The 72,089-nt window shown below is 44.1% G+C and overlaps 1 protein-coding gene across 1 annotated transcript; it reads right to left on the bottom strand.

Annotated features, from left to right (window-relative positions):
- Positions 1 to 18,427: 18,427 nt before the first annotated feature.
- NR4A3 (nuclear receptor subfamily 4 group A member 3) lies at positions 18,428 to 45,015 on the bottom strand. Its single transcript, XM_072327675.1, has 8 exons — positions 44,621 to 45,015; positions 43,124 to 43,270; positions 40,316 to 41,202; positions 38,359 to 38,488; positions 37,229 to 37,401; positions 31,912 to 32,111; positions 30,531 to 30,709; positions 18,428 to 21,496 (listed from the first exon to the last, which is right to left on the bottom strand). The coding sequence occupies exons 3-8, from the start codon at positions 41,198 to 41,200 to the stop codon at positions 21,234 to 21,236; spliced, it is 1,830 nt and encodes a 609-aa protein (XP_072183776.1). The 5' UTR covers positions 41,201 to 41,202; positions 43,124 to 43,270; positions 44,621 to 45,015; the 3' UTR covers positions 18,428 to 21,233.
- Positions 45,016 to 72,089: the final 27,074 nt, after the last annotated feature.

The following is a 72,089-nucleotide window of genomic DNA, read 5'->3' as shown; positions in this document are numbered from 1 at the left end:
TCACTCACAAGAAAGAAGTTCACACTAGGAAGAGACAGGGTGAGTCAGAAGTGAAGAGAAGGAATGTCAAGTTAATACAACATCTCCTACTAAAGTGTAACCATCATTTCTAATACGTGGCAAGTCGCGTCCAATTTTAAATGTAACTGAAACATTATCTTAATAAGTCAGAAAATGTGATTAATCAAATCAGAGCCCTCTTTGGTCCTGCAGTGCTTTATTTCTGACTTGCACATCTCGTACTATCCATCAGTTTCTTTCTATCTAGGGAACCCCATATGACCTGGATCTTTACAGTGATGCTTGCTGGTATTATCTTGAAAAGTGTAAGTTGCTCATGGCAGAAGTCAGACCCTTTTCTCTGAAAGACGCAGAACGAGAAGTTAGTCACTTACAATTAATTCCATCAATGTCTCCTCCTTCTTGGTAGGTCTAAACCACAAGTTGAAATGCTGACATAATATAAATGGCTTAGGTTCAAACATCAAACGTGTTTCTTTCTGCCTTGCTAGGTTGTTCTGCTGCAGAGGTGCTCATCAGCTTTTCTTGAAATGAAGAATGTTTTAGTGTCAAAGGTGCAAAGGTGAAGGATATCAAATCCATTGCAAAGTTATCTTTTCAGTAGCTACCTCACAGGGAGTGTCTTTTATACACTGATACTGTGAAGTTTTCAAGTACTGCAACCATAGAGTGAAGATGCTGCATAAACAAATATACATGATCCAGAGAGACTTAGATCCCCACTAATGGTGTTTTGTCAGTTGTTTTTTAATTTTTCTTTAATGTTTGAATATTACTCTATTTACTTTTAATAAAGCAGCAACATTGTGAAGCTCTGAAGTTCACGGAGTCTGAACTCAGAGAAAGAAAGAAAGCCTCTAAAGCCTATTTTAGTTTGAAATGTAATTGAAAGTTTGTATTTCTTGATGAGTACTTTGGGAGACATGTTCAGCTAGCTATGTGGAGAATTAGCCATGCAAGTCCCATTACTGTTAATGCTACTACTAATTTCCTGCACATTGCACTGAATATTTACATCTTTGTGTAGTAATTAGGTGCTGATTTCTTACTGTTACACTCATCCGTCAAACAACAACAAAAAAACAAACATAAACTTGTGGAGAAAATAATTTTTAGTTAAAGATATTTATTTTTAAAATATTGTTATTATAATTTGAATTAAACCCTGAAGTATGACTAAAATTGCTTCATTTCTCACCTCAGAAATAGTAATTGGATTAATGTTCTGTGTGGTACTGTGAACAGAGATATTTGCTTTGTGTACAAAAGCTTAAGAGGGGCATTAGCTTAATGCTTGGCTGGTGTAGTATGAGTTATTTTAGCAATTTTAAATCCAGGTGGCAAATCTGTCCACAGGATGGATTTCAATCATTTATAAGTGTTCATCTTCTACAACAATCACAGATGGGTGAATCACTGGGCAAAAACCCTTCAATTGGTGTGTGGCTGTGTTGGGCAACTTTGCACAGCAATAGCATCATTTAACTAATCCTATCAGATCTCATCTTCAGTGTGTCTAACTGCTTTATCTTGAGGGTCACCTTTTGAGTTGGACAGCAATTCCAAAGTGAATAGGATGGAGGCGATGAATACAAAACAGCTCTTAGAAGCCTCAGGCCTCAAAAAATAAACTGAGGCAACATTTCTGTGGTTCTAAGTGCAAAGTCTGCAATCCAACTTACTTTTACAAGTAGTTTCTTAGATCTCTTACGTATTCTTCGAAGTAGGAATTTTTAATGCAGCTGTTTTTCTTAAACTTTTGTTATTAACTTTACTTCTTCATGACTATACTTATTCCTTACTTGTCCAGTCTCTTGCTGTGACTGCTCTTCAATAACAATACTTGTCGTAATTCTCCCAAGTGATACAGTGAAGTACTGGAGGAGGGGGAATATAGCATCTCAGGGGATCACCTTCTTGTCCTTTCCTCGGCTCTGTTCCAGTACATATGACTCATCCTCAAAGCTCTTTACCTTTTCCACTGTCCAAATGCCCTATGTCTGTGTTGCTCTCTGGCAGACCTAGAAGCCTAGTGCTAAAAACACTCATAATAGCATGTCTCAATGATATCAGTACTCTCAGGAGAGGAAGAGATGTTAAAGATGGACATTCACAGCCACCAATAGCTGAAGCAAAGGACACTCAAACGATGCTGGTGACCACTGTGCCAATGTTGTATGTAAGTCACCAAAATGCTGAGGTATCATAGAATCATTAAGGTTGGAAGAGACCACTATGATTATCTAATCCAACCATACTGGTGTGTGTTGCATGAAATGCAGAAATGTGTTATACATCTAAGGCTATTGTTCTGACGGAGCTTAATTCCAGTCTCTGCCATAGATCTGTCCATGAATTGCATGGGTATGGTGCTTTCCACTCCCTCTGTTTGTATTCTCAGTACCAGGTAGGAAGTAATGTTCTAACTCTCTTCACAGCACTGCCCTAGGCTTTCTGGACCCATTCAACAAACATGCCTATCCATGATTCCTCTGACTGTACTCTCAGCATCATGCCTGTTAACTCATCAGACTTTTTTTAGGAGATAAGACTGGCAGTAAGTTTTGAAACTTGCTGTTTGGTCTATTTTTGCTTCACAGGTTGCAGTTATCAAGCAATCTTTATCTACCCAGTTGCTCTTGAAGTAACTTGCAAAGTGCACATAGTAGCTCCATGTGGCAAAACTAGCAGCACTTCTCAAGAAGACTGTGTGAAAAGTAAAAATTTTAATGCAAAATGGTAGATTTTTCTTAGATGCACAAGCAGATTTGCTGAGATGTATTACAGGTAGCGCTGAACGAACGCGTTTTAAAGATGTAGTTTTTCAATCCCTGCATTTAGTGATTTTCATAGAATCATAGAATGGATTAGGTTGGAGGGGACCTTAAAGATGATCTAGATGATCACCTCAGATGATCACCTCCCTGCTGTGGGCTGACCCCCACCAGCTCAGCTGCCCAGGGCCCCATCCAATGTGGCCTTGAGCACCTCCAGAGATGGGACACCACAGCACCACCCTCTGAAAAATTTCTTCCTAACATCTAATCTAAATTTCCTCCCTTGGAGTTTAAAGCCATTACCTGTTGTCCTATCACTATCAGACTGCAAAAAGTCAGTCCTCCTGCTTTTAAGCTCCCTTTAAGTACTGGAAGGCTGCAATGAGGTCTCTCCAGAGCCTTCTCTTCTCAAGCTAAACAGGCCCATTTTTAGTGATGAAGAGCGGCAGTAAAAGCTCATTCAGAAAAACTGATGTGAAAATGTACGTATATGTGACACATATGGCAATTATGAATATACCAGAGGTTACTAACCATGTGCTTTTACACCTCTGTCATATGAGAGAAAATGGAAGCAGTGTTTGAATAAAAAGAACACTGGGATTTAAGCCATTTCCTCCCACTGCACAAACATCTGTATTGGCAGTATTTAGCAAAATTACAATACATTGTCCAAGATCCATGTTTAGCAGCAATGGCTGGAGAACCCTGCAATAGTGTGCTGATTGATATGTATTATATTTTAAATTTAATCTTATTTTTTGACACAGGCATCATAGCTGTGATCTGTGACCCAGCTGTATTATCTTAGAGATGGGGACGATTTTGGAAACACTGACTGAAGGGCGACTTGTGTGCATAGGAAGAAGGGGAATTTTGTATCACCTAATACTGAAATTGCCCTGACGTGCCTTGAATGGAGAATTTTTACCACAGGCTTCCGGGCTGCAAATGTAAATGGCACAGCCCAAACGTTTAGCTTAGAAGGGGAGTTTTAATGACGAATGGAGTGTGCAGGGCAGGGGAGAGCTGAAGAGCCCAGAAAGTCAGGCAGACCAAAGCAAGATGATGAGGGCAATGAAAGCAGCAAGAAGAAGAAAAAAGAAGCTAATTCCTCATATGTTCCTAAGTTGTTCTGAAAGTAATGCTTCCTATTTATTTCCATGTGAACTACCTCAGATACAAAGAGCACAGTAACGCCATTTAATAGTGCAGATTCACAGTCACCACCATTAGTTATTCATTTTCGCCTGTGATAAACAAGAGCCTGTATGCTGTGTTAGTAAACATCTGCACAACAGAGATAACCCACTGCTTCACTTTCTTTGGCCAACCACTGCCTCATTGTGCTGACATCCACTGTTTGGTCTCCATAAATGTTCAGCCAAGTGTCAATTAATGTCAATAGAGGAATTCAGTTCCACACTTCGGCTTCATCTGCACTTCCACATCAGATGCCATTGTGTCTGACTGTCCCTCCGCTGCCATCTGTCTCACAGCAATAACATGTAACGGGATATCGGTGGGAAGGTTCAACTTCTACTGCCACACCACCAACATCCGCCTCTGATGTCATGGGTCCATGTAAGAAAACAGGATGCACTGTTTTCAAACCAGCCCTAGTACAAGTTGATGCCAAGAGTAAGAAGTATAATACCCATTATTGCCCTCCTGGGTACTGCACTCAGAGCATTTCAGGTGTCTAAACAAGAAGTGCTCAGAAGGGAGAAGCCATATGAGTGAGGGCTGTGGTGGGCAGCTGTGCATGCTGCAAGTTGAGGGAAGGCTGGCTTCTAAAGTATGGCTGCCTCAGGGCTGGGCTACCTGGAGGCCTGGTGCCAGGGTTCGTGCTTCAGCCTTTACTTCAGTAGGGGATTTCTAATTTCCCCAGCTATTATGGGACATCAGTGAGATTTCCTTCCTTAAACCTCAGCTTTCCCATCAGATTTGGTTGAAATCAGCCCTTGGGTTCAGAAGTGCTCAGTAGTGGACTGAGTGACAGAAAGATAGCACAACATTGGAAGCTTTGCTGAGAAAACTGGGCCAAAGGTGATATTAAATCACAGAATCATAGAATGGCTTGAATTGGAAGGGACCTCCAAGACCTAGTTCCAACTCCTATTAATGCTATGGGGACTCATAGCACTGGTGGCTCAAGTAGAAAATTTGAAGAGGAAAAGGTGTTCTTTGCATTAAACAAGGCAAATTCCTGAGGTGAAGCAGCATGTATTCATATAACTAACGATGTATCATAACGCTACCACATAAAGGGGGAAAATAAGTCTCCTCAGGCACAGGACATTCTTGGCTCTTTTATTTCCTAACTTTCCTAAATGTGTGACTACAGGTAAATAACTTTTCTAACATTTTATGTGTGTGTGTATGTGAAATGCATGTATCAAGTACAGCAACTGCTGAAGTGTGAATTTATTTTTAAATAGAACTGACACCTTGTATTAGTACAGGCACCTTGAGAGTAGAAGCATTTCTGAATTATCATCATCTATCTCTTGAGAAAGAGACAGATATTTTTACCTTGACAATTGTGGCAGCAAGGTGGAGGCAGTTCTACAGTAATCTGAATATATTTCAGGTGTGCAGTTCATTTTTGTATCTAATGAATAACTGCATGCCCGAGTGGGTGGCTGGAAAATAAGAACCTCTCGGATTAGATGGAGAAGGTGAAATGTGTTACATTTCTGCACATAATGTATCTGCTAATATTCCAATACATACGATAAAGTCACTGTTTAATGCCATTTTCAATGCACGTGATGGCAATCTGTTTTCTTTGAACACTGATTCTGGGGGGGAAAAAAAAAATCCCTATATTTTAAAAACCAATACAGCTGTTTCAATGAATTAAGCCAGATATCAAATTATCTTCCAGTCACATTTCTCCTGTGGTCTCTGTGGGTCTGTAGGCAGAGATGTATAATCAGTCCGGGGTGAATAGAAATTGGTGCAGGATGAAGGGACTCGCAGTGCAGCCACTTACTGACAGGGGGGCATAGGATTTCTTCTGCTCCAAGTGGCTTCTGACACCTTTGGTCTGCAGCTGCCACACATGGTACTAAAGGCAAGCTACCAAATGCTTTGCTCACACGTAAAACTAGCAACAGATAATAATAAAACAACAACTAGGAGCACTGAGGCAAATAAAGGAGCGTGATACCAAGAGAGTGCAGCAGAAATGGCTTAGCAGCTGACAAGAGTCTGGGACATGAGCCATAAGGAGTAACTTCAGTCTCTCATTCAGTGCAACGATTTGCAGAGACTTCCTTCTTTAACCCTTTGTCCCTGTGGATAAGAAAATTGAATCCTTTTTAAGCAACATTTTGCATTGCTAAAAGCTGTACAGGAGGAAAAGAAACATCTCTTGGAAATCATGTGTACAATTCACAAATCTATTTGGCATTGACTTAGTTGTTTTTATATTTCTCTCTTTTTTCCCCCTAGATAATTTTGATGTAAAATACAGAACAGGATACCTGTAAATCACTTCTGAGGAGGACTATGGCCCCAGAGCTCATAGCATTTCCTGACTATGTACAGGTTCAGAACAGTTTCATTCAGTGTATGTCTTCATTTCCACTCCTTGTCCCTCAAATGGTAAGATCATCTCATTCAGCAATAATTAATTGTTTCATATTAATATTTTAAAAAATAATAATAAATCCAGGGAATTGCAACATTCTTGTCATTTGTAAGAAAAAAGGCAACATTTTTAGTGAGGAAAAAGAGAGTATGACAGTTAATTCAAGAGGCTGTTCATTTAAATAGCCTCTAAATGAAACATTTGAATTGTGTGAATAAATCTACATTCTGACGTTTGATATCTGAAGCATATCTTGACACATCTTGGGCATGCTTGGGAAATAGATCCAGTTATAAGTTTAAATTTCTGCAGTGAGTGAATCCTGGGAAAGAGACAGAGCAGAGGGAAACCAGAGATAGTGTTCCTTGGCTTTCAGGTCCCATGTGAGAAATTAATGGCATAGTAGCCTTAATAAATAATGCTGCTATCAGTGTGTGGTCCATCTTACCAAGATAAACTCTCTCCAAAACAAATATATGCATACTTCTGAAAATCAGAATAAGTTTAAACATATTGCAATATGAATCTTAAATGTGTTTCTGTAGGATAGTAGAACCCATGGTGAGGTAAAGGGGAGAGAAGAATTACAGTATAAAGCAAGGTTAGTGCCTGGGAAAAAATGTGTATGACAGAGACCAGCAGCCCTGCTGAAGGCCTTCATGTTTTCATGTTGGCTTAGAGCATGCACTTTCTTATGTCATAGTTGCCTTGGTCACTGCAGAAATGTGCAGAATAGCTAAATTCTAATCCCAGGGGGGAATGGTGATTTTTAAGCAGAGCTAGATTTAACATTTTTCAAGACTACGGCTCATTCTTCTTTTATCTCAGACGTAGCCATGATCATACCATCGTGCAGGAAGTGTTACCTAAGAGAGGGACTGATAAACTGATATTTGTAGATGAATCTGACTTATTTTGAATTTTTAGAGATGTGTGTGGGAAGGAGAAGGAAGATCTCTACATCATCCTTGCTTCCTATGATTGATACCCAGCTGCTACCATCTTTGAATCCTGATTTATGTTTTCAAGGTTGCCCATGAAAAAAAAAAAAAGGGAGACAGAAACTCGATTTTAAAATGACATGCCTGTCACCGTGAGGTTGCTCTTGAAATAAATTGCAAGTTCAGTGTATATTAGCATAAACCTCAGAATTTTCCCAGATATTCTGGAAAGGCAGGAACAAGAAATGGGTGCCTGGGGCCCATCTTAGGCATCTGTTTGCCATATGTTTTTAGTAAGAAAATGATATATAATGTTAGAAAATCTGCAGAAGGTGGCACCAAACTAAAAATAGCGCTGCTTGCATGGAGACTGGGTAGCTGGGGCTCCCTGGGCTCACAATGGAGTGTATCTAATGCAGCTTTTACTAAGTGCCTCTGAGACACTGGTACTGTCCTCACAAAAGCCATATCTCATCCATGGATCTCCACTAGTCCAAGATTATGGAGAAGGACTACAGGCAGGCACAGGATAAAACAGAGACATCAACAAGTTAACAGTTAGAGATGTATGAGTGGAAGGTGTGAGGCAGGAAGAGAAACACATGCTGAACGACACTTGGTGCAGAGTAGCTTGAGGGACCCTTTGGAAACAAAAATGTCAGTGCTGACTTATACAGATGCTGCCAGCGAGATAAAGATAAAATCTGCATGTTCTTCTGGTTGGGGAACCACCATCTGAAAGAGCACAAGGAAAAGGTGAGAGGCTTCTGTGGAAATGAAATATAGACCAACAGACAGAAACACTGCAGGAATTAGAATGTAAATGTATGCACATCTGCATATAAAACCTATACACAAACCTACTAAACCTATTCAAATCTAATAGACCTGTGTTCTTCAGAACACTAACAATACTTATTAATATTACTGTGACTAGAGACATTTTTGTTCAGCTCTTCCTTTTGAGCTGGTAAAGCTGGAGTAACTGTCAAAACTAATGGAGACAACAGCTGACACCAGCCAGAAGATCAGATCTTCCCTGTTTGCACACAACCTTTATCAAGATGGTGCATAAAAAGATAACTGTTGGTGCATGAAAGTACAGTAACTAACTGGGGCTATGATGCAGTATCAGAATGTGTGTTGCATAAAATATCATTTTAGCTTTTTGTTTGTTTGTTTGCTTTTTCTCATTGTTTGTTAGCCTGTCTTTATTTCCCATGGCAGAATGGTTTTCAGTCCTCATCTGATGATTGAAAAGGAACACGATACCTGTGCTTATGAGTTGTTTGACTGCTTGCTGCTTGTGACATAGTTTTTCTGCTCCACATTTTTCTACTGGAGTTTGGATACAGAATTAGAACATTATTACTAATGATTAACGAACAGAACTTAGTCTCAATTATGCATCAATAGACATGTTTGTATCTGAGAACTCAGATGAAAATAGACATTTTCAACACATTTATGCCAATAAAAATCAGATTTTTAAATGAGACAGAGCTGGGGCTCTTCAGCCTGGAAGAGAGCAGGCTCTGAAGTGACCTGATAATGGCCTTTCAGTATCTAAAGGAGAGCTACAGGAAAGAAGGGGGTGAGCTCTTTAGGAGAATTTGTGGTGATAGAACAAGGGGAAGTGGTTTCAAGCTCAAAGAGTAGATTTAGGTTGGATATAAGGAAAAAATCTTCTACAGTGAGGATGATGAGGCACTGGAACAGGTTGCCCAGTGGTGTGGTTGATGCCCCATCCCTGGAGACTTTAAAGACAGGGCTCGATAAGGCCTCAGGCAACCTTATGTAGCTGTACATGTTCATTGCAGGAGAGCTGGTCTAGATGACCTTCAGAGGTCCTTTCCAACTCTTAAGGATTTTATGATTTTATCATTTTACAAATATGGCAATTCTCAACATGTGTCGAGAATTTGAATACAATTTCATAAACTTATTTTTGCACTTTGTGTCATATTTTGAATTTTGGCTTTTTCCTTCCCAAATCTGGCTTATACTTGTAGGTTGATCTAGAAATCCTTAGGAAAATACAGTTCTCTCTTATTCAGAGCCAGAAAAAAAAAATTCTCAGGCAATTTAGGCTGATCTTGTGCATAAAGATCATGAAAATTCATCCCTGAGCTAAGCCCCACAACTTCAGACTCACTGGAGCTGGCCCGGAGTCCTGGTGTGCCAGGACCAGGTTAGGTTCTTCTATCCCACCTTTGCACCCCCTGCAGTGGTTGGGACAAAACTGGCTACACTAGAATTTGTGATGACCTATTGAGTTATTGCTCTGAAGGCAGTTTTTAGTATTGTAGGACAGATGTAAATAAAAGGAAAAGAAGAAGATTTAAAAAAGGTTTTATTTTCAAAACCTGTGCTTCCTGAAATTTTATTGATCATTTTTAATTGCATCTGAAGCATACAATGCTATGCTCATTGACTCCCAAGTGAAAATTCTTATTATGCATCCAGATTTAGCATGAGAATAAGAGGTCTATATTTTCCAGGTTCATCTTTTTATTCTTTCCTGATGCTTGGAGTAAGTTGGCAATTCAAAGGTCCTTTCCATGATATTTATTTCCCACTAGGCTGCTTGATCTGTACATGTGTAATTGCGACTGACTCTTCATCACGCTCTTTATTCTTGATGCCAGACTTTCTGTTCCATCTACAACATTTTGTTGGGCAAGCTTATCCTCCTTCTTGATTCTGAAATCAGAAGAGAAGTAGTGATGAACCCATCTGTCTTTTCTGAGCCTTTCTTCAAAACTGTGACGATACCTGTTTGTACTAATGGAGACATTTGGTGTAGTATTTTTTTTTTCACTGTAGTTTGTTTCTCGTTCCTTCTAGCTGTGATGCCCACTGAGCATTTCATATTGCTGTGTTCAGCAAAATGTTTTTTACATTTGCAGCTTACTGCCATTATCCTTTTTTGCATTCTTTGTATTTTGATTGATGGCGTTTGACTAACATTTCTGTATCTTCTGTGTTTCACACGTTCTTTCTTCCCCAGCATGAATTCTTTCCTACTTGTAGATTTGTGGCACTTTATTTTTTTTATTTATTTTATTTTTTTATATACCCAGTAGAATGTTCTTGAACAATTTCCAGTTCCTATTAATATTTCCCACATTAAATTGATGTTCCTGGCTTGTTACGGCAACAGGGTTTTTTTTTATGCTTGGACAAATTGTCCCTTTCTGTTTCTAACTGGTATCACATTCAGTGTGCATGAGGTAAATGCAAGTGTGTCGTGATTGCTGGTAGCCAAATAAGGCAGGTCTGCACTGCTTGAGTGAGGTCCGGTGACTAACGTGTCTGCAATAAAAAGTATTATTTATTGTTTCTAGAAATGCTATAAAAATGGGGTGACATCCTCTCTAACAGTGGTCTCCAAAGCAGGGTGCGCTCACTCCAGGGAACGCACAAGATGATCCATGGGGGTGCAGGAAGAAAATGTCAGAATTTCAGTAGCTTGGGTATGTTTTATAAGTAAGAGAGAATGCATATATTGGGGGTGCATGTTCAAAGGCTTTTTACTGATGTGTTGCACGATCCAAAAGGTTTGGAGATGCCTGGTAAGTGTATTTTTAGGCTCTACATGCTTCATTCCCACTTTCTCTTGGCCACTGGCAGGCAGGACACTGGGGCAAATTGACCCTCACTAGGAACTAGCACAGGAGTCCTAATGTGGTTGTGATGCACAAAATATAACCTGCTTTGGTGACTGATAACTGTCTGCAGCTTTCCAACCATGCACAGACATTCATTAAAGAATGTGTTCCTCCTCCCCATTCTATCCTTATGGCATTGCAGTCTTCTAAACGCTCAGGTCATATGAATCATTCTTCAAATAATGAGTATAGAAATATAGATAACAAAACTCTTCTGTGATCTGTTTGTTTTTTTTTTTTTAACCACCTGTGCGGACTGCAAGCACAATACAGTTACTGTAGCATCCTTTGCTTTCTACATTGTGCCATGCTGGACAGAAAGCCACAGACTTGGATAGGTTGGATTGACAGCTCTTCATAGCAGATGGGGCTGCAATCTGAGATCCGAAGCAGTGGCCCACCTCCCAGAGTTCTTATGGTTTAGAGGTTTCTAAGTCTAAAATCACTGTCTAGGTTAATATAATACTGTTTTCAAGGCTGTTAATTTAGGGCAGACTGCTAGAAATGCTGCCCTTTGCAGCCTTGTATGTCTGTCTTCAAGCACAGAATGGGCAGTAGCTTTTGGAAGAATTACTTTCTAGATCATCTTAGGTCTACAAAATGATGGGTTTTGCAGCCCTGGTTGAGTCTGATCAGAGCTGACATCCTTGTGCCTCTGTGAGAGCTGTGGGAAGGATGTGCTAAATATGTCAGGTTAGAGTCTCCCCAAGCAATCTGACAAGTTAGGCTGAGTGCACCATTTTGGACAAGTGTGCTGACTCATGACATAAGAGAGGAAGGGTATTTATTTTTAAGGAGTAGGCTAGTATGGTGGGATCCAGACTCACTTCTTAACTCTTCCCAAGTTCCCATGTGACAGAAAATCACTGAATACCTCTGTGCGTAGACATTCTCTTCATACAGCAGTTATAACACTGTCTTCCTTTGTGTTGCTTCATCAATTTTAAATGCCTTTGGGAGAGGGAGTGTCTCTAGTTATATGTGTAAAGAGGACCTGCTGCAACAGGCCCCTTATTTCCACAGGGAAATCATCAGGCTACTGCCATACAAACGTTGCATGGCACTAACCGTCATAGGGATACCTGGTGATCTTTTCCTCCCATTTGACATTTATGGGTATGCTGCAGTTCTAAAAATTATCCTGACAACAAATGGGAAAATTAGTGTGCATGAAAAGCGCTGTTGACCAGTAAAGAGAGGGCTGGAAGAACAGGTTAGTTTTAAACCAAACCAGGTTCTTGCTTTGTTTCACCTCCCATCCCCTAAGTCACCACTGCTGGCTTGAGGCAGGAACACACTGCAGTGGGAAGCAGCAGATACCCAGAGTGACTCCTGGCAGAAGATTTGCCCTATTCCAGCTAGGAATGCTTGTGAAGCTGCAGTCTGAATGGCATCGAATCATAGAATCAAGCCATGGAGTCATAGAATCACAGAAGGACCCTCAAAGCCCACCCAGCCCCACCCCGTGCCATGGGCAGGGCTGCCCCCCACCAGCTCAGCTGCCCAGGGCCCCATCCAACCTGGCCTGGAGCGCCTTCAAGGATGGGGCACCACAGCTTCTCTGGACAGCTGTGCCAGTGCCTCACCACCCTCTGAATAATTAATTTCTTCTATTAATTTCCCCTATTTTAGTTTAAAGCCATCCCCCCCTTGTCCTATCACTATCTGTCCATGTAAAAAGTTAGTCTCCTCATTTATAAATCCCTTCAGATACTTGAAGACCACAATGTGGTCTCCCTGGAGCCTTCTCTTCTACAGGGGATGTGATTCTGTGAGCAGTGGATCCTGGCTCTCATTCCAAAAGGCTATACTGCGTCAGCTTGCCTTGCTGCTGGAAATGCTTTCCCTTGTGCTTCTCTCAACAGATCAGTTTAAAACACAGCATCCATAGCTATGAAAAGCTTGAACCCTGATTTATTCCCCAGCTCCTTAATTTCAAAGGGACAGCTATCCACAGGACCTTCCTTTAAAAATGAGATGAAAAGCAGATGTATGTGCTGAGCATTTCAGAGCTCTGTATGACAGGAGGGAAACTTCATGCAGGCTCAGGGGAGAAATTCTTGACTGCTGCCCAGTTCACTAAAGTTATGAAAAAACCTGTTATGAGTTTGATGACACTTTTTGAAATCAAAGGGGATGGGGAACAAAATGAAGCCATGAAAACAATCGCAAAAGCTGGAGGGCTCTGGGTTCAAATTTCTCCCAAGTGTGTGTTATGTTTTTAAAACAGAGCCTTTCAGTCAATGGCAGCAGCATGTGTTTTCATGAATTGTGCAAGCTGGCACAGTTTGGTCTTTCCTCAAAGAGAAAGAGGCATAATGTAGCCTTGAGAGCCAAAAGCTTTTCTCAGTAAAGGCCTTCTTTACATGTTCCTGTAAGCTCATCCATTTGTTGGAATATGAGATTTCTTACAGCAGTTTCCTTTTTTCTTGAATGTAAAATAGCCCTCCCTTCCCCTCTACCCCCCCCTTTTTAACTTTTTTAGTCAAATTATACTCTTTATTACAATAAGTTATCCTTATCAAATATAGTAATTTTGCCCTGCTTTTAATTAAAATCTCATAAAAACATTCATCAATTCACTGCCAAGGCAGATTTTTGTAGTTAAGAAGCTTTTTACTTCACATCATATAGGGTAAGAAAGTGGTGGTCACCCTGCAAATTTACCATTTTAATACTACTTTTCTACTAGTAATATAATAAATTATTTCTAAGTAAGAAACAAATATGACTTCACCTGTAACATAATGACAAGGCTCCAGGTGGTTCCATCATTTTACTCCTCATTTCTAATTTATAGTGGATTGAGTGTAAGATATACTCTAACTGGTCTTTATTGTCTTCATTTCTGAATTAGAGCAATAGTGGCATACTTTCTCTACCTGGTTTTATTTTGATTTCTTTTTGCTGAGAGAGTTGTCTGGGACTTATTCTCAAGTCAGCCTCAGAATGGGAATCTAGAGTTTGCTCAGTGATGTTCCATTGACTGAGCAGCCATATAGGTTACCCAGAAAGACCAGTGGATGGTCACAGCCAGAGGGTTGTTGTCAGCATCACTATGTAAAAGAGGAAAATGATGGTAAGTGGTGTTCCCTGGGGGTTAGTCTTGAAACTCACGTTCTTCAACGTCTTTATCAATAACACAGTGGGATTGACTGTACCTTCAGCAGCTTTGCAGGTGACACCAAGCTGAGTGGTGTAGTTGACATAATAAAAGGAAGGGATGCCATCTAGAGGGACCTGGACACGTTTGAAAAGTGGGCCCAAATGAATCAAATGAGGTTCATCAATGCCAGGTGTTGCACTTGGGTTGAGACAATCCCACATATGTGTAAATGCTGGGAGAGGGACTCATTGAGAGCAGCCCTGTGGAGAAGGACTTGGGATTCCTGGTAGACAATAAGCTGAGCACGATCCAGCTGTGTGCTCTTACAGTCCAGAAGGCCAGATGTATCCTGGGCTGCATAAAAAGAATGGGTGGCCAGCATGTAGTACTGTACTCTTGTAAGTCCCCATCTGGAGTACTGCATTCAGGCCTGGAGCCCTCAGCACAAGAAGGATAAGGAGCTGCTGGAGCAAGTCCAGAGGAAGGCCGCTAAGATGATGAAGGAGCTGGAGCACCTCTCCTATGAAGAAAGGCTTAGAGAGCTGGAACTGTTAGGCCTGAGGAAGCCTTCATTGTGGCCTTCCAATACTTGAAGGGAGCTTATAAACAGGAGGGGGACTGACTTTTTACATGGGCAGATAGTGATAGGACAAGGTGAAATGGTTTTAAACTAAAACAGGGGAGATTAAGGTTAGACGGCAGGAAGAAATTAATTACCCAGAGCGTGGTGAGGCGCTGGCACAGGGGGTGGGACTAGGTGGGCTTTAAAGTCTCTTCCAGCCCACGCTGTTCCATGATTCTAAGATTCGTTGCTAACACAAAGTTTGCTCTAGGCTTGTGAGTAAGTCAAGGCCTTAACTCAAGTGAATGACCAGGGTATACAACCAGTATTCTCCACATAGTAAATTGAATGTTTGTGAACGTTTATGATCTGCTTGAATTAAAATGAATGATCTTGAGTGATCACAGTGTAGGTGGGCAGAGGGCTTGTTCTCCACTTGAAGCAAGGTTTAGCATCTGCCTTTAGAAGTATCTGGCAGCACGCTTATGTGTGAATGTGCAGCTGTGCATTGGTACCTCTGTTTGCTGCTTCTGCACACATTGGTACAGAAACCAAGTGGTTGTACTGAAACCTGGATTCATTTGAAGTGTAAGAGCTGGAGCTTAGCACAAATGCACTGCAGTTGTTTCTTATCTGGACAGGTGCAAATGAGCAGATGTAAACAGCAGAGACTGGTAAGTCAGGTAAGGCGTTAAGTCAGTCTTGAGGACATGCGGAAGCACTGTAAATGTACTGAGGAAGTCAATCAAAAGGTAAGGTATAATGAAAAATGGATAAAAGAGGGAAAATTATATGGGACTGTACTGAAAACAGTTGAAGTTGCCAACCCCAATTAGTGTTTGTGAAATCCCTGGCTGTTGCCATGGGAATAAATGTGCTACTACAAATGCAGCATTCTGGCTTCTTCACAGGATCAAGCGAAGTTGGAAAGGAGCAAATCCCTGTGTAAACGTCAATATCGTCAATTAATTAGGAAACACAGCAAGATAAATAACGAGGCCCCAAGAAAGGTAAATTAATTTCTGTTTTCTTTCTGATAGGTTCAAAAGTTTCCCCAGTTTCAAACTATTTCTGCAATGCAATTCGCTTTGATTCTACTGCAGCATCTTATCACAGGGAGGAACCTCAAGCCATAATGCAGGTCATTGTGGAGGGAGATTATGTAAAAATGCATTATTTTAATATGTGTTTCAACTGCTTAAACACATTTCTTGCTTGAAATTTCACTTAGCTTATTTATTTATTTGTTGAGATAAAATTCCACATAAACAATCCCAGAGTTCCGTGTTCTCTTAAGGAAAATCGATAAACAATCGAAAATATTAAACAATGCAAAAACTAAAAAAGGAAAAGGGCATTTCCAACAGTGTTGTCTCTTCATGACTTCGGAATCTTGTACTTGACATTAGAGTAGATCCATTATACACGTGTAGGTCTGTTGAGATACACATAGTATTGAATTACAGCTGGATTCCCACACCTCTTCATAAGGAAACTCTTGCTTTTCTGAGTTCAAGTCAAGAATCTCGTCCAGTTTTCACAGCCACGTCACAACTTCCCATATTCGGATTTCTTCTGTAACCCAATGCAGCCAAAACATCCCATGTTGTGAATATAAAAGTAAGGGTGTCTTTAAAAAGAAAACCAAAGAAATGATGCTAAAAGTGTTTCCATAGAGTAACTGAGTTTCCTTAGCTCACATCTGACAAACTGCTGCATTTGCAGTTCTCACAAATGTAGGTCAGGGGTACAGTTCTAAAATACGTCATCAACTGTTACGAGTCTGATTAATTGACTCTGCATTTACTGAATTACTGCATCAATAGTTTGGCATTTTCAGAAGTTAATCTTTTTTTATTCATTAGTAATTATTGTTTAATCCATATCTTGTAATATTCCTGATGATCAGCTTCATTCATTTAATAAAGAACAGCTGAGTAGCTCATTTCCAAATACTACCTAGCTTGCATCACAGCTTCCGAACTTGGGATCGAGCAGGATTTTGAAGTCTCGTGGATGACAGGGCACCCACTCATGCACACAGGGCAGACAAGATCAGTTGGAATACATGGACCATTCTGAATTTTGTAATGCTTGCTTTTGTCGTGTTTGTATAAAATGACCCCAGGAAAAAAGCAAACAACAGCAATCAGAATCAGAGCGCTCACTGGCCACTAGCTCAGCCAGCTGAGGTTTTTACTCCCAGCCCTGAGTGAAATGCTGCCTGCCCTTGGGCGTGACAGTCCATATACCACTCCTTTTCTCTTGAGTTCTTTCCGCTTTTTCTGTTTGGATGGAACTTCCCTGCGTGGGTGCTGTAGGTGCAAATTGGGGTAGCTACCAAGCAGGGTCCTGATCTCTGCTGTGGCCTCTAGGTGTTGCTATAATACAAATAATTAATCAAACAACGTTTCACGGCATCCATAGAGGGAGTTGCCAATTTTTGTCAGACATGCTTAATTATGTACAAGAGAATATCTTTCTTTCCCATCCCTGCATCATAATTGAAATTTGAGCTCTGTATATTGGACAAACGAACCTGAATGTGAGAAGCAACGGTAGGAAAGCTGTAGAAAGAGATCTGGCTCGCTTCTAATTACAGTCACTCATTTTGGGATGCCTTGGGGCCTCCTGTCTAAGGATGGTCTCTACTAGATGAGGCTCCTGACTCAGCCCAGGCTCCTTGGGCATTGTGTTGCTTTGTGGGGATGTAGGTACTGACATAGTGATTTAAGAACACAAGCACATGAAGCACACGTAGGAATATGAGTGCAGGTGATTGAGATTGGGGTTGATATCTAGGGACACAACTTATGGTCCCTGCAGTAACTACAAATTGAAATACAAGCAAGCTATATCTTTGTCTTGTAGGATTAGAATTCATACCCTGGGTAGGGTTTCTCACTAGATCTGTGTGTTTTACCTAGCAGGACTATTATGCAAAACTCCTTAACATACCAACCAGGTATTTTAAGAACTGTAGTTTAATCCTTAAAATAAGCCATTAAAAAAAAAGAAAAATAGAAAAAGAAAAACGATTTGGAAGAGTTTGCACAACCCTCTGCTTTGCTACATTTCCAAAGAAGGAGCTGCCAATCTTGCAGCCTACCACAGCTCATCACTTGGTGCCACCTCCAGCTGAGCAAGTTCTGCAAGAGCCTGGCCGAGGGGCAGGTGCCTCTCAGAATAGCTTAGAAAATGGATTTGTAGTTAAACAGTTTTGTTTGCTAGCGGATAAGTCATCCCTCCTGCAAAGCAAGGGCAGGGGAAAGGAAGAGAGCTGTCTGCACGCAGGCAGTGCTGCACGTGCCCACTGGGGCCTGGTGCTACTAGGGCAGGGGGCGAGATCAGAGCTCAGTTCACTTTCTAGCCAGACGTGCAGTGGGATGGCTACAGCCGAGCCCTCCGTCCCTCGGGGCTGTCATCATCTGCAAGTTAATTACAACTTTTTGCTGACATGGAGAAGTGCAGTGAGGAGAGGAAGGTCTCTACAACAGGGCCTCTGTGACAGCCACGGTCAGGAGCTAATCGAGGCTGGGTAACCAGGCACTGCAGGTCTCACCGTATTTATATGAAAGCTCTTTTAACCTAAGGACTAGCTATTAAACTGCCAGCGTTCTTAAGCATGCTTCACCAATTTTTCCACTCTTAAGACTCAAGTACACAATTTTTTAATGTTTTATAAATGATAAAAAATTCACATCAGATTTTAACAGAATTAAGCATACTTATTCAACACACATGGGGCCTCTGAAAAAAAACGTTATTCAATTTAATAATTTTAATTTACATTGTATATGTACAAGAGCGTTTCTTTCAACCCACAGGTTAACACCACAAAAAGAAAAAGGAAAACAAGGAAAAAGAAGAATGTACTGCAGTTAGCGGAGTGAAGAAACTCTTGAAACACTGTTGTCTGAAACAAAAGCAAGGCACTCTCCCTTAACACCTGATATATTCCTGAATTCTGCCTAGACAAAGGCATGTTCACACTGAGAGAGCTGTGAGGAAGGTAGGAGATTTATTCTGCATTAATTCTTCTTTCACCATCGTGACCTGTCACTGGCTGCACTCTACGATGGGTCTGTGCACTGGAGTTGAAATGAAGGACGGTTCGGTAGGTGACGGGAATGGGAGAGTATCACAGTTAAGACTATCCATGGAAGACTGAAGCACACCGGCTACATGAAATCTCACGTGGGGCTCTGGACCTGCTCCCTCCGTTCACATCCCACTGAATAAATAAACCTCGCTCAACAAAACGCAATTTCACTGTACTGTGCTGAAACTCAGTGGAAGGGCCCGCTCACAAGGAGCACCCATGGCACCTTCGCTGATGCTCAGCGCCCGGCAGGCTCTGTCCCTAGGCAGAAGTGATTTCCCAAGGGACCTTGTGTCTGACACAAGGAGACAAAGGTAAACATACTTTCTGATTCGGCTTCTGTATGTTTTTGTATGCGCACATGTGTGTGAGTGTGTGTATATATATATATGTATATATATATATATATTTAGTATATACAAAAGCAAGTTCAGTCAAAATATATTTGTCTTGCTGGTCAGGCTTGTTACAGCAACCTACAAGAAACATTAGCTTCTCTGATATTTAATTATGCTATTATGTTTGCACATAAGCTTAAAAGTCAATACAAAAAGCAATACTTTTCCAAATATTATCTGCAGGTAAACCGGAAATATTAACTATAGTGATTAGAAGTCTGTTTCCCTATTGACACTACTATAAATCTTGATATAAGAATAATTTTTTCATAAAAGCACATCCAAACATAGTAAGTGATAAAATACCAGATTACTATTTGAAAACCATACAGTGACTCGATATCTGGGTTATCCTTTGCAGCAATTAGGCAATTCATTTGGCATCTGTTTGATTGTATAATTTAATTTCCATATAAACAGCATAGTCTAAAAAAAGACAAAAGCTAGAATGTTTAAAGCTAACAAAAGATACAGTGACATCAGGTTGACATTCAAAAATTTCCTTAGCAAAATGACCAACAAAATTTTGACTTAATACAGTGCATATAAAGTTTTTCTTTTTTTTTTTCTTTTTTTTTTTTAGAACTAAAATCTTTAAATATTATTTGAATTTAGCAAAACATGAGCAAGATTTTAATATCAAAGTGCTAAACAGTACTGCCTTAGAAGTCACTGCAAATGAACTGTAAAATAGCTCTGCTTGTGATCTGACAGATATTTTATATACAAATGGTTAATAAAAAGACACGCGCACGCTCACGCACACACACACACAAATATAGGTATATACATATATATATATACACATTATATATATGTATATAGTTTTCCAACTGGTGTATCTGAGTCAGTGTGAACACCCCATTTCCTTATCGTGTGTAACAGGGCTCCTACGAGCTGGCAGTCATTGCAATAAATACAGGCAAAGCCAATACAATATACCATGCATACAAACGTTTATACAAATAAAGACACTATGCAACAAATTATTTCATATTAATATGGCATCAACAGTATAAACATACAAAAAGGAGTACGAACACGGAATGTTTAAACGCAGCTCACTATATCCTTCCTAGCACTTACATTCATACTATTTTACAAGACTCGCTTGTTCTTGAAACCCATCGTGCGTCTGTTTACTAACCAGGTACTTCTGTTAAAGTCTAAAGGCAAACTATCCCTGATGCTGACCCTGTGCGCTCCAGCTACTACTTCCTCGCATTTCCTTGTCTAGGGAACAACTGAGCCGCGGTCGTTCCCGTGTCTCCCACAGACATTTGTCAGTAAGTCACGCTACACGGAGTCAAGTTTGGAAAACTCTGTCACGTAAGTTAGTGCACGTCAATTTCTCACTTGGTTTCTTCCTCTTATTTTCATATTAAAATAAATTAGTTAATAAACAAGACTTAGTAAGACAGCACTTTAAAAAATTGCACTTGAACATGGGAGCTAACAGCCATCGTCATTTTGCTATATTGGATTTCTATGAAATGTTCAATTGAATGTACTTTGTTAAAAAAAGTGAGATTTTTTGTTTCAATTGTGCTGATGTATGTGCCCTTGATGCAGGAAGTATGCTAAAGGTATCCTCACAAAACACATACTGCCCTGGCAAACAACTATTTGCTGTTCTTGTTTTCAAACACACAGCTTCTACCACTGTATTCCTCATGTCCCATGAGGTGTTAAACAACAGGTTTGAAACAGTCGTGTTAACCTTTTACTGCTGCTGGGATAGCATTGTCCAAAAGTGCCATATTAGCCGTTTAAAAAACCCAGGTCACGCACACACACGCACACAAAGGAAAATCCCAACAAAAAAAAAAAAAAAACAAAAAACAAACAAACAAAAAAAAAAAAAAACAAAGAACACAACCCCAAAACAGTAAGCCAGTAAGTTTTAGGCCTCATGTTGTAAGGACAAAGCGCCAGAAAAGACCTCATTTTAGAGCTGGAGCTGCTTTTCTGTTAAGTGAGGGCAGAAATGTTAGCGGTAAGTCACGATCCGTTTGCCTGCTCTGGTGGGCATTTGCCTTTCAGGAGGGTGGCTGGACTCAGAAGGGCAAGGTGTCCAGAAACAGCCTGTCGATAATGGAAGGGGCTGGCACCAAATCTTCCAGTTTCAGGTAAAAGATGCGCTGCAGTCCCAGTGTGCAGAGAGAGCGCAAGTCAGCAAGAACACCCAGTACCTTAGGCTCTGCGGACTCGAGCGGCTGTCCTTTGTTTTGGCAACTGAAAGTTAAGTGATCTTTCAAACTGCTTGTGATCTTGTTGCATAGCTCTTCCACTTTCTTTGGTTCTTTTAAGCCATGTCGTTCTGCAAAGTGAGGGCACGAGAGAAAGAACACACACATGTCAGCATCCCTACTTGAAGTGGAGAGGATTCATTTGCTTCAGCTTAACTGTGCTCTGGTAATCGAAGCAAGAGATGCTTCAAAAAGTGTATGATTTCTTTGAACAGTTTGGGTTATATGATGTCAGTTAACCTTTTCATCACACAAAATAAGAGACGATAAGCCCCTGTTTCTTTTTAGCTGCTAAAATGGGTAACAGAGATGCTCAATCATGACTGAAATTCTAGTACAATGCGTCCGAGTATCCTGTGTATCTCATATAATTTCTGCGATAGGAGACAGAATTAATTGGGTGATTTTCCAGCAAAACTATCACAGGAGGTGTTTTGGAGATTTCTGTGCTTCCCCACCAGTTGTGAATGCTCAATAACTATGGCAACCATTATTTATTCAGTGAATTCAAGTGGCGATCGATATCCTTAGCCAGCTTCATCAGCGCCAGGCCCAGAATTCCACCAGGAATTTGCAAACACTCTTATAAGAAACTAAAAGCAACTCGCCATCCTTTGTTATTTTGATCAGCTACTGCTTTTTAACTTATTCTTCTTTAAAGGGCTCAAAATAAAAACAGCCTGGAAGTTAACTATTTTGCTTTGAGTAAGCAGTGCCTAAAGTGAAAAGGCTGCTGTGTTATCCATCACAAAAAATCTCAACATTCCTACAAGCAAGGGGAGCCACGGCTTGTCCCCATTTGAATAGCCTTTTAAAATTCTACAGTGCTTCTAAACATATCCCCAGTTCTTTAAGCTTAGGTGCAATGAATCAGATTTGTGATTCATTCAAAGCTGGCTCTTTATTAGTATACGAGAGAGATAATTTCATGTTGTTTGCTATCAAGCTTTAGTGGATGAATTAATTTAACATTTCAGAAGAATAATCTCAAATAATTTTGTGGCCTTTTGATTTTTCCTTTGACTTGGAAATTCACAGATAAGTAAAAAGTGGCTTCACAACAAAGTGCTCTCAATTTACACACAAAACAGCATCAGACTGGACAGAGTAGTCTAAGATAACACTGGTTAAATTAATTTTAGCCAACTACAGATGGAAAAAGCAGTGATGGTGTAGGATGAGCGGTGAGGGATCGTGGCATTTCTTCTGTTTGATACATCTGAATCTGTCTGCCTGCCCCATTCCTCTCCCTCACTCCTGGCAGCCATGGGCTGTGTTGTGCCTATTGCCCCAAGTCCTGCTCTGTCCTCTTTACTCCAGGAGGAGGTGGCAGTAGATATTTTCTCTGCCCACCCTCCTGATGAACACTGGAAAGAGCATAGTTTTCTTTACTTCCAGAAGCAAGCACAGCAGTGCCTTGCCCTGACGTGTGTGTATAAACTAGTCATGCCTCCCCTCACTGACGTTTTTGGCTAGATGCTCTTGACAAACCAATAAAACAGATGGAATTCAATGAAGGCAGTCAGAAATGGAAAGGTCTGATTTTCCAGTGATTTTCATCCCTTTTACACTGTTTCAACTTTACTGACTTACGCAGAGCTATCTCCTCAAAAATACTAGTTTGGGATCACAACCAGGAGGCACGCACATACATCTCTGGCCAGAAGGTGAAGCAATGAAGTACCATCAATCTGCTCTGCTGCTTCACAGCAACACTCATCCAAGCAGCAGCATCTGCTGCAGACATCTTTTTCACCTTGAAGGAATTAAAAAACTTGGGTGTCCTAAGTGCTTTGTTTACATTAAAACACGAGGAGTCGATGAATATTTAAAGCCTTTCCAGTAAATGTTGAGTAGTGTAATTATGTAAACCTTAACTACACAGGTCACTAGGAATAAATACTTAGGCAGATTCTGCCATTAAAAATCTTGGGAGATAAATATTTTATACAGTTTTGAAAAGCTGTAGCTTGTTGTTGGTTTGTTGTTTTTTTTATACCCCAAGCCCACTGAGAATCTGCAGGACATTAAGTCAGTCTTGCGGTCTTTGAAAAGTTTCCATCTTTTAGCTGGTTCTGATGTTGTTTCCTGGCTATGTAAGTGAAGATATCTTTATAGATCTACAGAGATGAAATACTAGAATGGATCCAACTCTGACTTCAGAGTAGCAGAACACATTTTCAAAACGGTGCCTCAATAGATGTGTATGTTGCCATAGAGGAAGGAAAATGATCTCTGGCTTTTGAGCACACAGCAGTGTTGTTAACATCTCAAGTAAGAGATGTAAACAGTCTTTGTCTTACACTGACAAGTTCAGAAGGTTTCATGAACAAATTATGTCTTTGACATCTAGCCATGAAGCATGCCAATGCAAAATACAGTATGTGTACAGACTGTAATATCAGCAGACTTATTTTAAATAACAAAATCAAGGAAATTCAGAAGTAAGACATGCTACAACCTCAATCTGCTCTTTGCTACTACAACATGAAAGCAGTCCCCAACAAACAAGATTGTCCTCCCCTACATGAATTGCCTACATATGAGTGTTTGACGTTTGCTCTGTCTCTACAGATGTCATTTCTCACAACTGGGACTGCTTCACTGATAGAAGGGTTCTGCAGACTCCAATTCTTAAGGCATCTCTTCAGGCCCCGTAAAGTCAAAGCCATCTATTTGGAAGCCTCTCTGCTAATAATAGGCATTTTGCCTTAGCATTGCCATTGCAAGCTGATCATTACCTTGCTCAGGTAGACTTGAGTAGTCTTGGGTCTAAGTAAGTCACATAAAAGATTTAAGTTTAATAGTTAGGGTTCAAAGAGCAGGAAACAAGTTTTCTTGCCTTTTCTACCCAGACAGTGGCTTTAGGACAAAGAAAGACCCACAAGCTTTAATTAACCTGGAGGTTGCAAAATGAGGCACCTGTGGTAAGTAGGTGCCCTGTCTCTGAAGTCAGTGGTCTCCTAATCATTTGCGGTATTCCACAGGATGTTCTTATCCACATATAACTGATAAGGTCAACATTTATCCCAAGAAAGACAGCTAGTCAAAACCAATAGATTTTCTCTAACTGATTGAGGAGGTGTGTAAATATTATTGTATTCAGACTTTCTTATAAGGACAATTAAAAAGGCATGGATAAAGTGAATATAGGATTTCTCAGCCTCGTGGTTTAGGCTGCCATTGATTTTTGCAAGAAAAACGGTGATTTATGGCAAAGATGCTCTCCATAAGCCTGTCAAAATGATTCATTGGAAGTCTTGCCTTTTAAGCTCTGCAAACTTAGCAGCTCATTCTGGCAAAGTGAACATGGCAAGTTTCTTACACCTTTCTCCTTTTCCCACACACAATTTCCGGAATCTTGATGCGATTCTGTGCTATAATCATGCTGTTCAGCAAAAGCTTGATAGGAAGAGAGTCAAAGAGCAGGAAAAGCAGTCACCAGTTGTGCCAGTCCTTTCCCTGTTCTCTGTCTTAGGGCAGATGACACCAGGGCTAGGCGGATTCGGTGCTACCTTTATGAAAAACACTCTCAAAAAGAACAAGTGTATTGAAGATCTCGAGTAGCTGAGAGACCCTTAGGCTCTGCGCTCTGTGTCAGGGCAGGTCAGTTTTAGCTTTAATTAATTCTGAGGTGTCAGAAACAGTCCTGTCAGATATGCAGCAGATTAATGGTACAGACTTAAAATAGGCCTCTTGATTGTCTCGGTTTCAATACAATTATCTGATTTTCTCTTCCCCCTTCACAATCCTCTTCCCCTTCTCTAACTCAAAGAAACACCAGGCTCTGTTGCCTACAGCTTTCTGATTGCCTTACACATGCTTGGCTGCACAGCAAGGAAGCAACTTGACAGACCCAGGAGCATCCTTTCCCATTGCAGCCTGGCCCACACGCACCCTGCTTAACTTTCAAGCTCTTCACAAAGGTCCCAGGCTGTGGGCACAGACTTCTGAGCTCTTTCTACCATCAATGCAAAGACAAAGGTATTGGAAGACGGTTTGGAGTTGAGGTGGGTGAACCACCTTTAAGAGGTGACCTGTATTCTTCTGGGAAAAGAACCTGAAGTTGGGTGAGCTGAATGACCACAGAGGACACCACAGTGTGCTCCCTCCTTTAGGAAAACCACAACTTAACGCAAGTCACCAGGAGCTACAGGAGGAAAGAGTTCTTGCCTCATCAAAAGAGTGGGAGAGGAGAGGGAAGAGTGAGCGCTTCACTTCAGATGCTGACAGTATTTCCCTCATCAAAATGGAGAGGGGAAGGCAGACAATGCAATCTGGAGGGTTTATTTTTTTTTATAAGCGGCTCTCCTACACTCCTCCAGTCTGCCACCTGCTCGTATATAGACCCAGCACAAGAAGCACCCACTCTGGAGAATCCTGGCAACGGGACTGAGGGTATCTGCTGGTGAAGAGGAGGTGAGCCTCTCCCCCTGTGCAAAGTCAGACAGATCCATATGCAGAAGGGAACTGCAGCAGCCAGACCCTTTTTGGCCAGCCCAGAGTCATTACTATTTGTTGGTATGACTGATGATGCTAAAAACTCTGTTTGTAAACTGCAAGGGAGAGCTCAGCAGCAGGAAGACAAATATAAACTCACCATTAATTGAAACCTCACAATATCCTTCAATGTTTTAGTACCAGTCTAACAAAGCAGTAAGAGTGTGAATAAGCCTAGTATATACAGTGGCTCTGAACTGGCCTGTAAAAGACTTAAATTAAAACATATGCCAAAAGAGCTTGGCTAAATTAAGGCGAGAATACTCTGTGCTCAGCAGCATCCCACTGAGAGTGTCAAGTGGGCAAAACAATAATATTTGGATGTGGACAGAGAAAGGAAGAGGCAGAGAGGAAAAGAGAATCAACAAGAGAGAGAAAGAAAACACAAGCAGTTTTAGAGCGAGCACAAATTTGAGACTAAGAGTGAGCCCTTCAGATGAACTTCACTGTAATCTCAACCCTTCTATTTTGACACTGGTAGAACAGCATTATTAGTGACCATTCAGGAAGTTAAGGGGGTATTTTAAACAATAGTCTGAGCTCGTATCTGGCCTATTCTGCAGTTCTTCACCATCAACACAGTGTGAGAATTAGAGAAAGCCCAGCATAAAGAGGTTGTACAGTAACACATGTGATCTACACAACCTACTGAACTAACAGATGTCATCATCATGAAACTAAGGACAGAGCCTTTCTTTCCATGTCGGCACTCTTCGTTAGCTCATTTTATCCCACATCCCAACAGAACAAGTGACCCAAAAGAATAGGACAGAACCCATTTTTTGCTATCATGTGGATCTGGGGTCTTCTAATTACTTTCTTCTGATGCTCAGAGCACTGCTGATGTGCTTTGGAGGAAGTTGCGTCCAACCCTTCTTAACCAACTGAAGGAAGTAAAAAAGGAGAAGAGAGACAGAGAGAGGAAGATCCTAAAGGAGTACCTTAACGAAAGAAAGATGTGCTATGACATTGGGGAATTTTAACTGTTTGCAAGCTGCTCACAATAAACCAAATGACGTTCTTTCATTCCAGGTGCTCTTTCAAGCTAACCTCCTATCTGAAAGAACTTGAAAATTCAGAAGCACTCTGATGTGGTTCTGTGAGACTCACTGGAAATACCCAGGAAACATCAAATAAACAGGGAAAGCACAAATATATATGGATTTACTAATGGATGCAAATTTACAAAATCTTTTCCTGTTTATCTTATGCTACGCATACCACCAGCTTTACTCAAAGTAAGCAGAGAATACTGTGATATTCAATAGGTCTCCTGCTGTTCTATTCAAAATTACTGAACAGAATAAATGTTCGCATATGCCAATAAGCATGCATCATATACTGTGACCTGCAGCTGCAGCTGAGATAGGGCATTGCTGTAGGACCTCCAGGCAGGTCAGCAGGGTTAGTTACAAGGCTTTGGAACTACCATGGTTGTTACTGAGGAGTTGATTTCATATCCCAGAATGAAAGATCAGCCCTCAGCACCTTGGGACATTGGGAACAGTGGGATGTTTTTTACTCCCCAACACAAAGTGTTACGTTTATCCCCTTCTCCTTTACTGGGAGGGAGATGTTTGTTGTTCCCGTCACCCTCATAGAACGGCAAACACATGAAAGCAAGCAGTGGCTTCTCTTACTTTCCTCCTTCACCAACACCTTCAATGACTACAAGAGGTTTTGTTTCCTAAGAGCACATCCTTGTTTGGTCTATGGAGAGCACTCAAGAAATCAAGCAGAACAAACAGGTCATCATTCTCAGGAGTATACTCTGTACTAGGAGCATAGAGAATTTTAGATTTGCTGCTACCTAAGGTGCTGAGCATTCAAGCCATGAAAAAATTGACAAATGTAAAATAAGAACTGGAGCAACTTGTGTAATAATGAAGAAGAATGTTGCTCAAGCCAACTTATTGCTGTGCAGCACTTCTAATAAAAGCAAACAACTAAATTCACAAAACTGCAAATGGCCGCAACACAAAAGACAGTGACACACAGTAGTTGGATATCCTATATTCCTGTAAAAAGGTCATTCTCTCTTGCTCCAACTCAGAAGAAGGATTTGAACCAGGGTTTACTACCAACAGTTCAGTACAGGAAAGAAGTGTCTCCTCTGTAGCATGAACAATGGCACTAAGACATGCACCTGAATCTAAGCCAAGACTTTAAGAAGTCACTTAAAAATGTGATTTTTTTTTAACCCGATTTCCAAGATTCAGCTTCATTGCTCTTCCTTTTTTGGTAGGACTATCTGAAAACCAGCATCTGACTTGTCATACTCAAAATGTCAAGAGAACACATGACGCCATTTCTCATGGGCAAATCTCAAGGCTTTCCTGATTATGAATATTACAGATAAACTACTGCTGAGAAATTCTCTGAAGAACCTCCACCTCAGCATTTAGTGATTAGACACAGCTACCTGATTTCCTCTTTCATTTTCCATTTGTTAATATCGTTCGCCTTTATACAGTACCATCCATTTTCAGGTGGCCAAATTTCTGACTGAGTCCCTAAGTGCCCTTAGAGATCTGAAACCTGTGAATATAAATCACTAGGCGCAGGAGCCTCCATCTAATTTAGACGGCATGGAGGGGTAGTCTCTTCTGAGAGCAAATCAGCAGAGGTATTCTGGCATCGTGACATAAAAGAATAAACAGAAAACTAGGTGAATTTTAAGCACCTTCTCATACAGGGGAGAAAATCACATAATCATTGGGGTTGGAAGGGACATCTGAATCATCTCATCCAACCCTCTGCTAAAGTAGGTTCCCTACAGTAGGGTGTACAAGAAAAAAATGGCAAATACAGAAAACCTTAAAGCTGTCAGGGACAGAAATGCTCTCCTTCTAAAAGTAAGAATTATTTCTACTTGTTTCGAAACTTTGAGAAGAACAGCACAAGACAGCAAACTCCTGAAAGGGCTGTTAGCAATAAAAGGAAGGATTGTGAGGCTTTATCAGTTTAAACATATTTCTGTTAAATACTGTATGGTGATATGAGCCAGCCACTAGACAACCTGGTCTCTTTAAAGACAACCAAATAGTGTCTGACTCAACAAAAAGCAGGACATGGCTCTGTAAGGAGGAAAAACTTTTCATCCTATAGAACAGCCTCATCTATAGCCAGACTGATAGTTTGCAAGGGCTCCTCTTTATCTACCTATATCCTCTCAGCCTCCAGAAAGGTAACCAAGAACAAGCTCCATCAATCTGTGTCTACCTAAATAAACATATCAAATATATCAGAAATCACGTAAATCAACGACAAGCGCGAACAAAGCAACCTCCAATTATTCTGGACTTTTATCAAAGTCCAGTTTTATCAAAGAAAGCAGAATCTGGACCTGAACATACCCTTTGCAAACTGCAGAAAGTTAATCAAATGTAAATTAATTAAAACCCGAGAATACTTCTGGCAATAAGCAAAGCATTATTGCTACAACAAGTATGAGCAAACCCCTCTCTCAAACAAGAGGGGAGGGTACCACCTCAACTCTGAAGCCAAAAATTTAGCCCTACAAATGTCAGTGGGAATTGGTCAATGTACAGATTTTTGCATTAGCCGCTAAGCATTTCATTTCAGTTTCCCAAGCATCAACTCATCCAAAGAAAGACTGCAGCTGATTTAGTTGAGGCTGCCACCTGCAAACTGGTAGTTGCCTAAAACACAAGAGGATATCAACACCCACCCCACCAGAGCTCCTAGCATCCCCAGGCAGCCTCAGCTCGAGGCATGCTGAGGTGCTGGCTCATGCTGTCATGTGAACCTGCAATGCCTTTCTGTTAGCACCTTTTCTGAAACAAGGGTCATGCTTTCAGCTGCTCTGAGTTCCTGTGGCTCATCAGACACCCTCACTCCTAGCACTCCTTGCCCTTCCTGCCTCTCCAGCCACGCCTCCTAAACTATCAAAAGCCCAAAGTATGCAGTGCGTGCTACAAGGGACTCTGTCAGTTCAGGGATGAGAAAGTGATACTCCATAACATTGCGCTCCCTAGTTTTGTACTTCCTAGCTGGATCTGGTAGGTTCTTTCTTTAGTTTCCGGCTGTTCACCCCGCCAGGCAGAAGGGGATACGTTCACATACCTTGGCACACCCAAAAGCTTTTGTAAAGCTGCAGAAGAGATCTTTTTCCTAACTTTTCTCCACTTTTCTCTCTCAACAAATCAGAACACAGAATGCCTATGGTAGCTTGGCTCCCAAAAGCAGCGCTCTTTCAGCCACCGTGCTATACTAGCCATCTAGCTTCTAGCTCTCGAGCCACCCTGATGTTAGTATTCCCATGCAGAAGACTTGTCTAGGAATTCAGCAAGGATTTCAAGAGATTTTTGTAGGAGCTACTCAGTTTGCCTGGAAGCAGTTTGATTTTTAGAGACAATTCCAAGAAAACAATGAAAACAAGAAGAAATAGAGAGTTAGATTACAGTTTAATAGATATATCTGATGGTCTACTGCTACAGTCTACAATTTCAGAGAGGTCATTACAACACTTAAAACCTGCAATTACTTTATCGGGGATATCACTAAGTTCACTGAAATCGCTTGAATCTATGCTAAAGCAAAGCACTGGAGCCTGAAGCATTATAGAAACAAAGGAACGCTTACCTGTAATCATAGTTAGAGCTGATAAACTTGCTAAGGCTGGGATATCAAGGTTAAGGCTCTTTAAGTTTAAGGAAAAGTCTTTAATAGAGTCGAGCCACTCCCCAAATCCACGAAGGCACTGAAGTCTATGAAGCACAAGTCCATTGCAGAATACAAACTTATCCTCAGCGGTATCAGACCTCAAATAAAAATAATTGAAAAAATTAGAGGCGCATCTTCAACTTTACAGCAAAACGCATAACCGGTATTGAAGTGTCTGTCATTTAAAATCCAAGGCACATTATCCTGAGACATATGTGGGCATTCACGTTTGACAATACGCTTCTCCCTTGGGGCAAAAGTACAACAAACAAGCTTCTATGATTGCTTACTTCGTAGAGTTATAAGCCCGAGGTTAGCTGTAGCATGTGGTGTAGACTGTCTAATTAGTTAAGATTTTGGTCCTGCCCAAAGGCATAAACAGAGAAGACATTTTACATTAAATACTGTACGTTTGAATTGCAGTAATACTACGAGCGTGCATTTTGAAATGCAAAACTAATAAAAGCTGAGGAGAGATGGGGTTCTGCAACTCTCAGCACTTATTTAGTCTGATCTGCGTTTTTCATACTGTAAAAATTAGCAGAGAAAAAAACAATGGAAAACGCACGTGATAATGCACAATAAACACGACATAATAGACTGTTTCATGTGTGAACCTATTGCAAAATTGATGTTACTGCCAAGTTTTCTCTCCTCCCACCCCCCATTGCCAGTATCCCCGTTAAGAGCTACATGCAAAGGTCATTTTTGACCTAGGGAAGCAAGGGCATAATTCAAATCACCGGTGTGGAATTCCTCCATTCCTTGAAAGTGTCTTTGGTGAAACATCTTAACTGGTGCCAGGCTGACAGATAGCACCTCGCTCTGTTGAATGACTTGGTATTAAGGAGAAAAATAATCTGAGCAAGATTTTAAAGCTCCTTCATCCCTTTCAAAAACAGACTACAGAGATGCGCGTGCAAAAGAAGCTTCTACACTAAAAGTGCTTTTCTCCAGTTTATGCTGATGAGTACGAAGTGAAGTTGTTGCAACTGTACCCAAGGATCAATTTTGATTACTACGGAAGAAGAGGATGTGGTACATCAAATAAAAAGAAGCGCATTAGTGAGAACTGGGCTTCCCTTTTAAATCACCGCCTTATTTTTTTTTTCTGCAGCATAAAGCAAATTGTGCATCATGTCCCGTGGATGCAGACATTGTTGATGTTTTCTGTCATCTTATTTGTTTGTTTGCTATTAACAATTAACAGCATTCCGAGGTAACACTGTATTTGTTCCTAAGAACCTGCAGATGGGGGATTTTTCACATCAGCTGAAGAGGAAATGAAATAAATAGTTACCTGATGGAGAGTCTTAGTACAAACAGCTCCAAAAAAGCTGATTCTATGAGTAATGTCTGATCTTCTTTTGGGAGGTCGGTAAATCCTGGAATTTTTTCTGCCCAGCCTCTGGATATGTCGATGGAGGCAGTCAGAAGATTATAGAACTGTTGAACATGTTCTGCATCTGTGCCTGCAGCAGCCTGATCGGTGGAACAGTACTGAAAGAAAAGCCACAGAAAGCAACATTATAACATGACATGCATTTCAGGGCGTCCTGAGGAGCATATGGTGCTACCTGCCTAACAGTGCTTCCTTCTGCAGCAGTGCTGGCACAAGCATCCGAGGCACATTGAGCAGGTCTCCATCCATCTACCTGCTTACCTGGAGGCATTTTGCTATTCAGATGTATATTGCAAAGACATTTCCGCAGTTAGAGAAATTGTTTGAAATTTGCAAGTAATACGCAGTATTTATCACATTTTGCAAGTAGCTCCGTGCTGTCAGCAAACAGAAACAGCAGTCTGGTGGGGAGGATAATTTCAACCACAATAAAGGAGGAACAGTATTTAGCTTAATGCAATTAAATAATTTTCCCATTGATGAATTCGTCTCAGTACGTCCAAAATGCAGATTTCTTCCCCAGCCTCTCAAATTGCGTTTTATCAGACAGTGATAGAGACACGCAAGATAAATCATCTTTTATCTGACACGTGCAGCATGGCTTCATTTGAATACAGAATTGGTTGAAAGTAAACCAGCTGCCCTATATCACCTCTTATCCTGCATAGAGAAGCGTTTCATGCTCAGGAGAACCTATTATCCCACTGATTCAGCCATAACTCTTCCGGACGACCACTCGACAGCCCCAGCTTGCAGAACTTCCTCACGACCCTCCAGCAGCTCCCTCCCTGCTCTCTCTCACTTCCTCAGCACTGGATCCTTGCCACTCCCAGGGCACTGCTCTTTTTGAGAGAAAATGTAATAGGAGCTTTGGTGGCTTACTCTGATGCCGTGCTTGCAAAGTAACAGCAACCTGCCCATCAGGCATCATGTAGGGTATTTCTGGAAGGGATTCTGTATGAGCCCTACCTCTGAGACTCAGCCAAGGAAAGGATAGGGTGATCTCCATTAGTGCACACCCGTTGGAAGCTACTTTCCACACAGTTAGACCTGAGTCCATCAGCCTAAAGGTATTCCTAGGAGCCCAAGACAGTGAAGCAGAAGGACCCACATCTCCTCTCCAATGAGCATGGCGGGAGCCTAGAGGGATCTTACTATAGGCATACCCCTTTGGCTGCACATATCATACAATATCCCCTCTGCACAGGACAGAGAGGGGGAACAGCAAGCAGATCCTCTTGGGTAGGCATCCTGTTCCCTGCCTGCCCTAGTTGGAGCTGGTTGCTGTTGGCAGGAAGAGAATGAATGAAGGACAGAGCTTCACAGTCAGACTGATTGTTCAACCACAGCAAAAACATGAGAAGTCCTAGAAACCTCTGGCCCTATCTGGGCTGTAGGTGCCCACATGGAGACAAATTCTGCCACAGCCACTCCGAAGGAGGACAGAGATGCAAGGAGGGGGGATAAAATGCACAGAAGATGAGAAAGAGCAGTAGAAAATTTGTACACTGCAAGAAGTTTATCTGTTCATTCCTCCAACTGAAAGAAGCTGATGAGGAAGCTCAAGCAGTACAAAGCACTACTTCTGGCACAGGACTGCAGCACAGTGCACTGGGGAACAGTTAGTGGGTAGAAAAAGATGGTATGCAGAGACTTTGCAGCCCCTGGTACTGAAGATAGTGAGTGTGAGGTGGTGGGCTCGTCCACCTCGTGGCCTTCAGCTCCCCAAACTCTAGAAGATCTGCCCTGTTGTGCAGGAGCTGAGGTGACTCCTTTCCATGTGAGAAAATAGCAAATATGGGCTGATGGAAATTCCTGCCTTGTCTACAGGTAGCGTTAAGGCAAGACACGTTCTTCACCCTCCGATCAATGAAAAAGGAGGAAAAGAAAAAAGATACTATCCTAAAGTCACCCAAAATATAACACATTGCAAGTTGGTGTAATGATGTCAGGTATTAACTTCTTCTCAATCATTATAAAGCATTCCTTTAGCAAAAGTAAGACAGAGTTTCAATACTGTCCAGCAAACCCTGAGTGCTGCATTATGTCACATAACCGAATGCTACAGTACTACAGTACTGTCTGCCCCACGTGGGCCACTAAATTAAATTGAATGCACAAAATTAATTCATTAATTCATTAATTACCCCATATAGGCTATTACAGTTCAGCCCTTGAGAGCATTTTTAGAAGAAAGGTAAAAAGTGTTAGGAATTATGTAGGTTTGAACTGCTATAATACGTCACTGCTTTCCTCACAGAGTTAGCACTTACAGAGAATAGCTGAAATAAAATACTATTTACTTCCAGCATCTTAATGAGCATTAAGATGCAATAAGAAAAATGTATGCTTCAGTTTTATGAACAAAAAACCTCTTTCTTTTTTTTCCCTTATGTTTATTTCATTGAGGAGAATCATAGAATGGGTTGGGTTGGAATGGACCCCCCTGCCACAATGATATCCCAAAAAGGGATGGCTCTGCCCTACGCAGTGCTTGCTGCTCTGCTAGGAATTAAACGACACCAACTGGCTCAAGGAGGAAATGTGTGCGTAGCAAGTAACACTAATTTATAAGGTATATCTAAAAGGCCGATAGTTTGATACCATGATCCAGTCCGACCCTTTGCCTACTTGCCTCCATGGACTGCTGAAGCTACAAAAGTCTAACAGTGATGGTGTTGCATATTTACAATATGATAGCTAGAAGCTAGGCTTGTTTCTCCATGCATCTTCCCTTTCCTGTGTCAGAAGCACTGGCATTTGCTACATTTTTTAGTTGGGGGCTGGGGTGGGATTATTGGCTGAATGCCCCTCCAAAAAATAAACACTTCCATTTAAGTCGGTGGCTGCTTTGCCTGAAGAAGGACGGCAAGGTACCGGGCCTGCTTCTCATCTCACTTACTGAGAAGTCTAATCCCGTGGAATTGTACCAGTGAAACAGGTGTGAGACCTGACCACGGCCCTTGGCCTTTAAAAAGTTCATAAACCAAATTCTGTTCCTAGCAATTGCTTTTTGAAACCAAGTACCTAAATATACCATTGCTGTGGGCTGGTAAGTTAAAACCCGTGCTGAAATGAGAAGTAGCCATGTTCTCAACAGACCTGGTTCCACTGTGTTTTGTTTTAAAATTCATGGATGGTGTGATTTCACTTTGTTTTTTGGTGCAGGCGGTTGCATTTGTTCGGAGGGAAGAGGTGCACGTTCCTCTCCGAAACTCTTATCTGTATTTTTGCAACAGTCAAGACGTTGCAAACATCTTGCAAACATGAAGACCATGCTAAACATTAAGGTCGTGACTACGGAAGCGTTAGGACTGACTCCAAGCCAGGCTTCCAGATCCACCCATTTGTGGTGCACGGCAGGGTCACGGCCGAGCAGAGCGTGCCGCAAGCCTGTCTTTGCAGGTACAGGCTCCTTCACACTAGTTTTGAGTGTTACAGCGGGATTCCTGCTTGTTTCTGTTAGTTAATCTCAGTGTCTACTCAGTAGTCCTATCTGATTTCCCTCAACTTTTTAAAGAAGTAAAAGGTTTATGGAAAGCATGTGAATCCATTGCTTTCATGTGGCTTATTTTTTGTATTTTCAGTACTGCTGAGCATAACAGATTAGTATATATTTTAACGTTAAGAAAAACGTAGGTATTAGCACGTCCTAACAGACAACCATACATAATCTATTAGCTACCGAAACGAAATTAATCTGCTGCCAATCCTATGCTTTCTGCAACGACCAACAGGATTGTTCAGCAGTGAGACCTATGGACTGTCTCCATTAGAACAGGAATAGCTGCCGCAGGATAAAGAAGAAAGCCACATTTAAAAAAAAAGTCAGAGTTTTCATTTAGTTATTATTATCCAGGATGCAAAATAATGTTGCTTCTATAGGTAAATACGTGAGATTGGATAATGCTATCATGGACTGAGCCGACATGCTCATGTAACGCTACGGAACCCAGCAGATTCCTGTCCAAGAGCACAGCTGGTCGTGGACCTCGGCGTTTGCAGAATTACCCCGAGACTCTCTGGCTAAGTTAAAATACATGTAAATGTAGGCAATGTGTTCTCCCCCAAAGGCTGTCAGGCACTAAACAACTCATTCATGACAACAATCTGTAAAGCTGCTGGATTGCACACATACTGACTAGCTTGAAGAGAAGAACATACAGCATACCTATAATTGCTAGATTATATATGTAATATATACATATTAAAAGGTAATTATAAATTACACATGTAAGCATATGCTAAGCTAGAAGAATACATTTTCATATAATTACAACAAAACATATTCTAGCTTTAAATATTACTTAGCAACAAGTGATAAATGGACAATGTGAATATTGTCTGAGTACAGCTGTATTTTTCACAGTCTGAGATTTAATCGTATTTCATTAAGTGGAAGGAATTTGAATCTTGTTTTTCCGCGGCTATATTTTTTTTTCTTTTCATATATTCAGCCTTCCTCCTAAGAATGCATTTTACAAGCTACTTCTACGCTATATTTTAATAACTACAGAGCAGTTTTATAAGCTTTCAAAATATATCCTATCAATATTTAAATGGTGTACACTACACATTAAAGAACTAGGGTAGGGAAATATACAATAGCTGGTGAAGCTTTGCTGATAAAATCTTTTAGAATTTTGATTTAAAGGTTTGTTTCCCGAATGTGAATTTTACTTAAGAAATACTCCTGCTGGGGTACCCAAAGCTGGGCTCTGTAGTCATTTAAATCATGGCAAATTTCTTGTGATCTCAATGTAAACGGACCTATCCACTGAGTGTTATTTCACACAGCACTCATAGCTGCACACTATCAAAGTTCTGTTAGATTTTAGCATGAAGAACTTGAAAATTAAGCTGATACCAGATATCTGGTTGCTCCCGAGTTTGGCAGATTAATCAGTTACATTATAATCACAGCCTTTTGCAAGACGACTGCTCTACCAATCCACACAATTTGCTTTCACCCTCTCAAATACACACAGTAGAAAACCTTGAATATAAGACCCTCGCAGTGGACAGCTGCCAACTGAGAGCTGGCATACCTCCTTCCTTCCTCACCATTACCCACCCACCCAAAAGGCACGGCGGGCTGGACAAACTTCTGCTCTCACCCCAATTTCACATTTCTTTTCATTTCAGCCAACCAGCTAGGAATGCAGCTCATGACTCATTTCCCTGCAGAAAACAAACAAAGAAAAGCAAGACATACTCGTGAATAGTCGAGCTCCCTGGGCGTGGAGTCGGTTAAAGCTCGAACGAGGGCGTTCATCATGCTGATGGGAGGAGAAGGCGGGGAGGGCTGCGAAGGTTCCTGCTGCAGGGGGCTCTTTGGTTTGGAAGGCAGCCGACCTCTTCTCCCTTTCAGGCTGTCCGTGCGGACAACTGCACAGAAAAGAAGGGGATCGGTGGTGAGGACGCGGTAAAATGACAGAGCAGCATGAGCACCTGCTTCCCCCGTGATGGCCAGCCCAGCAAAAATAAGAGCATTCTCCAATTTCAGCACACACTGCTGATGCCTTTGATTGCAAAGAAACACAAATGGTACCAAAACTGCTTAAAACCATGACCGTAAGCAGCAGAATAACTGCTTCCTTGGAGCCCAGCTGTGTTCCTAGCGCTCATGCTTTGTATGCAGCACGCCTATCTGCCCCTATATTCACACACACACAACCCTACTGCTGAATGAAAACAGAATGTGAAACACAAATGTCACCTGCTATATGACAGGGCTGTTCTTTCACAGTAACTTCAGCTTTCTCAAAGTGATCAAAAGATATGGTCGCACTACATAGGCTGCATTTCCCATGTCAGTGTTTGCAATAGGAATGCTCACACGGTATTACTCACATACTTAAATATTTGCAGAACTGGGACTAATGAGTTGATCCAGTTTCCATTTAAATTAATTGCAAATTTACAATCAGCTCGTGGCCACGAGACAAGATCCTATGCAAAAAAGGCACCTAAGACAACGAAACACCGACGCTGCGAGATAACGTGTGGAAGCCAACTGCATTCAAGCCAATGGCATTCAAAGTTCATAAAGGACACATTTGGGCCAGAGTCAAATTATCACCTCGTGACCTTGCAGTCCTTGAACTCTGGGCTCCCAGGAAGTCTACACATGATAAACCCACTCAACTGGGTGACAGGAAAAAAACATGATCCACGTGTTATTGCACAGATGCGCGAAATTGAGAGGGGGGCAGCTAGGAATCTAAAGTTGCCAAGTCCATAGTAAAGACATCTGTGTCCACACTCACACACATACACACACACACACGTGCTCGTGAAACGTACCGCTCCAGCATTTAGGATAAGAATAGCAGTAGCCCTCACCTTCTTTCACCATGCCGACGCTGAGACACTTCTGAAAGCGGCAGTACTGACATCTGTTACGGCGTCTCTTGTCCACCGGACAGCTCTTGTTTGCCAGACAAACATATTTTGCATTTTTCTGAACCGTCCTCTGAGAAAAGGCAACAGAAAAACAGCAAACCGAGAGTTTTCGTGAGCAACTCGGAACCTGACAACATGTATTTTAATTACAACATGAAAAGCGACAGTGCAATTCGTATAATTAGATAAAATTAATTTCCTAACACACTAGCCTGCAGGAAAAACAATTTTATTAGTGTTAGCTACTGACAATGAAAATCATCGAGGATTGTTCTGAAGCAAGTCTCCGGAGACAGGCAACTTTGAATGATAAAATCATATCTGAAATTACCAGGTCATCGCATCTACCTTTGGGGATTAGATTATCTCCGCTTTTAATATCCCTTTGGGAACAATTTTCTACTTGGTTCATTCCCTTGATTATTGCTGACCTTATTAAAATAAAATCAAAATGATCTGCGATGCACTTCTCCTGCTATCGCTATTGTTAAGCCAACGCCACACACAACAACTGCTTTGGTTGGCCATTAAAATCAGTGTGGAGAAAAGCAGAAACAGCAGAACTCCTCCAGATACGTTTGGTTAAATATTCTGGGAAAGCTGACCTGACTTTTGGGGAAAAAAAAAATGGACTGAGTTCTACTGTAGCCATACCTATGTAGTTAAAGCTTCCAATGGCTTACATATAACTGTATGTTAACTATACAGTGCATTAAGAACTGGTAAAAACCTGGTGAGCCTTGCAAGCATGTAATAGGGGTTGTCACAAAAAGTATATATTATTATGTTAGGATATTTATATATTGTTTTTGTACTTAAAGTCAAAGACAGCTTAGCACCGAAAGATATTAATAGGAAAGACATCAGAAGAGGATCAAATTCATCAGTTCAGCGTTCGGCATTAAATCTTTCACTGCAATTAAATTATCGGGGAAATGCTATTTTAACATTTCTTTTTCAAGCAGCAGCTGCAATGGACTAAATACGAGGGACACAGAAAATGCTGCTCATTGCACTTTAGAACCGAGAGAAGAAGGGTGCAGGACAAGCTGTGGATCCTGCCCCCGGCAAGGGACATGCTATGGATTTCCACGGGGGCAGGATCAGACCCACAGGAGCTGCCATTTCCAGGTTATTTGTGCTCCATTTTATAATTATTTTTAAATAAGAAGCGAGTTGCAGGGGAGTTGTGTATTTTAGCATGTTGCCAAAGGGTTATTACCAAGTAATAGTAGCAGTTCTGTGCACGACAACAGCAGCAGAATGAAGTGAGCCCTCCCCTCCAACTATTTTGGGACTATTTTTGTTCCCATCGTAGTTAGGATATCTTTTGCCAGAACAAGGGCAGAACTCCTATCTGTGCTGAAAGAAATACATGGAATTGGCCCCAGATTTTACAGGCTCAATAGTATCACAGAGCAGTTTGGGTTGGAAGGGACTTCAGAGCCCCCCCACTCCCACAACAGAGCCCCATCCAACCTAGCCTTGAAATTACCAACTTTTTAAAGCCTTCTGCTCAAAAACACTCCCCCAAAAGTCTACCCTGAGTGCTTCTTTGGTGCCATTTCTAAGAAAATAATAATAATACCGAAACCTGAACTAATTTTTTTTCCCTCAAATCTACAAACAGAAGGAATTCCAGTCTTAAAAATGCCAGCACATGTTTTTTGTCTGCCTCAGAGTGGATTACTGCTGTCAGCAGTGCTTCAAAGCTACAGTGCTGGGATACCTGCACCAAGAGCAGCACTGAGGCAGCGACCAAACACAATGTTGCCTGAGGTTTCCTCCTCATGCCAGTACTGCTCTGGCTTTCTGAGCCACTTCTACCACTACCAATGATGGGTCCGGAGCTCGGAGCCCAGGTGAGGCAGGCAGGGAGGGGAGCAGGGTGTCTCACCTTGAAGAAGCCCTTGCAGCCCTCGCAGGTCCGCACGCCGTAGTGCTGGCAGGCAGCGTTGTCCCCGCAGACGGCGCACGTGCCCTCCCCGGATGAGGAACTCCTGCTGGGTGGGGAGGGCAGCCCGCCACCACCACCACCGCTGGCCTCGCCCATGAGGCCAGAGGCAGCCGCGTTGAGGCCAAGCGGTGAGAAGGCTAAGGTGGCCGGCCGCTTGGGCAGGGGCAGCCCGTAGGAGTGGCTCTCCATGGGCGCTTGGCCGGCCGGTGGTCTGTCGGAGCCCAGCGGCAGGTTTAGGGAGGCCGGGTCATAGCACATGTGGGGGCCCGTCGGCGGCGTGTGGGGAGGAGAGTGCTTGAAGTGGAAGAGGGGGAAGCGCGGAGGCGCAGTCTTCATGGGGGCAGCCTCCATCAGGTGGCTGGGGGGCAGGCAGGTCTGCGTGGGAGGCAGCGGGGGCTCGTCCCACAGGCTCTGGTGTGGGGGGAAGCCGGGCGTGGTGGGTGTGGAGGGAGGTGACTGCTTGAAGTACATGGAGGTGCTGGGCATGCTCTCATCCACTGAGGGGGGCAGCGAGGGCTGGTAGGTAGAGAGACGAGCATCTTCCATCTTGATGAGGGGCCTCTGGCCAGAGGAGGCGGATTGCATTTGGTAGAGGCAGGAAGGCTTGAGCTCGTAGCTGCCAGAGTAACCCTCCATGAAGGTGCTGAAGCTGGGGAGGGAGGTGGTGGCGGTGGCGGTGATCTCGGTGCCGCTCAGCTCCATGCTCAGCTTGCCATAGTCCGGGTTCATGATCTCCGAGCTGTACTCCGAGCCATACGCGTAGGTCTGAGCTGCATAACTCGAACCGGGCGGCGAAGGGCTATACTGCGCTTGCACACAGGGCATATCTGCAGGGGCAAAGGGGGACGTTACAGCCAGCCCTGCGGCCCACAGCCCCGCTCACTACCTCCTTCCCAACAACGAGCTGCCCGCATTTCCCGGAGCTCCGTCGGAGCCTCCCGCTCTCACCTGGAGGTGAGAAGCATAAATCAGCCCCGAGCCGCTGCCCTTCAGCAAGAAACGTGCATCGGGGGTCAGGTATTGGGGAGCAACTCCAATCTATAGCGGTGTCAGTGGGAGAAGGATCCATCTCCGGCTGCCCCAGATCTGCTGCTCCATATCCATAGGTGTCAATGAGAATTAGATAAGCAGAACGGGAACGGTTTATGGTTCTCAATCTATCCCCGTATACGTGCGAGCGTGCCATAAAATCTTCACGAAGGGTAAACTAGATCACCAAATGCATAATATTAAAACCGATACTTATTACCAAAGGGACAACATCAGCAGCGGGTGTCAGAGCTCAAATGTACCCCTGAATTTGCAAAAATGTACCAGAAGAAAAGGATGGGGTATTTCTGTTCTGATAACAGAACTGACTTTATCCATCAGCCGTAAAAGTTAACGTGGCTCACTGAGAGCTGGGATGATTTCAGCAACGCAGAGCGCCGCTGCAAAGACTTTGTCCTTTTCCATTTCCCACTGATGCACTGCCGCCTTTGTTGCTGGCAGGAAATCGTGGCCGCAGCCCACGTGAGGTTCACCTGACCGCAGGCTGCTGCCCCATATCTGTAACCCAAACCCGAGCGCTGCAGCCGGGGGTACAGTGCATCCATCCGTGCCACTTCCCCCATGAAGGAGAAGAGGAACGCGGGGGAACGTCCATCCAAATGAAGTTCATCCCCTCTCAATTGTGGTAACTTGTATTTTGTAAGCAGCTGATAAACAGCAAAGCCACATTGAAAATAATGGGGTTTGCTTTAGTATTTTACGAACGCCCTTTGCTAACGATGCTTAGACACCCACTTGAGCGTGCCATGCGAGAACCCAACCAATAGGTGCCAAAGCAACTCATAGCTCTGCCGTGCAGGTAAATGGGAACCAAACTGGGATCACACAGTGATTCGAGGAAACATTAAAAAGTGGCAGACTCCCCCCCCCAAAAAAAAACCAAACAGTGCCGTTTTCTGATATTGCTGCTTTTAGAAAGCAAGCAGGCAGCAGGACAGCGCTCTTCCAAGCCTCGCCTCCCAGCCCTGCCTATCTCCCACCATTCCTTTTCTTCCTATGGATATCTGTGCCCACGCCAAGTCCCGCCGCTATCACCGGTTCGGCTCGAAGTGTAAAGCCAAAGGGAGAGCGATGCCTTCCCCGCACCTCCGCACCGCCAAGCACTGGGGCAGATGCTGCCCCGCGGGGCCGCGCCGACGTGCAGCCCGGTAGAGGTAAAAGGGCTTTTAGCAGCTCCCAGCAGGCGCGGTGGCTGAGGGAAGGGACCGGTGTGGGTGGGGGGTGTTTCTGGGCACGCCAGAATTACGGCCTGCGTTCTGCTCAGGGCAGACTAAGAAAGCCCAAGTCTAAAATAAGTCTGACCTGCGGACGGCAAAACAGACCCTACACAAAGGTCCGCTGCGGCTACGCGGCTCCTCCTACCCCGCTGCTGCCAGCGCCTCCGCCTCGCTGACCCCAACCCGACCCTTCCTCTCGGGGCACCGACACTAATGACCCCGCGGAGTGGAAGATTCGCGGTTGTCCCTTCTTTCCCCAGCGCTATCACGAAAAGCCCCAGCGCCGCAACGCGCGGAAGGTGCCGTGCCACCAAGCAGCCGAGCGGGAGACCGAGGCTGGAACGCCCGCCACCGCGACCGCTGCTCTCCCATCCCGCCCCCCGCGGAGCCCCGCAGGTCCTCCCCAGCCCGGGTCCTCGCCCACTCCCCCGTAGCTCGGGGCGACCTCGCACCTCCGTCCCCGCTCCCCCCCCAGGCTCACCTGGCGGGTACCTTGCGCGCTGAATGGTGGGGCTGGCGGGGCGGGCGGCTGCGGGCGGCGGAGGGGTCGGCGCCGGCTGGGAGCTCTCCGCGGAGGCGGCGGCGGGGGATGGCCGCGGCGGGGGGCGCGCTTCCGACCCGGGGGGCGCTGCGACGGGGAGAGAAGGCTCGGTCAGCGGCCGACGAGGCTTTCCCGGGCGAGGGGCGGCGGGGAGGGCCGGGCCCCCTTCGCGTTCACCTGCCGGGAGGAGCCCGCGGCCGCCCCTCCCTCCTTCCCTCCCTCCGTTCCGGGCATCCCCGGAGTTTCTCTGTCGGGAGGGGTGGGGGGGAGCTGCAGGATTCCTCGGTCGGCAGCACACACCGCTCCCCCCTCCCCGATCCCAGAGGACCCCTCAATTCCTTTCCCCGGTTACCCGGAGACGCGGCAGCGCTGCCCGGCACGCGGCTCCCTCCGGGCTGCGGCCGCCGGAGCCGGGAGCGCAGCGGCGCGGGGCCGTAAATCAGGAGGCAATGAGCGGCCGTGTCAAAGCCCTTTTCTTCCTCCGTGCACTTTACATCGGGCCCCCGAGTGACGGCCCTCCCCGCCCTGTAACACGAGGAGCAAAGCGTGAAACACTCCATTGTGACTGCGACTTCTTCGGCCGAGTTTCGAAACCTTCGTTTACCCTGGAGGGACCGCGCGGGGGGAAGCTCCGTTCAATTAAAAGTTCCGAGCTCCGTTTCCAGCTCCCCGTTTCCCCCGGGCCTTCGGGGACACCCCCCGGCGGAGGCTCCGCTGTGCCGCAACCCACGGCCGGAGCGCTCCCGGCCCCGGCTCACGGCGGTCTCCACGGAGGAGGAAGAAAGCGGGCGAAGAATGTCACCGAGCGGAGCGGCTTGGAGAAAAGTTGGCGGCTCGCTCCCAAAGTTTTTGCTTGCTTTCCTTTTTTTTTGTTGTTGTTGCTTTTTTTTCCCCCCTCCAGAAAGCAATGAGGAGATCCAGCACTGAGCCCCTATGCACAACGCTGCGCTTCTCCACTCTTTCCCTGGGAAATTTCCTCGCAGAGCAAAGCAGCGGTGCGGGTCTGCGCCTCACCGGCACCGCCGTCCCGAGCACCGCACCGCGACCGCGCTCCCTCGCGGCTCTCCCCGCGGCCCCGGCACGGCCGCGGCGATGCTCCGTGCGCGGTCCCCGTGGGGCGCAGCTCCGCGCCAGGAGGCGAAGTCACACGGCTGCCATCCATCCATCCATCCATCCATCCATCCATCCATCCATCCATCCATCCATCCATCCATCCATCCATCCATCCATCCGTCCCCTCTCCGGCGGCGGCATCATTTCCATGACAACACCCGGCGGACAGTGAGCCCGTCTCCCTCCGCCGCCCCCCGCCCGGGGCACGGCTCGGCCGGGCAGAGGCGGCATCCCGGGCGCACGCCCCGGGAGGCGAAAGTTGTCCCTCCGCTCGCCGAGCTCCGAGCGCGGCGCAGCAACTTTCCCCGCCCGCCCCGTACGTACTCGGCTGCTGTGGGGGTTCCGTCTTTACATCCAGGCGCCCGCTCCCTCTCAGGCGCTGTCCAGCGGCCGTGGGGCACGGCGGGTTTGCCGGGCTGCTGCGGCTCCGCACCGCGCGCTCCCCGCGGGCATGGGAAGGGCCCTCCGGAGCCCCGCGAGCCGCTGCCGGGCGGGCGCCGCGCTTCGTCCCCGCGGCGGCTGCGAGCGCCCCGCGGTGCGCGTGCGGCGGTGCCGGGAGAGAGGACGGCGGCGGCTGCTCCGCGCTGCTCTCCGCTGCCTCGCTCGGAACGTCATTTATGTGAGAGCGGCCCTAGCGGCCTCTCCATAGAGCGGCTGGAATGCGAAACGTCAATAGTGACGCCATGGGAGCCTGACGCTACTGACCCCCCCCCCTCCCTTCGCCGCACGGTGCGCGCCGCGCGCCCGCCGCTGAGTGCCGAGCTGTGCCGAGCCGCGCTGAGTGCCGAGTGCCGAACCGAGCCGAACCGAACCGAGCCCCGCAGCGCGCTGCAGGCGGCCGCTCCGCAGCCAGAAGGGCTCGGAACCGGCTGCTTCGGGAGCCTCTCTGAGGCTGATTAAACACCGTGACGATGCTGATGAATGTGATTAGCGGTGTTATTATTATTATTATTATTGTGATGCTTATTATTCAACGACAGGGGCGGCAGCGCCGTGCTGCTGTTCGCAAAGGCGCCGGCTGAGCGCTGAGCGCTGAAGGGGCCGGGAAGCTGCGCTGCCCCACGGCCGGCACCGCCGGCTGTTACCACGGCAGCCTTTGCTCCGCTTTTGCTTTTCTTCTTCTGTCTTTTCCGTCCCTCCGCTTCTTTGGGCTGGTTTTTTCCTCCTTTTTCTTCTTTTTTTCCCCCACTTTTGTCTTATTTTTCCTTTTTTTTTTTTTCCTCTTATTTTTTATTTCCTATAACTCTCCCACCCTTTTTTTTCTCTTCTCTTTCCCCCGTTCCTATTTCTTTCTTTTTCCTTTCTTTTCGGCTTTTCCCCTTTTCTTTTTTCCCCCTTTTTCTCTCTCTTTCCCCCCCTTTTCTCTCCCTTTCTTCCCTTCTGCAATACACGTTCTTTATTGTTTCCCTCCGTCCCTTCACCCCGGGGCCGCCCTCCCGCAGCAGCCTGCCGCCAGTTGCGCCGGGGGCCGCTCCGTCTGTACGTGTGTCTGTGCGTGTCCGCCTGCGCGCGTCCCCCCGTCTCTGTCACTCTGCCTCTCTCTGCGGCCGCCTGCGCGCCCGTCGCTCCGAGCGTCCCCGTCTGTCCGCGTACCGCGGCGCACCACGGTGCCGGTTACCGGCTGCCTTTACACTGCCCGGCCCGGGAGCTGCGGGCCGCTCCGGCGGAGGAGGTCCCTTCGCCTCTGCCCGCCCCGTGCCCTCCGTACCGCTCCACGGCCCCGAGCCCGCGGGGCCTCCCCAGCCGCTCCCTCCCCCCCTCCCCCCCCCCGGGGATGCCGCCGGGCTCCCCGCGCGGCGTCGCTTCCCCCGCGGCCGCCGCCGGCCCCCGGCGGGGCCAATCAGCGTCCGTACGTCACGGCGGAACGCCGTCCTCGCGCCGCCGCGGCCAATCCACGCACAGGACGCGGCGGGTCCCGCTCCAAGGGGCGTGTCTCGGCGCGCTGACGCACGGCGGCCGCGTCATTGACGCAAGCGGCGTTGCTAAATTTAGCCGCCGGCCCCGCGCGAGGGAGGGGGCGGGGCCGGAGCCCATTGAGCGGCGGGAGCGGCAGCGCGGGGCGGGCGGGCGCGAGGCGCTATTTTTGGCCCCCCGGTTGCGGTCCGGGCCAAACCAAATATAGGCGCGGGAGGGTAAAAATAGCGCCCGCCGGGGCCATTGTCACGGGGCCGCGCCCCCGCCCGGCTTCCTCCGCGCTCACCATGGGGGGGGGGGACCCGCGGGGCCGCCCTCCGGGCCGGCGACGCCCGGCAGTGCGCGGGAGGGCGCGTGGGAGGGGGTTTCCCCGCTCGGCTCCGTTGGAGCGGACGGGCTGCGGGACGGGCCGTTCCCCCCTCTGTCCCCTCCTCCTCCGTCCGGGACGCGCGTGGAAGCGGCGTGTTTCCGCCGCGGGGATGCCCCGCTGGGCGGCGGCGGGGATACCCCTGCGTGACGCAGCGGAGCGCGGCGGGGCGGCGGCGGTGACCTCACGGCGGCGGCTCGGGGCCTCCCCCCGGCGGCTGAGTAAGCGCCGGGAGGAGCGAGGAGGCCGAGCCGGGGGGATCCCCTTTGATGGCGCTCCGGCTCGGGCCGGCGGGAAGGGCACGGCGCCCCGCCGACGCCGAACGGCGGAACCGGAGGGGGGTCCCTGCAGCGCCCCGCTCCCACTCGCGTGCGCGTCCGCAGCGCGGCTCGGCCGCCTCCCCGAGCCGTCTCCCACGGCGTGCAAATAGCGTCATCCGGGGAGGCTAAAAAAACACCCGATCCACCCCAAAGCGACGACGAGAGAGCTTTAAAATAATCCGGCAGGCGCTATTTCGGGCGGCTCTGCGCGGGGAGCTGGATGTGGGGGAAAAGGAGGCGAGCGGCCGCGCGTGGGGCTGAGCGCTTCCTGAGGGCAGCGGGGCCCGCCGCCCAGCGGGGACTGAGTGCGGCAGAGGTCAGGCCCCGAGCAATGCGTGCTGCCGAGCGAGTCGGAAGGAAATCCTTCGTGCGAGGAGCTCCCGGCCGCCTCGGGATACGGCGTGGGCGGAGAGAAATCCTAAGGGCTGGGGACGAGAGGCCGGACGGGCTGAAGGCTTTCCTCACGGTGCTCTCGTATGTTTGGTCATGAGCACAAATAACTTGGTGACGAAGTCCTTGTTGGAGCTTGCGGTTGTTGTCTTCTCCGTGACTAGAGCTCTAATTTGCTGGGGTCAAGGCAATGAAAACGCCGCTGCTGTTTGCTGCAGGATTTAGGTACTCTAGTCAAAAATAAACCCCGTCCAGCTGCCATCTGTCCGTGGTACCGGCAGTGACATTGCGGTGCTGTTCGGAAGGCCAGCCGGTCCAACCTCCTAAATCAAAGTGCCTCCCTCTGCATCACATGCAAACCTCCCTCCCTTCAGGAAACCAGCCGTTCCTCAGCTTGGATGCTGCTTTCTAGGAAAGCCCCACCAGAGGATATCAGCTTGCACAGAAAACAATGCGACTTTCCTCTGTTTGGGGCACAGGGGGTGAGGGTGGAGATCCTAAAATGACTTGGGTTGGAAGGGACCTCAAAGATCATTAGTTCCAACCTCCCATCTGTGAGCAGGGCTGCCAACTGCTAAATCAGGCACTAGATAGGTTGCCCAGGGCCCCATCCAGCTTGGTTTTGAACGCCTCCAGGGATGGAGAGAGCCAAACCACATTCCCCAGCTCCCAGAACCCTCTGTGATCGCTGTGTTGTGCTGGGTGGCATCTCACTCGTCCTTTTGAAGTGGTGAAAGCACTTTCAGGCTGTTGCTTCAGGCTGTCTGCTGGAGCGGAGGAGTTCTGTGCATCCATTCCTGCTCCAAGGATGTCTCTCACGTATTCTACCATTAAACACCTATAGTGTGAAAATACTGTCATGGCCTTACATGAACTTGCATTCTTGCCTGATGCATCCCTTCTGTTGACCACGATTTCTGTTATAACAGCTTGTTTTCTACTCCATACTTTCCTAGAGAGCCAATAACACAATGCTTAGGTCATTCTGAGTCAGAGCATATTTTTACATGGGCAGGTAGTAATAGGACAAGGGGGAACAGCTTTAAACTAAAAGAGATTTAGATTAGATCTAAAGAAGAAAGTAGTACTCAGATGACGGTGAGGCACAGGCTGCCCAGAACAGTTGTAGATCCCCATCCCTGGAGGTGTTCAAGGCTGGGATGGGGTCTTGGTCTGGTGGAGGGTATCTCCGCCTGTGGCAGGGGGGTAGAAGTGGATGGCCTTGAAGGTGCCCCATCCTTGGAGACACTCTAGGTCAGTCTGGACAGGGCTTTGAGCAACCTGATGTAGCTGTAGGTGTCCCTGTTCATTGCAGGGGAGTTGGACCACCTGACCTTTAAGGGTCTCTTCCAACTCAATCGATTCTATGATTCTATTTCTTTCAAGGGATACAGCATTAAAGACAACTGTACCAATTTTAACTTGGTCACCTAAGGCCTGTGTTGGGTTTAGGTCTGAGCCTGAATCCTACCCCACAGAAGTATCCTGGAGTACAGAGAATAAATGTAGAAGGCTCTGGTATCAATCGAGGTAAACGAAAACAGGAGGCGACCCTGGTTAAAATGACCATTTGTATCTCCCAGTGGGAAGGTGAGGTGCCTGTCTCACAGAGGTCATAGCAGGGAAGAGGGCAAGGCCTAGCGCCTAGCTCAGCCTCCGCTGTTGTGTTTGGCAGGGTGTCCCTATCTAAATTAAGGCCCAGTCTTGACTGAATTACGTCCCAGTCTAATCTAGCTTTCCATCACACATTCGCGGTCAAAAGGTTTTAGGTTTTTTTTGGTGGTTGCTTTTTTCTCCTCAGCTAGAGAAACGGCTGGATGGTGAATGCTCAGGTTTTCCAACTGCTGTTGGATCGAGGCCCCACATTGGAAATTTCTGCCCCAAAGGAAACAATTTTGAGAAAGATTCAAATGATTCCAACCAAATCTTTTATGAACGTTACAAGAATGCGCAGTATGCTTTGTTCACAATGGCTCTGTTTTCCCAGACAGAAGCTCCACCAACTGGTGGAATTGCCCTGGAATTCTGCAATACCACAGATGGGAGGCCTGAATATTCCCGGGCTGACTCAGTCTGCTCACTTGGCCTGGCTTGCAAAGACAATAGATGATCCTTTCTCGCTTGCAGAGATTCCAAATGAAAAGTAAAGAAGGTCACACGTTGAGGGAAAGCACGACTGACTTTCAGACGAACCCACAGACCAAACTGTGATCACATTAAATGGAGGGGTGGTTGGGAATGTCATTCCTCCTGCCCACGTAAGAGCCGATTAGGAATGGGAGAAGCTGAGTCCAGACGAGGTTCAGACATGCAAGCGTAGCAGATTATTAAATAAGGAGATGAAGGAACATTCGGAGGGATCTTAATTTGAGTACATTAATTATGTAGCAATGAAGGAGCTTTTAACTGGATTTGTCGTGGATGCACAAGAATTCCGCTTAGCTTTGGCCTTCATTCCTTCAGGACAATCTTAGTTGATTGTGTTCACTCAAAAAAACAAAGGGGCAAAAGGGAGGGGAAAAAGTCAATGCTATTTAAATATTAGTAAACTAATAGGAATCATCATTATTGCTTTGTGAGTTATTTTCCCACAGTTTCCTTCTGAGCCCTTCATTTCTATAGTTAGTTCTTGACTGAACTGCCCATCCGCAGTCCCAGGGAGCTGTCTCTTTACTTTGCGTGTAGAGTACTTTGTGAATACAACATCGTTAGTGCAAAGACGATCATCACACCAGATAACCACTTAGGCTTCTTCAGAGGGCACTGCAATTAAGGCAATGATCTCTACATTTCCTTTTACCCATGCACAGCATTGCACTGGTTGCTCCTCTCTCCTCTTCCAAGTCCACCTTCTCTTTCTGTCCTAGTGTTTCCCTGCCCATTTATGACAGTTATCTCATGGCACTATTATCTAAACTGCCCATCGTCAAGAGGACTCTCTACAGTTTCTTGGCTTGGATAGGACCGAGGGTTTCAAATGGGGACGAGACTGACTTGGCTGCCAAGGCAATGGACCTTCAAGGTGTTGGTCTTACCTCATCCTTGTCCCGGCTCACGCCTCTGCACAACGCCATTCATCTTTGCAGCCGGGGAGTTGGGAAATAAAAGCCACACGGATGGATGAACGCTCAGTACTATTATTGTTTATGCCTCACTAATACACAAGGCCTTGGATGCATCAATTGCAGCGATTCCGTCTTGTCTCATGTGAAGAAATGAGTAATTGACCCGAGAACACTTAGGCTACTCCTATTGAGTATATTAGGGACTACAAATAGGCTGTAACACCACGCTGCAGGTTAAGGTAGCTTAAACGCCAACTTTCTTCAGTCGCAAGCACAGCTTTTGGCATCTGAATCGGCTTGGATGCACAGTTGGATGAGCTGATGAATCAGCTCTTCCTTTCTTGCCACTGCCCTGCGCATGAGCGAGCAGAGCACGGTGTGTGTACTCTAGGCTCGAGCCGCTGGTCCCAGCTCCAAAGGTGAGCCGTGAAGCCAGGCTCTGCTGTTGCGAGCATCACTAAGAAACCCAACGCGGAGCTTGGGAAAGCCCGTCTCGGAGAGCTGACCTCCAAGCGAAGCGGAGCGGCGCTGCTCCATACCCCTCGACCCGTCCCGTCCCTCCTCAGCACCGTACGATGGCCGCCACCCTTCCCGGAAGTCGCCGGCGCGCGCCGAGCGTTTATTTCCCGCGGGTTTTTCCCGCGTGGAGGAGGGGGATTCCCCCACAGCCGCCCCACAGCCGCCCCCGCCCCGCCGTGACCTCTGCCCCGCCCCGCGCCCGTCACGCGCCGCCGGCCGCCGCCGCCACCGCGCGGCTTCCCCCGCGTGGGCGTGGCCACGGGAGGGCGGGCACCTAAAGGAGCCCACACCGCCCCGGCCGGCCCCGGCCCCGCCCCCCGAGCGGCGTGCGGGCGGCAAACAAACGGCCGGAGCGCCCCCGCCCCTCACGCCTCCTGCCGGCTATAAATAGATCACGCCGTGCGTGTGTCACGTTCCCATTACGTACGCCTTACGCTGACGCACGGGGGCGGTGCGCTCCGTGACGTCAGCGCGTGTCCGGCCAAACTATAAATAAACTTCCGGCGGCGGACGCCAGTGGCGGCTCTCCCCGGGGAGCGGCCCGCCGCGTCGTCATGGCGACCGCGGCCTGCCTTCCTGCCGCCGGCGGGCACGGGCCGCCTCTGAGCCCGCCCCGGGCCCAGGCCGTGAGGTCGCGGCCGTAGACGGCGTGTTGATAACGGGCCGTGCGGCCTCCGATCTGCTTACACGGGAGCTCAGGAGGCACTTTGCAATGGGGCCAGGACGCGCAGCCTGTGGTGAAAGTAGCGGCTTCAGCTGTCTAGCTTAACCTGTTTGAGGTCTGATGCCCCAGCGGTTGGGATGCTGTGCACTGTGCGAGTTCACTCATAGCTGGCAGTCTCTGGAAATCAGCATCTTTTTGTAAAGAGTGCGTCTTGCCTGGGTATTACATTCCACATATAGCTGCAGGGACTGTGTATCTATTTCTGTTGTGCCGTAGAAACACAGATAACGTATTCTGTGCTGTGCAGTGGGTGTCTCAGTAGGGTTAGCTGCAGCAGCCTTCCAGGGAGGAGGCGAAGCTTTTTTGGCCCCCCTTAGGTTGGCTCCTCAGCTCTCTCACTGCCTTTAACCACCAGTTTGCCGTGTAACGTTTGCCTGCTATGGCTGATCTCACCGTCTGCAGTTCATGTTAGGCCCCTAAGGACTAAAGGTGTAGCAAGATAATTCATTTTGCCAGCAGCTGTGCTGGCTGAAGGTGCAACTCTTCCCCCAGTGACTTGCAGCCTTTCCTCTGCCAGAGTTACCGCCCCCACAGCTCTTAAGTTAACGTTGGGTTAGTGAGCAGCTGGGTGAACTGTACTCGTATTGCCTTGAGCACACTTAGGAGGGTCTGTACAACCGCTTGCTGGCAGCAGCTTGGACTTGGTTATGTATGGTATGTGTAGGTGATGACGTTATACAGCATATTAATACATTGACACTTAATGGAGTGATATTTGAAAGAAAACTTGTCTGCTACTTTTAGCATACGGGCAACTTTCTTGCAAGTTCACCAGATCTCTGAGCTTGAGTGAGTAAGTAAGTGCTTGGATCAGTCCAAACAATGCTGTTTGTGGGTGTTCCCACAGCGGTGCTTGATGCCTTAGTAACCTCTTCAGGTTACACCTTTGACTTGCGTGTTTGGGCATCCCAGATGTTTTCTAAACACAGAGGGCCGGATTCAAACAAAAATCTGCTTAACAACCTCCTGAAAAACAATTTTAGGAAAGGGAATTCAGTTCTAGTTTTCAAAGTGCTGCAAGGCAGTGTAATAATGAACTTGTTACCTAGTTCTGACTGTAAGCTTTCTGGGCAGGGGATCATCTCAGCTGTGGAAGGCTCATGCCTTTTATTCCTTTGGTCTTGGTGTGTCTTCCAAAGAATCTTTGTGATGATTCAAAATAAATTGAAATAGCAGACGCTACTTAATACAACATTTATAGTACTTGGTGTTTTAGGAAATCCAGCTGTCCTTCTCGCTTACTGCTATGGGTTATTTTTGTGCTTAATTTTGTTGGTCAACTAATAAGATTCCGTTGGTTTGCTTGAATTATAGGGCACAAAGTACTTGTGCTATTCATCCTTTTATATCAGTGGAATTTTAAAACATCTTTTGTTAAGAGAGCTAGTGATTTCAGTGTTCGTGGAGTTCTGTTGTGTGTGTGTAGGGGAAATTTTGTGTGTTTAAAAACCATTTGGATGTGGTGCTCATGGACATGATTTAGCAGAGGGTTGTTAGGGTTGTATGGTCAGGTTGAGGTTGGACTTGATGATCATGAAGGTCTTTTCCAACCTGAGCAATTCTATGATTCTGCAGATCAAGTGGACATCATACAGGTAGTGATGGATTCAGTAGTCATGCTTGTCCTTTCTTATCTGTAGTCAGTGTGCCTCACTATACTAGTTTTATTGGCATATTGGAAGTAGCAATGTTCTTTGAGATGTTGAAGCGTTTCTTAATCTTGCAGTTTGCTTTGGAGATAGTACCATTTTACAACATGTGAGGTTTGTTGGAGTGTCGTATAGACTTTGTCAGCCTTCTAGGAGTTCAGATTTGATGGTGATCAGCAGCTTCAGTTCTCAAGGAAAATTATTTACTTCAGTAATTGTATTATTGGGAGAAACTCAGTGCTTCTACAGTTGCTTTATCTGTAAGGTTTGTAGTTTGCTAGTGTTTTTCCCTACGCAGTACACGTGGCTATATGGGTGAGCTGAAACTAGGAGCAACTAGCAGTTAGGTTATCTGTGGCTGATCTCTTGGGGTACTTTCTGCTGTTGCAGTAAGGTAGGTGATTTACAACACTGGCAGTGGGACAGTCAATATCTTTGCCTCTATCTCATGCCCCCCAAGTATGAGTTCCACACTGTCAGAAGGTCTGTCTAGAGGGTGATGAAAGGATGGGAGGATCTATTTACGAACAAGCCCCACAACTAATCTCACTCTGAAGGCAGTGGAGGCAAGTTACAGTGCTGTCTTCCTGGGAAAAGTTTACTTAGTATTTCTGCCCTGTGATATTTCAAATAGAACTTCAGATAGAGCTTTCATCCAGTACCATGGGTGGGCAAAATGGGATCTTTAGATGTAGTTGAACAAAACCACCATTATCAAACTTTCATTAAACTTATCTTGTGTGTTCTGCTAATGAGTTTTATGTCAGTTGATTCCTAAAGGTCTCCTGTAGATTACAAGTTGGCTGTTTAAAGGTCTTTGATAGCAAAAGCATGTATACGTATGGTGAACTCTTATCCCAAGGAACAAGCCAAGTCAGGACACTTGGCTGCAGACTGAGGAAAGCTGAGTTCAGCTCTCTCTTCTCATTGCTGGTTCCCAAAGCCTTAAATTAGGAGGATGGAAAATGATGGAGAGTTGCCGGTAGTCTTGGTAGTGCTCAACATAGTCATTTTTTGGGGGGAGAGGTTTCAGTTTAAATGCGTGGATGGTAATTCTACCAGTGTAGTGATTGTTGCTTGAGTAAAAGATAAGTTAAAACAAGAAAAGAACGGGGAAGGCAGTGAAAGATGAATATGACTTGGAGGTATAATGACTTTTTTGGGTGTGCTAGTGAAGCAAAATATGGTTTACTCTCATATTGTCTCTCCAGGCTCAGATAACTCTTTAATTCTCAGCATTTGGAGTAAATGTCTTGTACAGTGTTGCTGTCTGTGATGAGGCTAATTGATGCTGTTTCTGTAATTTCAAATGACAAGCAGTAACTATTTTTTTTGCAACAACACTTGACAATAAGAGTCTGATATTAGTGTGACAGGATTGTATGTTCTTTGATTACTTGTATATATAAAAAAAAATTTTTCTTTTGGAATACCTCTCTTAGATGATTTGCTCTGTAACTTCAGATAAACTGGAATATTTTAATGAGTGAAGTCATTCTAATGTTTTACAGAATTCAGTGTGTCAGGTGATTTTGATAAGGAAAAGTTTATCATGTTCTATTACTCCTGTGGCGTATGTCTATAAAAATAACTTACTCTCTTGTATTTACCCTAAGCAAGTTATTGTTGCTTCTTTTCCAGAAATGTTTTGTATTACGCTAAAGAAAGGTAAGTTAGGAAAAGTGGTGTTTGAATCGAATATAACTGTGTGTGTAATTGTACTGAAATTTGGTTTGGTATTTGAATAACTAACAATTATTGTTTAGCGCAGTTCTTCAGTGGGATTATAGCAATGCTGTGCAAGGGTTCCTTGTTCTAAAAAAGTTTTAATTGGAATTGTTTTCCTTGTTTCCTTGTTTTTCTTTTCACGAGAAGCAAAAATGTGCCAACTTTATGATTCAAGTCTGACATTGTAAGCACAAGAGCATAAGATAATGTGGTTTGTTAATGTCATCCTTTGGTTGCAGCTTATGCTTGTGGTAATGCTGAAAAAATGCCCTTCTTGTTTTCTCTGCCTTCTGTTCTTCTCATTCTAATCTCTCTTCTGCCTTATGGCTTTAGAGTTTCCAGTCTGTTCTGGGTTTCCATCCTTCCACAAGAAGCCTGTTCTGGACTTTCCCAGATCACATTTCCCTAGCTGACTGGTTCATTTCTCTCTTTAAAGGGAAGTCAGGAGTGTTTTCATGTAAGTTTTGTAGGATTTTAATAAAAAATGTATTCTGACAAGGCTGTTGCCTTGCAGAAGTGCTAATGAAACCTGTAGTTACTGGTTGATGTTTCAATAACACAGCTTTTTCTTTAACTACATTCAGCCTTTCTCTAAACTTTTTTTTTTTTTTTTAAATATTTGGTTTTCATTATAAACTCTTGCTACTGACTGTCATTCAAAACTGACTTGATCATGAAGAGAAAGTAGAATGTGTTGTTGCTGTGTATTTTCAGGTATGTAATAGAGACAGAGCTGCTTATGTGTGGTGACATTTGTCCATTCCTTTCCATGTGATGCTCTATCTGTGCTTTAGCTGGTTCGTAGCTTGGCTCAATCTTCATCAATGAAGCCAAGATTTTTGTGTTGGAGATAGAAACTTGTGATGTGATCTTTCGGTCTCCTCTCTTAGCAGAAGAATTAGTCCGCCTGTAGCATATTTCAGGCCTCTACACAAAGTGGCAGGTAGCCACAGAGGACTGAGGACATTTTTCCTTTTCCTTCAAGGCAATAGAAGGGTTTTGTTTTTCTACAGGTGTTCAACAAACAAAATTGAAAGCACGTGAGAAAAGACAACGTGATTCTTCTTCATTGGCTGGGGAGTGGGGCTACTGGAATGCTAGCCCTTGCAATCTTATATCAGAGAGATCTGGTATTGTATGCATTCAGTAATTTTTTTATTTATAACGATGTACTTGGATATGTTTTTTACTCTTTTTAAGCTCATTTGATGTTTAAAATGTGCATGATGCACTTAGACCAATGCTTGCACTTCAGTCTCGGAAGAAGTGTTATGGAGGTAATAAAGGGTAGAAATAACCGGTGCAGCCATTTGAACTGTGTTCTCATTTTGAATGTGTCTCCTCAGTCAGTAATGGGGAAAATCTAGAAAATGTGTCTGGGAAGTCAGAGGGTTGTTCTTGGCTACAGTTCTTTGGATACTGGACAATTACTGATGCAGATGGAGGGGTGTCTGATGGAGGGGTTCAGAATCATCACAACAGTCTTCCCAGGAGGCACACGAAAGAAGACAACTAAGCAACTTTATACTGATAACTGCAAGTAGCTTCTCCAAATCATGCAGGAAAGCAGAGAGGACTTCGTTACAGTTACTTCATCAAGTTGAATATGAGGAAACATTTCTTCTTAGAAAGAGTGTTGAGGCAGTGGCACAGGCTGCCCAAGGTGAATGGTGGAAATGACTGATGATGGAACTGGTAGGACTGGTAAAACAAGAGGAGCAGAAAGTGTGAAAAACCTTGGTAATATTGGATAAGATCCCGTACAGGTCATAGATGCTGGAGAAAGCGCACTGGGTGATATATGTAAATATATATTTGAAGAACCAAAAGAAAATACTGGAAATGTCATACTGAAGTTTGGTAACTCAAGAATAAAGGCTTCGTTTGATTTTGAGTTTCATGAAAACAAACTATAATGTAGGTAAGAGCTGGTTCTGTTAACCTGTACTTCTTCGAAGGATGCCTGAATTCCCTTTATAGGAATTAGTTTGCACATCTTTGTGTAATAATTGTGTAGATGTGAGGATGTGAGCTTGCATGTATGCTTCCACATAAACCATAAATGTTTTCTATTTGAAAACTGTCCTAATTGCTTTTCAAAACTGTAGAAAGAAGTTTTTATGTTAAGTATTAAGTTAAAATAAATTCTTGGCTGAACAGTGTGTGGGACTCAGTAGAGTCATGGATGTATAATTGTACAGATTTATTTATATTTAAATAGTTTCCTGAATTCATATTGCGCCTCTTGCTTGTATAAATACTGAACCTGCTCCCCAGTTTCACAATAGCTGTAGAAGCTGTGAATGCTTGTGCTCTAGTTGGCTACTGACTTTTAGTAGCCACTCATATGGTATAGATTTACAGAGCTGACGCAAAATGGAGCAATCCATCTCCTCCTTAATACCGGCTGCTGAAAGCATAGCACCCTGAAGCTCTGCTCATTGCACTGTAACCCTGCTGAGCACCGAGACAAGTTCAAGGTTTTGGTTTTGGTCTTAGACTTCACAATGCTTGATGGAAGTGGCCCAAGCTGCCCTAGGGAACACCTTCTGCAGTCACGACCGCTCATGACAGCTGCATTCCACGGAAACAATGGCATTGTTGGCAAAATGGGAAATGAATGGGAGAGACAAACTGCTTCTGCAGTTAGCCCACAACTGAGGGAATCGTTCCTGGAACACATCAGAATGACTGTAAACCTCACTGTCCTCGGAATGAAGCGTGAAATTCACTTGCTTCCATCTAGACTTCCACACCGAACAGAAAAAAAATCCCTGGGGTGTGGATGGGGATGATCTCAGTTTCTTTTTAGAAAGAAGTCCAAGCATAACAATGTATATGGCAGTATAGAAAAAGAAAAAAATAGTGTAATTTTTATCCACTGTTCCTGTACAGCTCCTAGGAGTCTTTTGTGTAGTTCCCATACTGAGAGCTTTCAGTCTCCTGGCCAGTAATAAAAATGCTATTTGAGCTTGCTCTTTGAGTGAGGAAAAATACCAGTCGAAGAGAAGACAATAGAAAGCCAAGTACAAGAGCAACACAGAAGAGTCTTCTTAAATTTTAACTTCACTTTTATTTTTTCTGCTTCTCCTTAACATACTACCCCTTACAGATGTGTTGATAGTTGAAATGCAGCTGTTGCAGAAGCATTGTGAATGTTCCTGGGACAAGAACCTCACTGATAGGTCATAGATCTCATTTGAATGAGAGTGGGTAGGTTAAATAGGAGAGAGAGAAAATATGACATCTCTTTTTACCCAGAAAACCACGGGGCGACGTTGATGGTTGTTGTAGTCCTTTTGAGCTCTTGTTCAATTTTGGGTCTGAACTTAAAAGAATCAGTCTGTTCTGATATAGCTAACGGTGCTCAGTCTTCAAAAATGCTGACATGACAGAAATCCACCAAGTCATGGGTGTCATTACAGAGTGACTGGGGACTGAGCCTTTGCTGTTCTAGAGGAAGCTTGTGGGTGTTGGGTTCAGAAGAAGAGGAGGTGGTTTCTTTGCACAGTGTGTAGCTAAACCATGAATTCCTGTGAATGCCCAAGGACATTATGAATGCTAGAAGTTTGCCCGAATCCAAGGAGAGAGTAAACAACTGCATGGGAAAGGGAGCCATCAATAGTATAAAGAAAGAACATAAAGAAAAGGCAGCCATCAAGAGTAGAAAGGTGCACTGTACAAACTCAGGAGGGGCTGAGAGTGAAAAGTCTTCCAGAGCTGTGTTCTGGTGCTGTAGCTTAAGCATCTTTCTTGTTAGTCAATATTGCACAGAATGCTTGGTTTAGGAGGAGCACTGATCTGACACAGTGCAGCTGTCTCTGTACTCTGTGTTTAAAAGCAATCTGGGGAAAATGGAGGGAATGCTAAAGCTCACAGACATCAAAGCTAAAGCTGGCTGAGAAGCAGTGCGGAAGATCTTGCAGTTCTGCGTGCCTGAGTGAAAAAAATGGCAGATGAAATTTGGAATCGATAAATGCAAAAATAATGCACACGGAGAAAAACAACTAATTATACATAGGCGGTGATGCGCTCTAAATTACCTATTATGGCTCAGGAAGGATCCTGGACTCATTGTGAATGGTTCTGTGAAAATGTCAGCCTGATACTCAATGGAGGTCAAAAAGGCAAGTATAACAATATTAAGAAGGGGTAGAAAGAGCTGAAAGGGAAAAGGGAGGAAAAAAGAAAAAAAAAAAAAAAAAAGAGAAAAACCCATCGGGCTGTTTCATGAACCCATGGAGATCTTGAAAGCTGCATGCATTTTGGGCCACCTCATCAGAAGGGAGATATAGCAGAATTGGGATAAGAAGCTGAAAACTGGAACAAAGATCATTGGAATACTTTTCATGTGAGGACAGAAAAGTTTTTCATCTTAACAGATTTTAGAAGAGGGAGATTGAATAGGATGGCTCTCTGCAGAGGCACAAATGGTGAGGAGGGCACAGAGAAAGTTAAGGTTTCTTTTTCAATAGTATACTGAACGAAGTCTTTAGGACATAGAAACAGGAAAGAAGAGGCATTGTTAAAGGGGGAAAAACAAAATAATGACGCTGTGGCACATTGCTGCAGGCAGTTTGAATGAATAGGTTCAAGCAGTGACTTGAGAGATTAGTGGGACAAAGGTGGTGATGCTTCTGCTGGTTTGGGAAGACTTCAATTGCCTGCAGCCAGCCCGCCCAGTGCAGTCACGTTGGCCACTGCCATGGGCAATGTCAGTGAGTTTATGGTGCGGTGTGTGGAGCAGCCACCCATCCCAGGCACTGATGTGGGCAGCAGTTGCTGTGATGGATGGCACTGTGGCTTGTAGCAGGTGAAACGTCTTGTTCACAGCACTTGCTGAGCAGTTGAGGGAAGATTCGGTTTGCTCTTCAGTGTGAGAAGATGAAAGTAACTGAAATTCAGCATAAAAAAGCATGCAGAAAGCCACAGCATGTTCTGGTTCCCTCTGCATGCTGATTCGACGAGTGACTTGTAATATCAAAATGTTTATGACCTTTCAGTAGGTTGGTGAGAGACAATACGTGGGGCTTTCTGAGGGTGTGTAATCTCAAGTGCATCTTAGTAGTGTCAAAGAATGTTGTTTAATTTCTCACTGCAAAACCTCATTCTTTCTTCCCCCAAGTTTGTCTCAGTGGTGTCTTTTTCAACCAAGTATCAATTTTATAGGGACAGGGGGGATGGTGCTGTTTAAGTTCAAGGCAGAGGAGATGTAGGATTAGGTACTGCTGATTTGTCAGTGATGCTGCAGCCTAAACTTCATCACTGGGTGATTCCACAACAGCACAGGAAAAAGGTTTGGCAACAATTACACCTATGCGGCTTATCAGCCAGACCACTGTCTGTGCATGAGGATCTGGTTATAGAAACCTAGAGTGGGTCCTGGGACAGAGATGTCTTCTGAGAAGGTACTTGTTTTTGTCTCTGAAGCTTTTCTAAAGCAAGACAGGAAAGAGAAATGTTAGGTGTTCTTACTGAAATTCATGTTTGTGTGAGCCTGTGGGCTCAGGGAAAACCATCACAAATAAAACAGTTTTGTTAATACATGTACATACAAGAGGGCAAATCCTTTTGCTGGACCACGGTCTAATAATAAAAAGAGAAAATGAAACTTCTGACTCTGTTAAGTCTTAGAATGGAAATTCTGCATCTCCTGTTGTCATTGGCTTTGTTTTTTTGTTTTGTTTTTAAAAATCCACAGTATATACAGCAAGCAAGATAATGCTGAAATGTGCATTTTCTAGTGTTGATTTGCTTAGTACTTGTTTAAAAAGAACAAGAAGGTGGCCCCAGGGAAAGTGTCTTCTGAATCAAATTGAAAGTTTTAATAGAGATTATGTGGTTAAAACTGCATGATACAACATTCTGGGTATTGGCTTTTGATGTCCCATCTTCAGTACAAGACACTGCTTAGGTAACTATGGGAATAAGCCATATTAAGATAATAGATGTTCCATGTAAGTATGCTACCTTCTAAAATTAATGAACAATGCTAAGTAATTTTTAACTTCTAAAAACGTATATATATATATCTATATATATGCAGGTATGTATGCATGTGCTATTTCTTCTCATTACTAGGCTGAAATTCTGTTTGTCATAAACACAGTATTACTCACAACTCCTTTACCCAGATCTTTGCTGAAGCATTCTTTAAGCATTCATTTTGTAGTTAGAGAAGGGACTCAGAAAAAAATGTGCCATGGTGGAAGGAATGCCTGTAGAGCACATTTAAGCCTGTGAGAGTTATCTGTGTAGTTCTGTGGTCCCTGAATTCACCAGTGCTTTGAGAGATATCCAGAATTCATAACAGCTTCCTTAGATTTTTTTAAATGACATTAAAGAAATATATATATTTCTTTATATTTCTTTATACATATATATATATATGTAAAAACAACCCTCAGCATGTTCTTTGCCTGGGAACTAACAAGTTATGCCACGTATGTTGCTGGCTTTGCCAGTAGCTTGCTCTACACATTTCTGCAGGCATCTTCTAGAGTTTTCTTTCTAGAAGCCAGCTAGCAAATACTTCGTCAAACTAAATTATGCTGGACCAATAGGATGCATTTTAAGTCTTCCTGCCATGCAAAGGAAGTTATGAACTGGTTGAGAAAGCGGTGTTCTGTTCAAATATTACCCCATGAGTCATCAATTCTTCATCACTATGAAAACTGATGAAATATCCTTGTCTTTGTTTGTTCTTTTAGGAATTTAGTCAATTCTCTGTTAGTAATAGCTTTTACTGGTTAGGTCAGCATGGAGGTCAGATGTACTGGCTTTGACCCCTTAGTTCCCTCTTTATGCTCTTATGTTTAGTATCTCAAATTTTTGGAGACCAAAATTGATTAAAATGATCATTTAAATGACGTGCATGAGTAGTTTTGCAATTTGGGGAAAAAAATTCTGTACATTTTTGGTTTTGTCTTGGCCTGTTATAGTACAGAATTCAGCTAACATAGGAATTATGCCATATTTGTTGAATTCCACTGGTCTTAAATTTTATCCTTGATGGCAGCGCCTTCTGACCACGGATGTATTCTCATAGATGTCATCCTGGCAATCAGCCTGTTGAGAGGGAAAGCTTATTAATGTTACAGTGTTCTGAACTTAACAATAAAATCAATTTCTTCAGTAAAAAAAAAGTGCCTTTGCTGATCCTACACATGTAACTCAACCACTTGTGAAATTTGAAGCATAGAGGACTGTGAAGTTGCTGAGTCTTTCCTAGGGGGATGAAAGATTGAAGGTGCAACACGTGCACATGGCATGCGTATTTCCAACACTTCTCTCTTTGCTCTGCTTGTTCCTTTATATCAAGGAAGTCAGGAGGTCAGGACAGAGCAGGATGAATGTACTCACCGGAGCTGGTTTTTTTCCCCTGATTCTCTCCTGATCAGGACTTCTGAGTCTCCTTGGAGAACAAAACTTATGGTTCAGGCTCCCAGTGCAGTAGAGTCAGCGGTGTGATGTCTGGTCTGTGTATGTGGTGGATGCCCGTTTGGCATTGTGGTTTCTATAGTGAGCTTTTGTGTGGAAGCAACTTGCTCGGTGAAATATTTTCTCTCACTGTGAGTAAAATAAACTGGGCCAAAAAGAGAAAATTTGCCAGCTAGGTGGAGCTCCCCCACTAAGTTTATTCTCTACTAGATTTTGTACAGCCTTTGTTGCTGTTACTAAACCTGTAAATTCATTTAATAGATAGCCAATTTATGAAAAAAGCTAAAACCAAAGTGTAAGAGAAACTTCTCCACGACTGTTGCCATAGGAGGGAAGTGCAGAGCAAGCTGAGCTGTATGGAACCTGTGCACCTGCAGAGGTTGGGATGCTCTGTGCTGTTTTATTCCTGCAGCACAAACCTAGGAGTGTTGTCTAAATTCATCCTAGATAATGTAATAAAAAAGAACAAACCTTGTTCTGACTCCAACGTGGCCCACAGGTTGCTATAAGATAAGCTTATAGTTTAACTGTAACAAACACCTGTTCATAACAAAACTTGTTCATCTCCCTGGAGGTCATTCTTCTCTAAGCCTGGTGTCCTTTGTTTCCATACTTAGCTGAGTCTCTAGAGAGTGCTGCATCAAGTGACTTCTGCTTATGTGTTCGGAAAGGAGGAGCCTTCTCCCTGAAACCTGAGGTGTGATGGCCAGGTGAGATTCATCCATTTTTATCCCATGTCCACAGTGAAGAGTCTGCAGGACATTTGAGGCCTTGATGAGGGGAAAGACTCTTTAGCAAGCTGTGTTGTGATAGGGCAAGGAGAAATGGTTTCAAACAAAAAGGAGGGGAGATTTAGGCTGGATATAAGAAAAAAAAGTTTTTTTACAGTAAGGGTAGTAAAGCACAGGAACAGGTTGCCCAGAGAGCTGGAGGATGCCCCATCCCTGGAGATACTCAAGGTCAAGCTGGACAGGGCTCTGAGTAACCTGACATAGCTGTAGGTATCCCTGTTCATTGCAGGGGAGTTGGACAAACTCCTTAAAAGGCACTTCCAACTCAAATGCTTGCATGATTGCATGATTAGATGTCTGTGATAGGCCTTCGGTAATTTCTGTTAAGTATGTGATGTAAAGCTCACTCCGTACATGGCTTTGCTGGTAGTTCAGGAAGAAATACAGACCCTAGATTGCTGTTTTGCAGGGAATTCATGTTTTGGAAAACCATGGCTTTGTTGTGGTTGTGAGGAGAGCCAAATATGTATCCTCACTGGTGTTTAAAATAATGCATCTTATTTTGTGAAAAGCACACGTATGGTCAGCTACTGTTGCTCAGCTACTGAGTGACATTTCATTATGCTACAGTAATTTGTTTAATTTTTGCTGTGATACCCATATGCTGGAGCAAGAAGTTATGATTCAGGATTTGAAATACAATAAAACAGAGCTCTTAAGAAGCTAATTTCTTTTTCCACGGACCCGATTTTCAAAGTAAAAGTGAACTTTTTAAGGACTATACTGTCTTTGTACGTGCTCTTATGATTAAGTAAAGCTTATTTTAAACAAAAATACATAGTGAACACATAACTTTGCCAAAAGTCAAAGACATTTGTTTGAAGCTAGATCTCTCCAGAGGATATTTCATGTATATGTGTTTCTGTTGTAATATGCCACTAGACTTCTGCAGTCATGTATGGAATATATTCAACTATTAGCAATCAGTGTTTAAATTCACCAAATAACCAATTAAAAGGAGAAAATCAGAGCCATGTTGTAGCATTAATAATGGCAATAGAAGACTTTTAGATTGAGGCAAGTCCTTCTTTTATTCTCTCTGAGGATATGCATACATTAGTATAATGGGAAAGTGTCTTTCAGTTCTTTAATTCCACCCTGGCAAAATTTCAAAGAGTTTAAAGAGTTCTTTTAGCTTGGATATTGAATGAAGACAAGGTCTGAGATTCCTCTTCTTTGACTGATTTCTGAAAAGCAAAGCACTGGGGAGAATCAGCCTCTCGTCAGTTAATATCTCATGTTTTCATAACTAATGGTGCCACATGTGAACCTTTTATCACAGCTTAGGAAGAACATGGAAGAAGAAACATCAGTAAGAGAAGGGCAGAATTTATAGGAAGCCTTAGAGAATCATTCTTACATGCCTGACTGGAGTGCTAAGTGCATTTATGATGTTGTGGGAAGGAGATTTCAACTGAACGCTAATTTAATTTTATGAATATGGAATTGTTTTGTCATGAAACCAATTTTATGTATTCATATTATTTGTTAACCTAATCAGAAGACTGAGCTTAAAGCCTATACATGATGTTAAAGCTCGGTGCTTTTGTATTTACTTACGTTTTAAATTCCATTCATTTATTAACTGAAGATTTTTTAGTTTAGTGTACAGAGTAATTATATTAAGCATTCTGTTCATTTCCATCACACTGTAGACATAAGCTGTGTCATGAGAATTTGTGGTAGTTTCTTTTGACCATATCTGAATTTTGTTAGAAGATGTGGATTTTTGGCCTCTATCTTGGGGAACAGATTCCATTGCCTCTTCACCCTTCTAGCTGATGATTTTGAGCTGAGGAGGGACCTGAGATCCATTGGGTAGTACTGGTTGTTGGTTTGTGTCAAATAATTTGAATAAGTGACATGCATTAATGACTAAGTACGTATGCCGGTACTATAGGAAAGACTTTGGGTACAATGCTGTACTTATAGGAAAGACTTTGGGTACAATGCTGTACTTATCATCAGAGTTGCTACTTAAAACAAAACAAACTAAAACCAAACAAACAAACTAAAAAGACTTCTCCTTAGCAGAACTATGTAAGAAAACCTTCGTGGTCTGGACATGGTCACCAGGAGATGTTAATGTAAGTGCTCCACTGCCAACTCTAAGTACTAGGCCTTGTAATGTAGTGCATCAATGTACTCCAGAGTACTTTAAAGAGCTGTACCAAAGGTTTGCCATCAGTAGCAGTGAGTGCTGTGGTAATGTGTCAATAGGGGGGAGATCATTAGGTTAAAGACACAATGGCCTTCTTGTTCTGTGAGGGTGGTGAGACACTGGAACAGAGTGCCCAGTGAGGTTGTGGATGCCCCCTTCCTGGAGGCATTGAAGGCCAGGTTGGATGGGGCTCTGAGCGACCTGATCTACAGTGAGGTGTCCCTGCCTATAGCAGGGGGGTTGGAACCAGGTGATCTTAAAGGATCTTTCTAACCCAAACCATTCTATGATTATGTGATTCTTCAGACCATTCCCACAGAAGGTGAGTGTGCATTTCAGTGCTTGTAATAAAGCAGGATTACATCTCAGCTCTACTAACTGGAGTCACTAGTCAGATTTCAGTCAGCAATGCAGTGGTTTATATGTAACTATACGGTAGTGGCAGGGGAGTCCCCAACCCTTGAGGCAACTTAGAGGTATGAAGTTATAAATCTTCAGATCTTGAAAGTTCACCCTGAAGTAAATTGCAGTCTGAGCAGGGCCAAATGTGGGATCCTGACAGGCATTGCTTTGTTCTGAGTCAGTCACTTAAGGCTGTGGTGACAGCTGCTGACTTTGCAAATAGCAGAGCTGGCTGAGGATGTCAAAATATCATGTCTTCATTGCCGGCCTTGCTGCTGAAAAGTTTCACCCTGATAAATCTTGTTATGGAAGTAAGCGTGCTTACCTCATTCACTACAGGCACAGCTAGGTTAGATTAAAACAGCTGATGACCTCTCCAACTGAACTGCTGTGAGTTCTTGTGCAAGCTCTTCTGTTAGTTGGGCTATGAGCAGTAATCAGAAGTGGTGGCAAGTTCGTTCTACACAACTGGATCTGAAAGATATGCAGAACAGTTTGTTCTTACTCATACTGCTGCAATTGTATCGGTATAGTTGTAGGAATACAACTTCCCTTCTCTGGACACAGTTATTATTAGTACAACTTTGTATACCAGAATAAGGAATGTTATTCTCATTACTAGGTCTGTATTTGCCTCATAGTGTTGCTGAAAACTTTGTACCCTTTACTGAAATTGTTTTGTGGCTAGAAAAAACAAGCCTTAAGTATTCCTGTGATTGCCTGGCAGTGTTGCTAAGTAAGGTAGAATGTTACATCAGAGTATCTTCTTTGAGTAGTGTAAACTATTCATAATAAATTAGATGAGCTTTTTTCCCCCCCTACCTTGGCTTCAGAATACAAATATTTAAAGGCTTCTCAGACCTTTTCTGACTGTGCATTACTTTTATTTCTGGCCTCCAATCTGCAAAGAGGGACTCAGAAAGGAAGTGAAAAATATTTTACAAGTTGAGCTAGTTTTGATTTCTAGCAGAGTTGTTACAACATCTGTCCACAAGCCTGCAGGGGACATAAGGATTGTGAAAAGGAAAGTTTAAAGCATGTTTAGATGATGTTGTAGGTTTACTAGTTTAATGTCAGCAAATGGAGTGACCTTACATCCCAAGGCTAGTGACTAGGAACATGCTGTCCTCCAGAATGAGTGTAATTTACAGATTTTTTTTTCTTATTTCTGTACACTGACTCATTAATATGTATGTATGTATTTGCTTTTACTCTGTAAAACTGACAGGATCTAGATGTATTGCATAACTGTTTCTGAAAATAATATATCTCTTAGAGAGTAGCAGGGGTCTTCAAAACCATTTCATTGTGAAGAGGCTAGTTCAGAACTGCACCTTATTTTATAAGAAAATTCCTCATCAAATGTATTAGCACAATGGAGACTGTCTTTGTATCATAAATGAAAATGAACTCCGCAAGCCATTAATTGAAGGTTATAAAGGTAACAACTGATACTTTATGTATACGTTAGGGGAGGAAGAAGTACTATCACAATGAGATTAATATAGCCTGGTGTGGATGCAGTTTATACTGTCAGGGAATGAGCAGCTATAGTATTTTTTTGCTCATTTGAGGTGATGGGTCTAGTGAGTGAAGATCACACATATGGCAGAGTTTCTCTGATATTAGAAGCTGTGTGCTTCTCATACCTGCAGACTGTCATGCACTTTTGGTTACAGTAGTAGTGTGCTGAATGAAAATGTGCATGTTTTTTACAGTCTTTAGAGCACTAGTTGCAGCTGTTCCTGTTCCTGCTTATCTGCTGTCTGTTGTTGTCTTCACTGGTGAGAATTCCTAATACAACTATATCCACTAAAGCATTATCTATGAGACTCTTGCACTATTCTGAGGCTGCTTGGGATCTCTGATGGAGCAGTTTTTGACAAAAACATGTTTTTAAAAAGCACTGACAATTGACAGAATGGAGGCCCAGTACTTCACTTTGTCTCTGCTTCTGGTTGACAGCTTTCTTACATATGCATGCAAAGGAATGCTGTTCATTCTGGGGGGTACAAGGACAGGAAGAAAGGTGAAAATAGTAGAGCTGTGGACAGAAAAAAGGGATAGGAAACTGAAACTCCACTAAGAAAAGCTAAGACTTGTCACTTCAAAAAGCAGTTGAGTATTTAACTTCTGAATACATTACTTGTCCCCACCTTTCTCAGGTCAAATTGGCAAGTTCTAGACTTTAAAAGGGTTGTCTTCTCCCACTGTGCATCCAGGTGAGAATTTTACAAAGTCAGTGTTTTCACAAGAGTTTTATGACATGTGTTGTAGAGTTGGTAAAACCATGAGACAGCCATCAGGCATGCATCCAAAACTGACCATAGCTATTGCATAACAAAAATGCAAGCTATTGCATCTCCACCTGAAAATAATTAATTAAAAAAAAAAAAAAAAAGACAAAATAAACAGAAGGGGAGTTGTATATATTACACTTCCTGTTGGTTTCCTCACACAGCATTTGTAATTCTGTAGTCACATTTTTTCATTTAGTGAATGAACTCCATGCATTGCATAAAGATTCCCCATGCTGGTTGCAGAGCAAGAATCATAGAATCAGTCACCAAGGTTGGAATCACCCACAGGATCACCCAGTCCAACCACCCATCACCAACAGTTCTCACTAAGCCATGTCCCTCAACACAACGTCCAGATGTTCCTTGAACACCTCCAGGGTCAGTGACTCCACCACCTCCCTGGGCAGCCCATGCCACTGCCTGACCACTCTTTCACTGTAGCAGTTCCTAATGTTCAGCCTGAACCTCCCCTGGTGCAGCTTGAAGCCATTCCCTCCAGTCCTATCACCAGTTTCATGAGAGAAGAGGCTGACCCCAGCTCCCTACAACCTCCCTTCAGGTAGTTATAGAGAGCTATAAAGTATCCCTAGAGCTTTCTCCAGACAGAACAATCCCAGCTCCTTCAGCTGCTCCTCATAAGGCCTGTGCTCCAGACCCCTCACCAGCTTACCGGGGGTAAAACATACAGTAGGATGTCATGGGAAGATATATGATCTGTGTAGGTTTTGGGGACATTCCTTGGTGAAGGGGAGATTGAGAGCAGAGTAATACCACCTCAGATACAGAGATCAGTTTGTGCAGTGGCTGCCGAATGGCACCAACTCTATGTGACTTATCTACGCTGCAACTACTGGCTCATCCAAATTTGTCGAAGTATTTCTTTGACCTAAACCAACAATGAATGGATCTTAGAAAGGCATCCTTTCCCTTTCATTTCTTGAAAGGAGTAGCCATCACAAAGAGCTGTTTCTTAGGTCTGTAATGTTCCAGGCATTGTGAAATACAGTGTGGATTAAAGCATACGACGTTCAAGTCACTCATTTCACAAGAGATCAGACTGGCGAAGGAGAGCAGGAGAGAAGCCTGTAGTAAAACTAGGCAGTGTGAATTCCTCTGGGCTACAGGGCAGTCTTCTTGTCCGGCATGCTGCCAGTCAGCAGCTGGGAACACTACTGCTGAAGTGAGAGGTCCACTTTCCTTTCAAGTGGCCTGGTGTAAGTGACAGGAAGCTTGTAGGTGTCAAAATCCAGCATTTTCAGGTCTGCCTACTCAAACACAGAACTCTTACGCAAGACGACATCAGGCCATCTAGAGGCAATAAAACTAAATAGGGAAAATGTTGGGCAATACCTGCTGACATCACTGTCAGTGGAGGTAGACCATATGGGACTGCCGCTGGCTGAAGAATGTAAACTTTACTGGACTGTGGCATGTGGTAAAGGTTAAGGTTCAGATATGCTGGAACCTGAACAAAAGGCCTCTCAAAGGGAGTTCACCTCTCTGGTGTTCATGCCCAAAAAACAGAAAAGGCAGAAGTTCTCTCACGGGGAATGTCCAGGTTGGTGAGGCAGTCACCAAGCTGACCCTGGAAGTGGCTCTGGGACCTTCAGAAGAACCAGAGCCTCCCTGGAAAGAGGAAGCAGTGATGGACCTGCTGCATCTTCAAGCCTGTAACAGGACATCTGATGGAAGGGGCTGAAAAACTCTGACGGGAGCAGGAGGATGAGGGAGAAGTGTTTTAAGGTAGAAGTTCCCAAAGTTCCTGACTAGCGGAGGACTATTAGCCTTATTCTTTGGCAGTGCCACTGAGCTGTTTCATCAAACCTTTAAGAGAGACACTGTTGAAAACAGTGCTTTTAACAGAATTTTGCAGGCCAGCCTTAGAGCATTTCGGCTGGCCTCATGGACCATACTTTGGGAGTGCCTTCTTAAGGGGAATTCTGGTCTACTTATTCTAATAAAGTTCTCAATTCATCGTCAGAAGACTGAAACTCTTCTGGGGATTCTGCACTATTGTCATTTGACATGGTGGCTGTCGGGGTTTGTGGATGGTTTAGAGGCATAGGAGGTTATTGGCCTATCACAGATTCCCTGGGAGCTTCTGTGTGCCATGGGGGGCCTTACAGCCTATTCTCTCTTGCAGAAGGGACATGCTCTGCCACCCCCAAGGAACAATAATGTTCAGACAAAGGACATTTTTTCCAGATCTCTTGCAAACATGGAACTGAGCATGGAACCCTTTCTGAGCCAGGAGGAAGCTGCAGAATTTCACGAATTTGTTCTGCCTTCAAGCCAGGATGAATAGTGGGCAGAAGCTTCTTTGTAGGTAGATGTTTTGGGACCATCTGAATGCTGATAGTTCTTGTTACTCCAGAAAAAGAGCTGCTGAACCTTAGACAGAAGGTTTTTCATCCCTGTCATTAAAAACAGCTCCACTAAATAATGGGAAATGAGGTGTAAAGGCCAAAATACTAAGAAAAGCAGAATGGAGTGCTCTGAAGCCGTAGGAGGATGCTTGGTTCCTGAATAACTATGCTAATTTTGATGCAATTCCAGGATTGCTACCATACATCTGAGATCAATTTGATGTGGAATATGTAGGGGAAAACCACTTCTTGTGCAGTGTCTTTTTAGGGGTTGGTCAAGTGAAATATAGTGGGCAAACAGAGCAGTTTACTACTACAAAAAAAGATTAGGTCCTCTGCCCTTCTCTCCCTTTCTCTTCTCAACATAACTTTGTATTTTCTCTAATGCTTGTACCTCTCCAGGAACTGATTTATTCACTGAAATGGCAGACCATTTATGCCATTTATGTCATGGATTGTTTTCTCCCATTTCTCTGAATTGAAACAAGCCATAGAGGTAGCTGATATGGCCATAAATATAACAATAGATGATGTCTGTGAGCAGGGAAAGAGGAATAGAGCTGGGACATGCAAGGAGAGAAGCAGGAGAAGAAAAAAAGAGCAGATGGATCTCATACTTTCAACTGCAGAGACCCATTAGTTTGGCTTATCTACTCATCAAACTGAAAGTTGTGGCTTTATGCCACTTAAAGCACTTTTTTTTCCTATTCAAATTTAATTCATTTTTGATAGATTTTTATCTATCATTTATCTATGCATTTTTAGCTCTTCCCATACCTGAATTTTCATGAACTTCACTCCATTTTCTGACTTAGATGTTGGTCTTCTCCTAATTAATTGATTAATTATTCCTACCGCAATTCATTATTTTCACATGATTTCATCTCTAACAAAATCTAACAAAAGATAGAAAAGTAGAAGTCAGAGAGCAACAAAATACTGAATATTAGCCATGCGGGATTCAGATATTTTAGCTGGCAGCAAACTTCACTGCTTTACTACACGCAGTTATTTCTCTGGGCATTCAGACTAGTAGTACAAGAGGACACTGGCTATAAATACAAAGGTCTTTAGAAGTGATGACTAAATAGGGAAAGGCAAGGTCAGGTATCAACCAACAATTTCAGTCTCAATCCCATGGCAGTTATACACAGCTAGTTAAACATAGGCTCATTCTCTATTAGTTAAGGCCAGAGAGAGTCATATTTTTGGGTCAAGAGAAGCCAAGTCATTTTATTTTGTAAGTCTAATTTCTTTCAGACAAATTGCCTTGGGTGGCTGATATCTTCAGCATCCAATTGACTAGAGCAAAACCTGCTTCTTTCACCCAAGACCATAAGCTATTTTTGCTGCTGAAGACCCTTCTCTCCGTGACTGAACCATGGGAAGAGCTAGGTTTGAAATTTTGAAGTGTTACAATCCCTGTGTACTCTGTTCTTTTAAAAACTGTCTCCCTCAGATGATGACAGAATCCACCAACATGCCAACTCACACCTACTCTAGCTCTTTGGATGGGGCTATGCTCTGTGATTTTATCTTTACATCGTTGTTTCTTACAAGTAGAGGTAAATGAAAAATTTCAGCAAGAAGTACAGCAGCTGGCAGTGATAACAGACCTGGGGCGCAGAAGGGGCTGGAGCACCATGGGGCAGTAGCA

This window comes from Excalfactoria chinensis, chromosome 2 (genome assembly GCF_039878825.1).
Source record: "Excalfactoria chinensis isolate bCotChi1 chromosome 2, bCotChi1.hap2, whole genome shotgun sequence".
Lineage (NCBI taxonomy): Eukaryota > Metazoa > Chordata > Aves > Galliformes > Phasianidae > Excalfactoria > Excalfactoria chinensis.
This window is presented reverse-complemented; position numbering and strand designations above follow the sequence as displayed.

Coding starts and splice junctions, on each gene's coding strand:
- NR4A3 (XM_072327675.1), bottom strand. CDS start 41,200: ATGCCCTGTGTGCAAGCGCAGTATAGCCCTTCGCCGCCCGGTTCGAGT. Junction 32,112..37,228: donor GGGAGCTCGACTATTCACGA/GTATGTCTTGCT, acceptor CTTTTCTTTCAG/TACTGTTCCACCGATCAGGC. Junction 21,497..30,530: donor AGCTCTAACTATGATTACAG/GTAAGCGTTCCT, acceptor CTCACTTTGCAG/AACGACATGGCTTAAAAGAA.